Source organism: Lepidochelys kempii, chromosome 6 (genome assembly GCF_965140285.1).
Source record: "Lepidochelys kempii isolate rLepKem1 chromosome 6, rLepKem1.hap1, whole genome shotgun sequence".
In the NCBI taxonomy this organism is placed as follows: domain Eukaryota; kingdom Metazoa; phylum Chordata; order Testudines; family Cheloniidae; genus Lepidochelys; species Lepidochelys kempii.
Genome location: NC_136385.1, coordinates 14,580,883 through 14,652,304, shown reverse-complemented (window position 1 = coordinate 14,652,304; position 71,422 = coordinate 14,580,883). Strand labels below are relative to the sequence as shown.

Below are 71,422 nucleotides of genomic sequence, written 5' to 3'. Positions count from 1 at the left end.
GAATAATATACAGAGGAAGGGGAGATGGAGAAGGGCAAGTGTCTAGCAAAATCCCACCTTGTCCCCATCCCATTCTGTCTCCCCAAGTACATGATGCTAGGGGAAGTTGGATTTTCTCTGTCTTTGGGGAGAAGGGAAGGGAATGAGTCCTAGAATGAGCTGTGAAGCTTGGAGCTTCAAAGCCCCTCGGCTTTGTCACTCATCAGAAACACTTGGATCCTGACAGGAATCGATGTACCCAGCTCCTATTTGGAAGGCGCTGCGAGGGCACAGCCCCTGCGCACATCTGGGCTGCATTAGCCACAGACCAAAAAAAGCCTCCAAAGGGAAATGCAAAGGGCTCTCCTTACGGGACTGGCTTTGGGGAGGATTTATTCCCTGCTAAGTGGCACATTTTTCCATAAATTAAAACCCTTCCCCACTGTACCTGCACCTACACTCACAAGGCAGTTTTTCTCTCATACACACATGCACACACACTGGTGCACACATGTACATACGCCAGCACACACACACAGACACATACACACACACAGAGGCAAACTCTCACACACACGCACACATGCAAACTCCCCTGCACACATCCTCTATATACACACACAGGAAAACTCTTTCACATACATGCACACACAGAGGTGGACGCACTGGCAAACTCTCTCATTCACACATACACCTATGCCAACATAAACACAGGCAAACAGGTGGAAACACACCAACTCCAATCCGCATGCGAGGCGGGATCTGCAACAGCACAAACAGAAACCACAGGTTGCATCTGAAGTTATTCAGCACCCATTTTAGCACCGTGTCACCAAGGTCTGTGTGTATGCATGCTGTGCGCATGCATGCATGTGCCCTACTCAGGGCATGGCTTCAGGACACTGACCTGGAGAAGCTGGAGCCCTGACCACTCTAGTGCTTCCTCCCTTGCTATCCCCAGGGTAGCTGCGCTGAGGTTGACAACCAGACACTAAGTTTGCTCAAGGGGGGACCTACCCATCCCATCCCAGCCCTGACCTGACTCCACTGAAATCAACAGCAAGACTGGTCTGCAAACTGGCCATGGGTGAGTGAGTAGAGGCACATGGCAGGGCCAGGGCCAGCCCGATGAACCATCAGAGAGACAAAGGACATTGTGTGAAGGGTCTGACTCGGGAGGATGCTTGAGAAATGGCTTAGAGAGCACAGGTCGTGACCACTGTTAGAGTCTGGGTTCCAGCCGCACAGGCGGGTGGGCTAATCCAGACAGGCACATCTTATATGCCTGCACAACATGCTTGCCTGAGCACACATGCTGACATGCTCTCACTCGCACGCTCATTCATGTACACACACGCTTACATGAGCATACACACTGACATGCTGCCACTTGCAAGTTCAGGCCTGCGCACACACTCGCATAAGCACACATGCTGACACGCTCACACTCACATGCTCATGCTCACATATATTTGCTTGCAATACGCACATGGTCCAACTCACAATGCTCATGCTTGTGCTCACATGCTGACATGCTGACATTTGCAGGCTCATTCATGCTGACATACTCCCACTCATACAGTCATGCATGTGCATACACGCTCACATGTGCATACATGCTGAGATGCTCCCACTTGCATTCTTATCCATGCACACATGCTGGCATGTTCCCACTCATACACTCATGTATGTACACATGACCACACAGGCTGACGCTCACATGACCACACAGGCTGATGTCTCCGCACTCACGCACTCTTGCATGTGCACTCCCTAACATGAGCACACACGCTCACATTTGCATGCTCATGCATGTGCACATGTACTCATGTGAGTGCAGATGCTTGCATGCAAGCACACATAAGCACGCACACATACCTGAATGCCAGACACACTCCCCTACTCATGCATGTATGTCTTCACATGTGCATACTTGCATACTCACACAAACACACATTCACATACACTTACATGCTTATGCACACATACACAGAGGTACACATTTCCTGTACTTACTCTCAAACACTTGGCTTAGCTTTGCCGCTAGCAGCATGGAGATTGGGGGATACTAGGGGTATGTCTACACTGCAGATTGTACCTGGGTCTGGGTTTGCCAAGCCCACTTGCGTTTGTCCACACTGCAGAGCTGCACACGCCTCATTCCCAGTAGCCATGTCCACATTGGCATGGCAGTTACACATGTTTGGCACTATGGTTTCCGGGGCATATCAAAGGGTTCTTTGAGCCTCATTAACTCGAGCCACTTTAGGAATTGGTTTTGTGGTGTATTGTGAACTTCTCCTCACATATAGGAGGAAACTGTCTTCACTGCAGAGTTAACTCGAGTCCTGTCCACACACAAAACCACTTCACTGAGTGTGGTGGTGCTTTCAGCTCAAGCTGGCTGACCAGTCAGGGAGTATAGGTTACACTCGAGTTAGCCCAGCTTGTCAGCAGCTAACATGACAGCTCTGTGCAACTGGAATGTTATTTCACAACTTAACTGCTCTCACTTGAACTAGCCTAACTCAAGAGGAGTTCACTCCAGAGTAGATAACTGTAGTTAATTCTGCAGTGAAGACATAGCCAGGTTAGTTTTACTGCTGGCAGAGGAGGTAGGGGAGACACAACGGTTTCTGTGGTTTGCTAAATTCCTCTGCATGGTTTTCTCCCCTCCTCTCTCATCCTCAGGCTGGCATGTGAGGCAGGGAATATGCCCTAATGTTTGAGTCAGGACAGCTGGGTTGTGTTCTGTTTATTCACTGTGCCCTAAAGCAGGTCTCCTCCCCTCTCTGGGCCTCAGTGTCTCCCTGTGAAGATAGTGAACTTGGCACAGGGCAGCTGGGAGGCTTTGGCCACTGTGTGTGAGCAATTTGAGTTCCTCAGGTGCTAGGTATGGGTAGAGAGCTGGTGAGTGTTAGCTGGGGAAGTCTGGTAGCCTTTCTCAGGAGGATCCCATTGATTCATGGCATGGGGGCATGATCTGGGCTGGCCTGGTTGCTCGGCTCCCTTTCACTTGTCATCGTCACTGTCTTTTCCCCTCCACTCTGATCTCTGCAGGGGAATCTACTGCAGTGCTATCTGGGTTCAGGCCTGGCCCATATGTTTCAGGGCCATCAAGGGATGCTGCAGGCACTGGCCTGGGATCTGCCCAAGGAACAGGTTAAACATGAGCAGCTTGGATTGAGCATGGGCCATGCTGAGCAAGGGAATGAGGGCAAAGTCATTGAATGTTGGGGCGCAGGCTGCAGAGGAAGAGAAATATTGCCAGCAATGGGTTATTATTCTGGTGTAGGCAAGACGCATGAATGTGTGACTCAGTGTGTGGGTGTGTGTCTCAATCAGTTTGTGTGTGTCTCTCTCTGCCACTTGTATGTGTCTCAACCACAGTTTGTGTGTATTTGTGTCTGTGTGTCTCAGTGGGGGCAGGGGGGAGTGAGAGAGCGAGAGCTGGGAAGTGCCTTTCCCCAGGCTCACGGGTCTGGATGGAATTAGGGGCCTGCGCACCCATGTTAAACAAGTTTGTTTCCATCATGCTCCTGGCTGGAGCCGGTGATGGGAAATCCAGGCCCAGCTAATTACAGGCCTCGCTGGAGTCTCCCGTGCTCTGATATATTTATAAACATATAGAGGAGACAGGATGTAAACAATCAGTGCGAGCAGGCTCCGAATGTATCGACGGGCGTGTGTGCTTGGGGGGGGGGGGGGGACATGAGGCACGGGGGAAGAGGGAAAGGAGGGGCATGGAGTAACCTCACACTCGGACACTAATTCACACCCACACATTCATTCACTTAGTCTCACACACTCACTCACACATGCACAGAGGAATGTACTGTATATGATGATAGGAACTAAAAAATGCAAAAAACCCCAAACCAAACCAAAAAAAAAACATCCAACCCTTACTATACCCTACAAAGGCCAGACATATGAGAGACGAATGTGGCCCCTGCGGACACACAGATTGTACCAGAATCACTCCCTTCATGATCATACAATACTGGGCAATTGCAAACAGAACATGTTGGGGACTTCCCCTACAAAACTTTGCTACTGCCCTCAGTCCTGATCCCTCTGTTATCCCAGCCCTGGGCTCCCTATACACACAATTCTGCTGATGCCTATGTATTCCAACTACCAGGTTCCCTGCTATGCTATCCTATCCCTGGAGTTCAACCACCCCTCCTCCAACATATAGCCCCAGCTGTGTTGGTGCCCATCAGTTCCAACCCATAGCCCCCAGCTAATCTAGTCTTGGGCTCTCCACACACACAGCCCTGCCAATACTCCTCAATCCCAGCATACAGCCAGGAATTTAAGAGCTATTGTGATATCTGCAGGGATTCCCCCAGGGAGGCCGCATGGCCATGGGGGTAGCCAGGGGATTCCCTACAAATAGTGTCATAGCTACAGGAGGCAGAGGGATATCCATGGGGATTCCCTGTGTGTGTGGTGTTGGTGGATAGCAGAGTGGTGTGAACCGTGTAAAGATTCCAAAGAGTTAATTCCCCTGTCACATGACAGGGTCAGTAGCCAGTTACTGCAGTGGTGGCTGTTACATCTGGCTGTGAGTCCATGTTTTGTTTGTTGAAAATTAAATAAAATATCAGCCAAAAATAACAAACACAGAGACATTTATCCCATTTATAATATTCCACATAGAAACACCTAGCCTGGAGGTCAGGGGAGACAGCTGAACCCCAGACAGATGAGAGGACTATTCAGCCTCCTGTCAGTAAATGCCATCTCTGAGCCTACCTGGCTTCCAATTACAAGCCTGTAAGCCTGACTTCAGTACCAGGCAAACTGTTTGAAACTATAATAAAGAACAATATTGTCAGACGTATAGATGTACATAATTTGTTGAGGAAGAGTCAACATGATTTTAGTAAAGGGAAATCATGCCTCACCAATCTACTAGAATTCTTTGAAGGGGTCAAAAAGCATGTGGACCAAGGGGAGCCAGTGGATATAGTGTACTTAGATTTTCAGAAAGCCTTTGACAAGGTCCCTCACCGAAGGCTCTTACGCAAAGTAAGCTGCCATGGGATAAGAGGGAAGGTGCTCTCATGGATTGGTAACTGGTTAAGAGATAGGAAACAAAGGGTAGGTATAAATGGTCAGTTTTCAGAATGGAGAGAGGTAAATAGTGGTGTCCTCCAGGGGTCTGTTCTGGGACCTATTCAACATATTCATAAATGATCTGGGGAAAGGGGTAAACAGTGAGGTGGCAAAATTTGCAGATACAAAATTACTAAAGATAGTTAAGACCCAGGCAGACTGCAAAGAGCTACAAAAGGATCTCTCAAAACTGAGTGACTGGGCAACAAAATGGCAGATGAAATTTAATGTTGATAAATGCAAAGTAGTGCACATTGGGAAGCATAATCCCAACTGTACATACAAAATGATGGGGTCTAAATTAGCTGTTACCACTCAAGAAAAAGATCTCAGAATCATTGCAGATAGTTCTCTGAAAACATCCACTCAATGTGCAGTGGCAGGCAAAAAAGCGAACAGAATGCTGGGAATAATTAAGAAAGGGTTAGATAATAGGACAGAAAATATCATGTTGCCTCTATATAAATCCATGGTACACTAACATCTTGAATACTGTGTGCAGATGTGGTGACCCCATCTCAAAAAAGATATACTGGAATTGGAAAAGGTTCAGAAAAGGGCAACAAAACTTATTAGGGGTATGAAATGGCTTCCTTATGAGGAGAGATTAATAAGACTGGGACTTTTGAGCTTGGAAAAGAGACGGCTAAGGGGAGGTATGATTGTGGTCTATAAAATCATGACTGGTGTAGAGAAAGGAGATAGGGAAGTGTTGTTTACTACTTCTCATAACACAAGAACTAGGGCTCACCAAATGAAATTAATAGGCAGCAGGTTTAAAACAAATAAAAGGAAGTATTTCTTCACACAACGCACAGTCAACCTGTGGAATTCCTTGCCAGAGGATGTTGTGAAGGCCAAGACCATAACAGGGTTCAAAAAAGAACTAGATAAATTCATGGAGGATAGATCCATCAATGGCTATTAGCCAGGATAGGCAGGAATGGTGTCCCTAGCCTTTGTTTGCCAGAAACTGGGAATGGGCAACAGGGGATGGATCACTTGATGATTATCTGTTCTGTTCATTCCCTCTGCGGCACCTGGTACTGGCCACTGTCGGAAGACAGAATATTGGGATAGATGGACCTTTGGTCTGACCAAGTAGGGCCATTCTTATGTTCTTACATGGCCATCTCTTTATTATTTCTGTTGCAGTATCATCAATCAGGACCCCAGTCAGCTTTCAGGGCCTCATTGTGCTAGGTGCTGTACAGACAAAGGGTATGTTCACATAGCTGCCCAAGTACAGCCCCATCCCAGGTCCTAGGTATGTACTTGAGTTGGATGGCTAGCGCAAGCTGCCACCTGTGCCACTGTGGCCACACTGCTATTTTTAGCATGTTAGCACAAGTAGGGATAGCATGTGCATGTCTACATAGGATGTGAATTATACCTCCAAGCTCCAAACCTCTAGGCTGTCTTTGCACTAGCACTCACAAATTCAGATACAGACAATATGCAGTGCATAAATAAACAGTTGTGGGGGACCAAGTAATCTCAGAGACAGGGCTTTCAATAGAGACTGGGGCATTTTCCTACAAGAACAGGGGACTATTCATGAAACTGAAAGGTGCAAATTGAAAACATCAAAGGAACTACTTTTACATACAGTTCACACTTAGCCTGTGGAACTCACTGCTACAAGATCCCCTTGAGCAGGACTCAAAACTGATCAGGCATTTAGACAGATAAGAATATCTAGAATTTATAGTAGTAGATATTTTAAAAAATTCTCATGAATTTTGTAAGAGATATAAACCCTTCAACTCGGTGGCATGACCTAATCCCTAAATGCTTGACAGTTTAAGTAAATTGCTGTAAAATTACACCTTGAGTTACATCACTGCAACTCTGTGTGTAGATCAGGCCTAACTATTGAGGCTTAAGAGGAGACGTTCCCTGGGGATTTGTTATCCTATAACTCCCCACTGAAAACATCCTTCCTCTGAAGCAGCTACTGGCTACTGTTGGAGACAGGATACTGGGCAAGATAGGCCACTGATCAAACATGGCAACTCCTGTTGATTTAAATTATCAATCGCAGAAGCGTCAGTGGTCATAGGTGGCCATTAGCCTAGCTGATGCTGGAAGATAGTGATTTGTAGGCATCATGGCAAAGTAGGTTCTTAGGAGGGATCCTGCAAAGGACAAGGTGATGGCTTTAGTAATTTTGATGGGGAGCCCTTCACATGCCTAGAGGACAGCCTGTGAGAAAGTGTTGGAAAAAGAGATGTTCAGACAATCAAGACTGGTATCACTGGCAGAGCAAAGGCAGGAATAAACCTTGATAAGAAATTCTACAGGAGAGGTGGAGTGGGGCTGATTGATGGACAACAGTAAGGACAAGAACCTAGTGTTTGAAGAAAGGGGAGCCAGAGATGGACACAGAAGTGGGCAAGAGGATCAGAACGACTGGCCAGGAAGATGAGCCTACTGGCAACATTCTGGATTAATGTGACAGTGAGCAAGGCAGGAGGCATTGAGACTGAGAGGATATTACAGTAATCAAGGTATAAGAGGACAAAAGTCTGAACAAGAACTTTGGTAGCCTGTACAGAGAGAAAAGGCTGGACCTTTAAGATGTTGCAGGGGAAGAAGTGGCAAGATTGAGACATGGCCTGGATGAGTGGGTCTAGGATGAAATCTGAGTCCTGGAAGAATTTGGAGTTATGAATATGAATGACAGAGAGGATGGTTGTGTTGTCCACCATAATAGAAAAAGAAGGAGGGGAGAGGAAAGGCGATCAGGAGCCCTGTTTAGGCCATGTTAAGTTTGAATTGCTGGCTGGTCATCCACAAGGAGATGTCAGAAAGATAGGATGGATGGAGACAGGTCTGGGTTAGAGAGAGAGGTGTGGGTCATCATCATCAAGATGGTTGTAAAAGCCTTGTTTGTAGCTAAGCTCATCCAGAGATAGGGAGTAAGGGAGAAGAGGAGGGAATCAAGGACAAAACCAGGAGCCACTGCAAGGGAGAGAGGAGGGGGAGGAGCCACTGGCAGGGCGATCTGATTATTGAAGGAGAATCAGGATAGGACAGAGTCAGAAAAGCCCAGGGATGATAAGATAAGGAGAAGAAGAGAATAGCTGACAATGTCAAAGGCATCTGATAGATCTAGGAAGAGGAAGCTGGAGTGGAGACCCTGAAATTTGGCCATAAAGAGGTTGTTAGGGCTCTTGATGAGAGCTATTTCAGTGGTGTGTAGGAGGGGGTCTAGAATGGAAAGGAAGGAAAAGAGCTTAAAACTGTGGGTGTAATCTGCATGCCCAATGTATCTGGAGATGAAGGGGAGAAGGGAGAGGTGGGGTCAAGGCTGGGGCTTTTATAGTAGGGGAGATCAATGCATGTTTGTATTGTGAGGAGAAGGAGCTGGAGAGAGCGAGAGATTGAGAGCAAGCATGAGAGTAGGTCCGAGGGGGGGTCAGGAGACTGGATGGAACGAGGTCTCTGGGGCTGAGAGTGGGAAAGAGGAAGGAGAATGTGATAGAGGAGGGATCATTGGGGATTAGTTTTTCCTTTGACTTTTTTATGTGTTCTTGTTCTCAGAACAGCTTGTTCCGTGGTGGCCTCTTTAGTCAGCCTGCTGGAGATCTGCCCTGGGAAGCTGTTTTTGCTACTCCTGGTGTTTTTCACTGTCAGTGACTGAGTGGGCATGCATTACTTCTGTCAGCACTCAAGAGCTGACAGCATTCTGAATGTGTTAAAGGGAGGACATCAACAGCGAGCCAGTGTCACCTTGGTATTGTTTAAATGCCTCCTGTCAGATTGGCCCTTAGGGTGGTTATGACATTGGGGTGGATGGTGCAACTGTTGCTTCGGTACATTACTAGCTACTTTCTGTTTGGAGTCTAACGTTCACTCCCACTTGCAATAGGGGTCACTTTTGGGAGCCTGTCATAGTATTTTCTGTCTTTGGCTCACAAAGCTCCTTAGGTGCTGCCACTAAGGCATCTGTCCTTCTGCCCTTGAGTCTCTGACTTGGTAATTCTAATAAAGCTTTGAGAGGTGCGTTGGCGTATCCTAAGTGCTAAGTACAGACCCCAGCAGATCGAGGGACATGATCGTTCCCCTCTATTCGACACTGGTGAGGCCTCATCTGGAGTACTGTGTCCAGTTTTGGGCCCCACACTACAAGAAGGATGTGGAAAAATTGGAAAGAGACCAGCGGAGGGCAACAAAAATGATTAGGGGACTGGAACACATGACTTATGAGGAGAGGCTGAGGGAACTGGGATTGTTTAGTCTGCGGAAGAGAAGAATGAGGGGGGATTTGATAGCTGCTTTCAACTACCTGAAAGGGGGTTCCAAAGAGGATGGATCTAGACTGTTCTCAGTGGTAGCTGATGACAGAACAAGGAGTAATGGTCTCAAGTTGCAGTGGGGGAGGTTTAGGTTGGATATTAGGAAAAACTTTTTCACTCGGAGGGGGGTGAAACACTGGAATGCATTACCTAGGGAGGTGGTGGAATCTCCTTCCTTAGATATTTTTAAGGTCAGGCTTGACAAAGCCCTGGCTGGGATGATTTAGTTGGGGATTGGTCCTGCTTTGAGCAGGGGGTTGGACTAGATGACCTCCTGAGGTCCCTTCCAACCCTGATATTCTATGATTCTATGATCCCTTAGATCTATCAGGAGATTTCTTAAATCACATCCTTTGATACTGAAGTGACTTTTCAGCTAACCCCTTTGATTAAGGTAAGGGCTTGAACTGAGAATCCAAGACAATTGCAGAAAGAAGTCACTCGTGAATTGTGGACCATCCTCTGTTGTTAACTCATCTGGAAACCTATGGTGTGCAAAGGGCAATTTACAATGATGGATGACATAGTTACTTGATATGTTGTGCAACAGTTCAATTTAAAAAATAATTAAGTAGGAGTTGATTAATAAGAGGTAATCTTTCCCTGTTAAGTTCAACTAGAACTGCACCAACTTTGGACAAGGGAGTTCAGGAATCTCATATGGTTTCAGTTCTTTTGCATTCTGTTTCCTGTATTGATTGCAGCCTTCAAGCTCAGATATGTTCTCTTTAATGGCAGCATTCATGCTTGGCTACAATAGGGCATCTTGGTCTCTATTCTTACATGGTTCGATAGCCAGATAAGTACTGTGGAAGATGCTTTGCATTTGTGATCTCATGCTTATGACATGATGTCATTTGGACAGAATGCCATCAGATGCAGCAATTCCATCTCTGGTTGCAGTAAGTTTTTATACTTGGAGGTGGTTGGGCTTTTTCCATTGACTATCTGTATAGAATTCTTCTCTTCTGTTCTCATGAGGTTGGGTCGTTTGGTGTTTCTCATTGGAACTTGTCAACTTTTGTTTTGGAAATGAATGGGTCATATTACTTCAAACTTATTTTCCTGTAGCTCCTTGTTTTCATGTTGATAGGAGTTTAAAATTGTGCCTAATATAAAAAGCTCCTTGCTGGGTCTACATTTCACACTCAATGAATTCTTTTGCAATTTCACAATCACTGTCTGAAGCCTAGGCACAATGGTTTTGGTAAAGTCGCTTTTAATGGCTTATGGTCTTTCTCAACCTCAATAGGTTTCTGTCCATAAACATACTCATGAAACTGCTCACAATCATGTACAATTACAACATTTCCACTTCAATTGAGCATAATTTTGTTGGGTTTTAGCCCATGCTTTGGCTGCATCTGCTACTGGGTGATCATCTGGCAGAAGGGCAGCTCCTGTCCCAGGAGAGGTGGTGGCAGCTGAGATCTTAGGCTTTTTATTAATTTCAAAATATTTCAGTACCAGTGCTTCTGTGACAAAAAATTTTAATTCCCAAAAGTTTTTCTCTTGCCAGTTACATCCCAGTGCCATTCTGAACTGCCCTCCACAAGCATTCTGAGTAGAGCCCCTAACTGCAACAAGTGAAGGATCAGTTTGCTTATCTATGCTAATCCAACCATCAATCTATGTAAGATCTCCTTGTCTCATTCTATTTGTCCAGTCACTTCCATCTTTCCTGGGTCCAGCTGAATTCCTTTGTCACTGAGTATGTGTCCTATGTGAGCTGTAGCTCACGAAAGCTCATACTCAAATAAATTGGTTAGTCTCTAAGGTGCCACAAGTACTTCTTTTCTTTTTACAACTCATTCAGCATTTCTCCTCTCCAATGCTGTGGCCCACTGCAGAATGTGTCCCATCCTGTCATTTGGTTGATCATTTTCAACCCAACTTAGCAGATCATTGATTAATACTTCCACTCTGTCCAGCTCCCCTAAGATCCAAGAAACAAGGCAATGCTGAAAGGACATTGTTTGAACATATGTCTACCAAAATGGAAGTTGGATGTTCAGAGTTTTGCATTTTCACTGCTGAGTTGGACCTGCCAAAATGCTTGGCTTGCTTCCAAAAGTGAATTATTATTGCATTTTGAAGTCTAGACATGAACTCCTCAATTGTCCTCATGGGGAAGCATTCATGTTTGGTGGCCTTATCCAAAACTTTTGGATCTGTAGAAATCCTGAATGTGTTTAAATGTAGAATGTAACATGGCGACCACACTGTTAGCCCAATAGTACCTAACTTAACCATCTGGCCAAGTTCAGTTTTTATGTTATCTCTCAGTGCTAATGGGACTTAACTTGGTGCATGTATTTTTGGTGGCAGACTGGGATCTATATCAGCATGACGTATAATATCCTTAAATGCATCCCAGTCCATTAAACAGCTCATGAAACTCTTTAATATCTTTTGCATCCTGTTCTGTAGACAAGTTATACACCTGTTTGATCATCTGTATTTGCAGCCGTCTCCTTAACCTAAGCACGCATGAGGCTTCCTGTCCCATTATTTCTGAGTGGTATCTGTTCTTAACAATGCCAGTGGGGCTTTGCCACATGGGTTCATTTTGAGCCTGCTTTATTAATCAAGTTGTATTTTCTGTATTAACATTGGGCAATCACTAATCATTTTTCATATGTGATCTGTGATTATCTTGGCTCCGCTCCAGGGTCAATTTTGAAATTTATTTGTTCCTTTATTTCTAATGTTGCAGGGCAATCTGCCGTATAACCTTGCTTTGTAAATATATTAAGAGACTCAACAAAAACTCTTGTTACTATATCATCAAATAGTCAAACCGATAAATTAAACAGTAATAAGTCACCAGGGCCAGATGGTATTTGCCCAAGAATTCTGAAGGAACTCAGATATGAAATTGCACAACTACTAACTGTGGTATGTAAGCTATCACTTAAATCAGCCTCTGTGCCGGATGACTGGAGGATAGCTAATGTAATGGCAATTTTAAAAAAGGGCTCCAGAGGCAATCCTGGAAATTGCAGGCTGGTAAGCCTAACTTCTCTACCAGGAAATTAGGTTGAAACTATAATAAAGAACAGAATTATCAGACACACAGGTGAACACTATATGTTCAAGAGTCAACATGGTTTTTGTAAAGGGAAATCATGCCTCACCAATCTATTAGAATTCTTTCAGGGTGTAAACAAGCATGTGGACAAGAAGAAAAGGAGTACTTGTGGCACCTTAGAGACTAACCAATTTATTTGAGCATAAGCTTTCATGAGCTACAGCTCACTTCATCGGATGCATACTGTGGAAAGTGTAGAAGATCTTTTTATACACACAAAGCATGAAAAAATACCTCCCCCACCCCACTCTCCTGCTGGTAATAGCTTATCTAAAGTGATCACTCTCCTTACAATATGTATGATAATCAAGTTGGGCCATTTCCAGCACAAATCCAGGTTTTCTCACCCCCCCCACACACACACATACACACACACACAAACCCACTCTCCTGCTGGTAATAGCTTATCTAAAGTGACCACTCTCCTTACAATGTGCGTGATAATCAAGGTGGGCCATTTCCAGCACAAATCCAGGGTTTAACAAGAACGTCCGAGGGGGGGGGTAGGAAAAAACAAGGGGAAATAGGTTACCTTGCATAATGACTTAGCCACTCCCAGTCTCTATTCAAGCCTAAGTTAATTGTATCCAATTTGCAAATGAATTCCAATTCAACAGTTTCTCGCTGGAGTCTGGATTTGAAGTTTTTTTGTTGTAATATTGCAACTTTCATGTCTTTAATCGCATGACTAGAGAGATTGAAGTGTTCTCCGACTGGTTTATGAATGTTATAATTCTTGATATCTGATTTGTGTCCATTTATTCTTTTACGTAGAGACTGTCCAGTTTGACCAGTGTACATGGCAGAGGGGCATTGCTGGCACATGATGGCATATATCACATTGGTGGATGTGCAGGTGAACGAGCCTCTGATAGTGTGGCTGATGTTATTAGGCCCTGTGATGGTGTCCCCTAAATAGATATGTGGGCACAGTTGGCAACGGGCTTTGTTGAAAGGATAGGTTCCTGGGTTAGTGGTTCTGTTGTGTGGTATGTGGTTGCTGGTGAGTATTTGCTTCAGGTTGGGGGGCTGTCTGTAGGCAAGGACTGGCCTGTCTCCCAAGATTTGTGAGAGTGTTGGGTCATCCTTCAGGATAGGTTGTAGGTCCTTAATAATGCGTTGGAGGGGTTTTAGTTGGGGGCTGAAGGTGACGGCTAGTGGCGTTCTGTTATTTTCTTTGTTAGGCCTGTCCTGTAGTAGGTGACTTCTGGGAACTCTTCTGGCTCTATCAATCTGTTTCTTCACTTCCGCAGGTGGGTATTGTAGTTGTAAGAATGCTTGATAGAGATCTTGTAGGTTTTTGTCTCTGTCTGAGGGGTTGGAGCAAATGCGGTTGTATCGCAGAGCTTGGCTATAGACGACGGATCGTGTGGTGTGGTCAGGGTGAAAGCTGGAGGCATGTAGGTAGGAACAGCAGACAAGGGTGATCCAATGGATATAGTGTACTTGGACTTTCAGAAAGCCTTTGACAAGTTCCCTCACCAAAGGCTCTTAAGCAAACTAAGCAGTCATGCAATAAGAGGAAAGGTCCTCTAATGGATCAGTAACTGGTTAAAATATAAGAACCAAAGGGTAGGAATAAATTGCCAGTTTTCACAGTGGAGAGAGGTAAATAGCGGGGACTCCCATGGATCTGTACTGGGACCAGAGCTGTTCAACATATTCACAAATGATCTAGGAAAAAGGGTAAACAGTGAGGTGACAAAGTGTGCAGACAATACAACATTACTCAAGATAGTGAAGTCCAAAGCAAACTGTGAAGAGTTACAAAGGGATCTCACAAAACGGGCTGACTGGGCAACAAAATGGCGGAAGAAATTAAATGTTGATAAATGCAAAGTAATGCACATTGGAAAACATAATCCCAACTATATACGTACAAAATGATGGGGTCTAAATTAGCTGTTACCACTCAAGAAAGATATCTTGAAGTCATCGTGGATAGTTCTGTGAAAATATCTGCTCAATGTGCAACAGCAGTCAAAAAACCCACCATAATATTAGGAACCATTAGGAAAGGGATAGATAATAAGGCAGAAAATATTATAATGCCACTATATAAATCCATGGTACCCCCAACCTTGAATACAGTGTGCAGGTCAGGTTGTCCCGCCTGAAAAAAGATATATTAGAAATGGAAAAGGTACAGAGAAGGGCAAAAAAAAAATTATTAGGAGGGTGGAACAGCTTCCATACAAAGAGAGATTAAAAAGATTGGGACTGTTCAATTTAGAAAAGAGATTACTAAGGAGGGATATGATAGAGATCTATAAAATCATGACTGGTGTGGAGAAAGTGAATAAGGAAGTGTTACCATCCTCTTCATATAACACAAGAATCAAGGGTCACCCAATGAAATTAATTGGCAGTAGGTTTAAAACAAACATAAGGAAACATTTGTTCATACAACTCTCAGTCAATGTGTGGAACTTGCTGACATGGGGTGTTGTGAAGGCCAAAAGTATAACAGGATTCAAAAAAGAATTAGATAAGCTAATGGAAGACAGGTAGATCAATGACTATTAGCCAAGATGATCAGGGATGCAGCCCCATGCTCTGGGTGTCGCTAAACATCTGACTGCCTGAAGCTAGCACTGGACAACAGGGGATCTCTCACTTGATAATTGCCCTGTTTTGTTCTTTCCCTCTGAAGCATCTGGCACTGGCCATTGTCCGCAGACATTATACTGGGCTAGATGGCCAGTATGGCCATTCTTATTTTTTTGTGATCATGGTTTTGTCTTCCAGTTGTATATTGAGTCTCACTCTCCCTGATCTATGGAAAGTTACTCTGGTGTGACTTTCCTGTTTAGACAAGGCCAAGCTCTCATTCTTTCTCCCCTCTGTATGTCCATTCCTCTTCTATCTCATTCCTCTCTCTGTTCCCCGTCCCTCTATGTCTAACCCTACATCCCTCTCCCATCCCTCTTCCTCTCGCCTGCCGCGACACAGCTTACCTCAGAACTGAAAAATCCCTGGAAAGCACAGCCATTGTCTGGTTAATTTCACAAGCCGTTTTCTGCACATCCGTGAAGCCTTTATTATTTATACAAATGAGCCTCCCATTTCGAAGAGCAAGAGACTCCAGGGGCCCCACACACACACATGGTCACTTCCAGCCTTTCCTGCTCTCTCAGCCTGAAACATGATCAGAGGTAACAAGCAGATGCAGAGACAATCATGATGTGTAAACCTAACCCCAGGCAACCCCCTAACTCGAACCCCACCTGATCATGGACCTTCATCCTAAACCCAACTGACACTCCAGCCCCTGCCTACAACCTAACTTAACTCCCTCCCCCCACAACATCCTGACCCCAGCCGCTGCCCTAATGTCCCCTGATGCTTACCAATACCTAAATCCGTAACCATAATACCCCAACTCTAGCCGTCACCCCAGCTCACACTTAACTCTCAGCCAACTCCAACCCACAGCCTAACGCTAACCTATTCCTGAGCCAAGCTCGTGCCTTGATCTCATTCTAACCCTCACCTGAAGCCTAACCCTAAGCCTCACCCTGATTCCTTCCAGCCCACATCCTAACTGCAACCAGTGTCCTAACCCTCACCCCAAATGCGAACACAGTCCTAATCTTACCCTAACTCTGACCTCAATCCCACCCCAACCAATACCCTAACCTGCAGCCAATCCCACACATCATCTAACCCTCACAATCCCTTAAGACCACCTCCAACTCCCTCCCACCACCAACACATTAACCCTTGACCCAGCCGACATCCTAACCCTTAACTAGATCAGAAATCTAACCAACACTTTCACTGAAACCCAACCCTAATCACCCTGATCCTTCCCCAGTGCTTCCCTATACCCTAAAGCCAACCAACAGCTTCATCTGCACCCTAACACTCACCTACACCCAGGCCCTCCCATAATGCTTCCCTAAACCCAAACAAGAGCTTCAGCTGCACCCTAACATTCACTTATAATCCAACCCTAAGCACAATGTCACTTCCACCCTATCCCCAATGATTGTCCCATCCTATTCAGTTTTCCTCCCTGCTCTCAACCCAACTCTCCTCTGACCCCATCCCTAACCACATTCACTCTCATTCCCCCTCAATCCGACTTCTAACCCCAAACCTTTTCTTAATGCCAGCACCAGCCCCAAGCATAATGCCATCCCTCCCACTAGCCCTAGGCCTACCCCTTTCCCCTTTGGCATAGACCTGCAGCTTGGCCCCAGGACATCTGGAGGGGTACATCTACACTGCAATTGAAACCTGTGCTTGTGTTGTGCCAGCTGACTTGGGCTTGCAGGGCTCAGGCTAAGGGGCTGTTTAAGGTGTAGACTTTCAGGCTTGGGATGGAGCCCGGCATCTAGAACCCTGCAAGATGGGAGGGTCCCAGAGCTCGTGCTGCAGCCTGAACCAGAACATCTCTACTGCAAATAAACAGCCCCTTAGCCTGATCCAAAGTCAGCATGGGCCAACTGCAGGTGTCTAATTGCACTGTAGACATACCCTAGAAGTGATCTGGGTGGGAGCTGTGACCCCCAGTGCAGGAGCTTCTCCCCATCCGCTCTTTCTCACTCTTCTGTTTTACTGCCTTGGCTCTTTCTTTCCCATTCCCTCTCTCTCCATTCCCCTCACCAGCTCTGTCTCCTTTCATCTCACTGTGTTTGTATTTGGGTTGGAAGGCAGCAGCACTCACCGTGCAAGGCAAGCTCTAGAAACCTGACCCTGCAGTGGGCGCAGGGTCTTGTCCCAGCCCTGTCTGTGCAGCCCTCCTTCATGCAGCGAGCAGGAAAACGTGTCAAAATGGGCCATAAAGTTCTGTGCTGGGGCTCACGCCACCGTGGACTGGGCCAAAGCAAACACAGGAGGGAGGGGGAGTTACACATTAGCACTTCCCTCCCAGCAACCCCGCCCCACACCAGTGAACAGCTCCCCCCCACACACTTGCACAGGCAGGGGTACACACATACACAACCCGCTGGTGCGCTCCCAGGCCTACACACACCCAGAGGAGCTCTCCCCCTCACCTAGGGGGAGCAGTCCTTGCATAAAGCTCCTTAATCTGCCAGCACGAGAGAAGACCCCAGCCAACCAATGTGGATTTGCTCACTCCCGGCCCAATGTGCTTAGTGTAGAGGGAGCTTTACTTTCCTTGCAGCTTCCAGTGCAAGATCCTGCCTCCCACATTGGGGAGCAGGGTCCCACAGGGGGAGCAGTGTGAGGGGCAGAGTGAGGGGTCTCTTTGGGGCAGGGTCCCACAGGGCGGGAGCAGTGTGAAGGTGTCCCATAACAGAGCAGGCACAGCCAGATGGACTGGTGCTAGCAGGGGGAGTCCCTTCCCAGATCCCCACATCATTGGAGCTTAACTAGTAGTTTGTTTCTTAATCTCTTTGCATCTTTGACTGTGAAATCTGACATGAAAGGGCATCATATAGCTTCCATCTGTAATAACCATCCCGGTACTTCCACCAGCAGGGCAGCCAAATACTCCCAGCTGTTGGGGTACAGAAGAATTGCAGTAGCAGGGGGGCTGCAAGTCAGGATTATGGGGCATCTATTGAGCTATGTGGTGGGGAGCCTAGAGCTGGTATGGCTGTTGGCCTGTGGGTCAGGATTGAGGGGCATTGGCAGAGCTGTTGGGGTGGGGATGGGGAATAGTCTAGGTCCGGGATAGCTGAGGGGCTGTGAAGCAGGATTTAGAGGCATTAGTGGAGCAGGGGGTGGGGGGAGAATCCGGGCCTGGAATAGTTGGGTGGCTGTGAGTCATAATTAAGGGGCATCAGCAGAGCTGTGGGGGAGGGGAGCAAAGGCAGGCTGTGAGTCAGGGTTGAGGGGCATCAGCATTGTCGCCCCCACCACGGGAGATATGACGGGGAGATTCCTGGAGCTGTGATGGGAAGTGGAGTCTGGGGAAGGCAGCTCCCTCGGCTGCTGAGCGAGGTGCCAGTTGGACAGGAAACGTCTTGGAAACGAGACGTGACCTTTATAAAATAACAGGCTAATTGGTTTGTCTTTCATAACCTGCTCCTGACGTCAGGGGAGATGACGGGATCCCAGGCTGCGGTTTCCTGCAGGCCTCTGCAAAGGTCATTGCGGGCCACTCCCAGGCCCTCCCTATATTAGGGTCTCCCCCCTTTGCCCAGAACAGCTCCCAGCTCCTTCCCAAGTTGGGGTCTCCCCTCTCAACCCCTGGGGACAGCACACAACTCCCTTCCAAGTAGGAGTCCCCCCTCACCTCTGGGTCCCCCCTCACCTTCCTGAGTCTCAGTGCCCCCCTTGACTTCAGGACATCTCCTAGTCCCTCCCCAAGTCGGGGTCGCCTCTCATCCCTGGGATAGCCTCAGCCCGTCGCTGATTTGGGGTCCCCCCCTCACACCCTGGTAAACCTCCCAAGCCCTCCCCAAGTTAGGATTCCCCCTCATTCCTTGGCAGGGCTCTCTGGCCATCCCCAAATAAGAGATCCCCCCTAGCAGTCTGGTATAGCGCCCAGACCTGCCTCGAGTTGGAATCTCCCCACTTACTTCTCAGTGTTCTCCTGGGTTCTCTCCATGTTGGGGTTCCCTCTTACCTCCCAATACAACTCCCAGCCCTTCCCCCCAAGTCAGGGTCTCTCCTTGTGCCTCAGCATGACTCCTCCCTCCCAAGTTGGGCTCCCACATTATTCCCAATATGACTCAGACCCCTCTCTGAGCTGGGGTCAGTATGACTTCTGGCTGGGGTCAGTATGACTTCTGGCCCCTGGCTATCCAGTACCACTTCTTACCCCTGCTAGCATTGCTATTCTAGCTGACAGGTCCTGACATGGTGTCCACATTCCTTACCAGGGGACTTTTCCCTGCTTCCTGCCCATCTCAGACTCCCGTGGGCATTCCATGTGTCATCCCAGCCCATCACGCTCTGCTGGGACTCATCTCAACCTGGCCTGGATGCCTCTCCATGAAGGGAGTAGCAGGGGGCTGAGGCCAGGGCTGGGATGCATAGAATTCGCCTGAGCCTATTGACACCTGTCTGCCCTGCCAAGGCCCTCCGCCATCCCCACAACCTGCCTCAGAGAGATGCCACCTCCCCACACACTGCTCCCCTCATGGGAACCCCCACCCTGCCCCAGAGCCCCCACCTCCCCATACATTATTCCCCCTGTGGGACCCTGACCCAGAGAGATCCCCTTTCCCCACACTGCTCCCCCCATGAGCCTCCCCACTATGCCCCAGAGAGACCCTCCCTCCCTGCACACTATAGGATCAAGTTCAAGGGCATTACAGTAGATTCTCCCCCATTCCCCCCGTCACATTAGTGAGGTCTGTTTAGTCTGTGGCTCCCTAATCACCTCGAGCTGGGCTGCTCTCTCTGTACCTCTGTAAATACCTGTCTGGATCAATCCATCCTCGGGCCCAGCCTGGCACTGATCTCCCTTGTCCATCATGACCTCTACCATCCACATCCTGCACACCCAGCCCTACCCTGAAGTGACATGCAGAGAGCAGGTGCCAAAGGGGGCTCTGCCTCTGAATCTCCAGCCAGTATTCCCCAGGGCCTCCCCTTTCTGGAGCTGGCCAGTGTCATCCTCCTTACCCACCAGTGACTCCCTGTAGTGTGGGAATCCCCCAGCCCCGGTGTGCATCCCCCCCAGAGATTCCCCTCTGTACAGCTCTCAGCCCCACCCCCCTACTTTAGAACAGGACTTGAGGACACCACCTACACTGGCTGGTCACAGGGAGCAGAGGTTGGTGCCTCCCTCTGCTCAGATCTTGTTTCCTTTGTCTGACTATGGCCTAAGACGGCAGCTCCATAAACAAGGCTGTTTTCCCCCACCTTGACCCCAAGAACATCCTGCACAGGGCCTTTTGTCTTTTAATGAAAGTTAAAATTGTTTATAGGAAAAGAGAGGGCTGTGTCAGGGTTGAGGAGAGCCAGCAGAGCTGGGAGTGGGGAGCCCAGGACTAGGACAGCAGGGGGCTGCATGTCAGGGTTGAGATGCACTGGCAGAGCTAGGGGTGGGGGGAACCCAGGGCTGGGGTAGTCGGAGGTGGTGTGCTAGGACTGACACGTCTCCAGAGCCTTGCAAGGTGCTAATGAAAGAACCTGGAGCCTTCCTCACCGCAGACGAGAAAGTAAGAAAGTCTGCCGTAGTGTTAATAGTAGGTGACTCGGAGTACCCAAATATAACCCGCCCAGGTGCCCCGTCGGAACTGGCCTTGGAGAAATGCTTTCTCAAGACCATATAAAGGATTGTTTCTGTGTCTCTCGTTCTGGAGCAGCTGGGAGGAGAGGCTGCTCTGGACTGAGTTCTGAGTAACCCAGCTGGGTCAGGTCAGGGAGTCGCTGGTTCACAGCGACTGCACTGCTGTGTAATTGAGTCTGATGTGCTGGCAGGAATAGTGTTGCCTGCAATGGCCCGGTGAAAGCAAGTGGCCAGGAGGGGAACAGAACAAACTGCCGATGTTTGCAAGAAGCAGTCCGAAGGGGAGCAGGAGGAAACGAATCCTTGGAAGCAGCACGGAGGCTGCTGAGGGCTCCACTGCTAGAGTCACTGCCCAGAAGGAGAAGCACGAGCAACCACAGCAGCAGCCAGTGGGCAGGTATGAGAACACAGCAAGGCCCAACCCACATCCTTAGGGATCAGGAGATCCAGGGGAGGGCAGTGGGGCTTGAGGGGTCATTTCCAGACGCCATTTCCTACCCTTGCATCACTACAGAGTGATGACTCTATTAAACAATGCAGTTAGCCTATGGAACTGGATGTCAGCGAGGCCGAGAGCTCAGACCAAAGGATCGGATATCTCTGGGGTCATAAGAGCTTCTGCTGCTGTGTTAGGCAGGGTGAATGTGTTTAAGGGGCCTAAGCCCACCTGCAAACCACTAAGGATTTGTCTAGATTAGGGGGAAAGGGTCATGGTTAGGTCAGGACTAGTGAGCTACTTCCAGCTAACTCTGCTCCACTTCCTTTATAAATCTAGACATAATCAAACCTAAATTTCTCCTTGGGCAGGTTCTTTGAGGGCCTCTGTGCTTCCCATTTGTGGGGCCGAGTGCCCTTGGTGTCCAGCTTTGGAACCGCCCAGAAAAGCTATGTCTACAGGAGGGTGCATGCGATATCTCGTGTGAGAGTGATGTCATCTACTCTGTGTAAAGGCATGTACCCTTCTCTGTGGTGGCAGCGAAGGACTGAGGCAATGAGCTAAGGGAATTTGGGCTAGAGGCTCTCTAACCCTAGCTTGATCTTTCCTCGTAAACAACTAGCTTTTAGTGTAGTATAGGTGATTCCAGTGGTGATAGCCCTTCCCTTGTCCCTCACTGGGGCTACGTCGGGCCCCACAACAACTTCAAGAGACGTGCCTCTTGTCCACCAGTTATACCGGAGACAAACACCCACATCTCATGCCTCCTATGCCATGGTGAAACCCACTGGGTAACTTCATATACAGTCTGTCATGCCTTCACTCCCCATGACAGACAGCAGAGATATTGGAGGCTCCTCTGGCTTTTCAGTGCCTGCAGCCTGATACCTTTGATGGACCCCTTGGAGTATTGAGACCAGCCTCTGTGCTGCACTCTTCTGACACGGGAACCCAATACACACACTGCCACTTCAGCTTCAGCACTGCCTTGAATCATAGGCTCAAGATGGGAATCTCCTCAGCCCGCTGTGTGATGCGGATCCCGCACTCAGTGTCACTGGGGGCAGTTCACTCTAAAGTGACAAACTTGGCATTGCCTACTAAGGCCTCAGTAGCCTTGGCTCTAATGCAGAAGGCGCCAGCCTCAACACCTACTCTGCACTGGGCACCATTACCCTTGTTCTCGACCCCGTCCTATCACCTGACACAAACTAACAACAAACTCACCCCAAGGGTCACATAGTTGCTCCTTTGTCACTTGGAGAGGTCATGATATCTCAGACATCAAAGCAAGAACAACCACAGGAATGGTTCTCAGGAGATACTCCTTGCTGAGGTACAATGGCCTAACACCTGCATCCCCAGGGAAAATCAAAGACCTGCCTTTGAAGGCATGGACCTCTTGAGTGACAGAACTGACGAGGCCCTGGTCTCTTCCAAAGACAGGCTCCCTCACAACACCAAGGGACATGGTCCCACAGGTGGTATCACCTGCCTCCAAAACGTGCTCTGGCCAACAGCCTCAACAGCACTGAAGCAGGATTCCTCACCATGCATCCTCAGCCCCCAGAATCAGCCCCTAAGCAGCAGCTCTGATGGTGCAGTCAAGAGCTGCATACATCACATCTCCAGTCCTTTGTCCCTCCTCATTCTCTCTCTTCTGACTTTGTTTCTCCTCCTTCCACCGTACCTGGTGCATGATTACTTCCACTGTCTGGGTACTAGACATCATCTACAACTGATATTCCACCCAGTTCTGCACCAGGCCACCTCCCCCTCTTCCCTCCCTCTTCAGGCACCTGTCTCACCAGAGAGTCCTGTTGGAAGAGCTGGATTCCCTTCTCAGGAAGTGAGCCATAGACGTCCAGCAGATCGTCAAGGGATATTCTGATCTCCAAGGAGAGCAATGATCTGAGACCCAACCTAGTCCTCAGAAACCTCAAGAGGTACATAAGGACATTCAAGTTCAGGATTTTCACAGCAAGGGACATCATCCTACCATTACCCCTCAGGGATTGGTATGCGGCTCTTCTCCTCTCTGGCAAGGGGAACATGGAGGAGGACCTGCTCAGCAGGAGCTCTCGGGATCAATGCGAGCAGTCCTGAAACCAGCAGTGGCCAGAGCATTATTTCACAGATGGGATCACCTGGTAATAGACCTCTTCACATTCCAGCAATACACAAAATGCCAAGTGTACTGCTCAAGAGCACACAGGAACAACATCTCTCTCACAGTTTCTGCTGGCCTGGAGCCTCCATCTTCTCCACATCTTGGCTCCTCCTCCTCTGATCCCCAGAGTCATAAGGGAGAGCAGATTGGACAGAGCCAATGTTATATTAAGAGCCTTTTTCTGGCCTCATCAGCACTGTTGTCCAGATCGCATTGCAGCTGACCAAGAAGTAACCTTGTCTGCTTGCCTCTGTCCTCAGGTCTCCTGAGTCAACTGCAAGGGAGGAGTCTGCATCCCAACCCACAGACACTCCCCTAGCAATGTGAAGGGTAGATGGATGACCTGTTGACCAGTGTGGACTGTTTCGACTCTCGGAGGGCTCAAGCCGTTCTCTTACAATCCAGGAAAGGGCTCCGTCCTCAAATGAAAACTATTGCCATCTGGCTGCAGGTAAAGGGCTCACTCCATCACGAACTGGGGTCCTTGCAGTCCTAGAGCATCTTCTACCCCCTAATTCCCAGGACTTCACCTCCCTATGGCCCAGTATCTACTCATCATTTTTCTGTTAAAAACAAACCTTCTTCTCTCCCCGAACAGTCTCCATGTTCCTTAAGGGCATGGTAAATGCATTTTCCCCCCATGAGGAGCCCCCACCTTTATGGTCTTCTCCTAACAAAGCTGACGGGCCTTCCTTACAGAGCTCAGGTGCTGAGGCCCACCCTTCTCCCTGTGCTTCAGAACCCAAGCTCCAGCCCGAGCCACAATGTCTACACAGCACTTTTTAGCGCTGTAATGCAAGCCCAAGTCTGCAGACCTGGGCTCTAAGACTTGCTGCCCTGCGTTTTTAAATGCAGTGTAGATGGACCCTCAGTGTTCAATGTGGGTCCCCAGTCTTCTAAAACAGGAAGGTAAAGAGACATAAAAGGCAGAGTCAAGACCATGAGGTCCCACTCAGGATAGAGGGCAGTTGAAGGCAATCTACCTACCTTAGCATGTTACTACCTAGGCAGAAAGAGAGAAAGGGTAGGGCACCAAACTAGGCAGCAGGACTCCTGGATTCTCTTCAAGCACTGCCATTGTGTGACCTGGGGCAAGTCCCTTCCGTTTTGTGTGCCTGTGTTCCCCTGTTTGTAAGAGGGGGGCATAAATGATCCTGACTGGCTGACTCATGGGATTTCTAAAGCTACACTCCTTTCTAAAGAGGCCTCTCACATCCTCCATCCCTGCCCCTGGGGCTCTTGCGGTCTGGACGGTGCTGTTGAAAGGCAAAGTGTTGTTAAATGTGGAGTCCGGGGAGCAAGGGAGGGGCCCTGCTCCGGAGACAGCAGGCAGTAGAACAGCTGGAGCTGTTGAGGGCAATAAATCCCTAGGAGCTGATGACCTCACCAAGAGTGACAAGGCTGCATCACTCACAAAACAATGTCAGTGAGGAGGGTGTGCATCACCCCAGACTCCAGGATTGACAGAGCCGGGAATCCTGTTAGCACTACCATGGGAAAGAGAAGAGACCCCTGCTTAGGAGTAGGAGTGGGACACAGCAGCCTGGCTGTTGGGAGTGGGCAGGATAATGGAGCTCTTTCTAGCCTCACTGAGTCCTTGGAAAGGCTTAACAATAAAGCTCCCTCTCTGGATGTTGTGTGGAATCCTGGGGTGCCTCTGAGATGTGTAAAGACAGAGCAGTTATTAGAGCATGGGCACATCTAGCCTGGTATTGCATCTTTGACAGTGCTCCATATCACCTGCTTCTAAGAGAGCTTCAGGAAACCCTGGGGTGCGGAGTTATGGGATAACATGCCCACCAGTGTAGTCTCTAGCTCCCATCAGCTGGGGGTGGGCTTCACCCTGCGGCAGGAGGGGTTTGGTCCCTCCCAAAGTTCTTGGCTATTTTGAATCATTGCTGTTCTAATTGGGTGTTCTCATTCTCCCTAGAAATGCACGACCTTTTTATGAATCCTGCTGAGCTCTTAGTTCCAGTAACACCTCACGGCAGGGAGTGCCACAGGCTAAGTGTGCGTGGTATGAAAAGCTGTTCCCTCTGTTCAAAAGTTGCTAAGAGGATCAGGGAATAGGAAGGAAGGGTTTACCACCGGCTGTGAAGAGTAGACTGCCTGAAAGAGTTGGATTTGGTTCTGTGATTTAAGGAGGAAGGCTGGGCTCATGATTGCACCCATAGGCTGAAACCCATGAGAGGTGGTGGGTTCAATTCCTCACTCTACCACAGACTTCCTGTGGGAGCATGGGCAAGGCTCTTCACCTCTCAGTTACCAGTAAAGTGAAGACAATGGTCCTTCTTTTGTGTATCTGGTCTTTTAAGACTCAGTTCTTCAGGGCAGCGACTGTCACTCGCTATGTGTCCGCGCAGCGCCCAGCACAATGGGGGCCTGATCTTGGTTGGTGCCTTTCAGTGCTGCTATCATCATAGTATTACAGATAGAAGCAACATAGAAAGGAGGAGGAGAGTGCATTAAATGCTGAGGTTTGGCCAGGTCTTAACACAGTGTTTCCCAACGTATTGAGTGTGGGGGTTGAAAAACTAGTTTGGAATCAAGGGGCATCAGCTGAGCTGTGGAGAGGGGAGCCTAGGACTGGGATAACAGAGGGGCTGTAGGTCTGGATTGATGGGCACTGGCACAACTGTGGAGGAAGCCCAGAACTGCAATAACAGGGGGCTGCAGGTCCAGCTTGAGGGGCATCAGCAGATCTGGGGGTGGGGAGAAAGCCAAGGACTGGGATAACAGGGGGCTATGGGTAGATAAACAGGCATCCCAATTGTTCCCGGGGTGGGGAGCAGCTTTCATTTTAAAAGAGTAAGACTCCAGCTGTTCTGGCTGGGAAGAAAACCTTGTAAATATGAACCAAGTCTAATTGATGCAGCCTGAGTTTGCAGAGAGCCCGAGACAAAGGTTCTGAGGTGTGAACCGCCCTACTGGTTTCACTGGGCACTCACTCACATGCCCAAGATGCCACTTTAAGTGTCAACATTGTTAACTCTTTCACTGCTGGTCAGAGCACATCAGAAAGTTGGGGGGAGCATATTTTTCAGCTGTAAGATTATACGGGTAGGCCTTTAACCACAAGGCGGATGCTATTAGTTGCATTTGCCTGAAGGGGGCACCCAGTCTTCCGAGGTTTGGGGAACATGTGTTAACACCAGCCAGTGATTATTTTAATTAGGACGTGGGGACAATCTGAGGCATATTCCCTCCAGACCTTCCCTCGAATTCAACTGCTGCAGGGCAGGTGCAGGGGAGGCACTCTGGCAGCCAGAACTCCACGCTGCAAAGAAGTTACCTGTAGGCCCTGACAGGCCCTGAGTCAGCTGGGAAAAGAGCCAGGCACCATGATCCCCCATCAGCAATGGGGTCTGTGGGGAGGCAAAAAAGTGTCTGGCTGCGATTGGGAGGGAAAGACCAGAATGAGGAAGAGACAGGGCCTGCTCCCCAGCATGAGGATGTGCCAGGAGAGGAGAGAGACTCAGGCTTGTGTGTGGAGATGTGCGCAAGGGCCTGGGATGGAGCTCTCACCCATGATCAAGGGGCACTCAGACAACTGTTCCTAATTGAGCCTCCGCCTGTGGGACTCACTGCTGCAGGTTGGTCCTGAGGCAGAGAGCTCACTGCACTCCCACAAGAGGGGGTATAGGCTCATGGGAATAGGGAGAGATTGCAGGGAGGGGATCTAGGTGAGCTCTGCACTCTCAGGCTTCTGGGCCTGAGCTGATCCCCAGCTGGGGAACAGGAAAGAATTAGGCACCATGGCACAGGATGGTGCAGTAAGGTGCATTGGGTGGTTTGCAACATCTGTATGAAACAGATGGAGGCAGAATATCAGTCTGGGGACCATTGGTCTGATCCAGCACAGCAGGATGGGAAATGGTACTGGGCTAGAGGGGCCCACTGGTCTGATCCAACCTGGTGTCTGTGGGGAGAGATACCAGCTTAGATGGGCCCTTTGGTCTGACAGGTAGTTGCTGGGCTGGAGGGAGAGAGGGAATATCATGCTGGGTGGGCTGGTTGGTCTGATCTGGGCTTGGTAGGAAAGGGGATACTGAGCTATAAGCCCATTGTCTGATTCAATGTAAGAGGGAATGGGTATGGGGTACTGATCTAGGGGGCTTATTGCTCTGATCCAGCATGGCACAGTGAGGGATGGGGGCTAGACAAGCCCTGGTGTGATCTGGTGCAGCAGCGCGTTGAGGGACAGCAGAGTAGATGTGCCCATTGGTCTCTCACAGTGTATCGGGGTGGGGCAACGTCAGGCTAGCTGGGCCCTTTGGCCTCTCCTGGTGGTTCCCTGGCTGGTCAGCACCAAGGTAGGAGCGCATGTCCTCCCCACCTCAACACACATGCACAACACTAGGGAAGGTGCTGGCTGCAGCATTTGGGTCTGTGCCTCCCAGGCAGCTAAGCAGACTGGGCTCTTAAAGGGAAAGTGCAGTGACTGCACAGGCCAAGTGACCCAGGTGAAGGAACATATGACACCTCGCTTTAATGGGCTGCCTGTTTCCTCCCCTGAACTGGGGCCAACTCCACTCTAGGCCCATGTTCCAGCACTCACTCTGCCCTGCCAAACAGGCAGGGAGGGGCTGCCAGAAGGTTCACTGCAGGGGGCCGGGGCGGGGGGGGGGAAGAAGGGGAGGGGAGGGAAGGATGGGGGGAGGAGGGTGATGGGGAACAGGGGAGGGGCCAAGTGGGAGAGGAAACCAGGGAAGGAGGCGGGAGAGGAATGGTTCAGGGAGCAGAGGGTGAGGGGAGAGGTGGGCCAGAGAAGAAGGGAGGCTGTGGAAACAGAACCCTCTGGCAGGTGACTCCTTGACTTGGCTCTTGGCCTGGCCCTTGCTGTCTAGCCCCTCCCCACACTGGGTTAGAAATCTGTGGGCTCTGCCAACCCCAGCTCTGGAAAATAGCTCTGCAAGCATGACACACTTTTTCAATTAAGAGTTGGCAGGAGTGCATTCCGGCCCCCAAGCTGCTGGCAGGGTGCAGAGGGGATGAAAGGGAGGTAAGGCAGCGGGGCAGGACGGAAGGGGCCTGCTTGCTGCCTGCCACCCCCAGACCTCCCTCCCCTCACCCTTCACTCCCTCCGATTAGTTAAATTCCAGTCACTGTTTTACAACATGTCCAGCATGTTTCTGTTGTTAATGTGTGGGGAGGCTGTGACATCAGAGAGGCCTCAGCCAGTCAGTATGGAGCTTACCATAACTCATTAGCAAGCTGCTAGCCTATTGATTGCTTTGCAGGGGCATTGGGGCAAGGAGACATCTCATGCTATGAAGTCACTGCCTGATGTCATTTCCGATTCATTTGACTCTATTCCCATCACTCCCTGTTTAAAAGTACAGGGGCAAATTGCATGTCAGCACTGTCATGAGCCGGGGGTGTATGAGACTGTTGCCATCTGCTGGGCTGAATTGGAACTGTTCAGCTGTGTGTCATAGGCACTGTACTTCTCATAGCAAATGGGGATTCTCCATTAGCTCAGTGTCCCACACTTGGGCTTCATCAGTAGGAGGATCCAAGTGCTATACCCACTGATGCTGTGATGTTGAGAGTAGCCATATTGTCCACGGAGTGTGGCTGGTCCTGGCTTAGTTAAAATAACTGAGATGCAGCTGCCTCTGGGAGGATGCAGCAGCTGTTTATACAGGGATCCCTTGTCTGGTGCCAAGATGTAGCCACCTCTGGGTTGGGGCCCAGCAGCTGTATAAACAGGGATTACTCATGCAGTGCTGAGATGCAGCCTCTTCTAGAGTGGGGCTTGGAGCTGTTTATCCGCAGTTTATCAACTGTGATGCTGTCTAGGAGAGGCCATCTCCATAAGAAGTGCAAGAGGTGTAGTGAGGCAGAATGGAATTGCCCAGGTTGGGTTTGGTCCAGGGCACGGTGTGAATACCTGAGTAAGGCAAAATGCTGCAGGATGCTCTTTAATGAAGCGTGCAAGTGGCCAGGGCCTGGGCATTGTGTCTCATGGGTGATTCATCGCAGGTGAGAATCACCTTCCTGAGCAGGATTCACGCACCAGCACGAGTAATGGGCATGTCCCCTCCATGGCCAAGAGCCAGCAGCCTACGCAGGCGTGTCTCCCTTTACAGCTCCTTCCTGCCAAGCCCAGCGGAGCTGCAGTGAGACACTGGAACGCTGCATGGTTCTGGAGACTGAAATCACCATGCTCTCGAACCTCTAAGCCTACAAACCTTGACAGCTCCCTACGCCTTAAAGCCCCAAGAGCTCTAACCACCCTGAATCCCTGACAGCTGCTGAGCTCCCGATGGGCCCTGCAGCACCCACCTCCAGTTCTGAACCCTCTGTTCCCCCCCTTCCCTGGGGGCTTGGGACCCAGCAGAGATACTCAAACCTGGACTGGGCAGGTGGCGAGGATTGGAGACAGCCAGGCACACCTGAAAAGGCCTTTTAGACCAGCTGGGCCTTGACTCCCTGACACCCACAGCATCTGCCTCTTGCTCCCAGCTCTTCCCTGAGTGCTCTACAGGCTTTATGGCTCATTTGAAACAGGTGTGTGAGACACCCATAAAAATACCTGTCTGAGCAGCTGGGGCTGGAGGCCATTCAGGGTGGTGGGGAGGAGAACATGAGACAAGGTGTGAGAGACATACCTCCTGCCTCCCCGGGGTGCTGGGCTGGGGAACTGGCCTAGATGGCCCCAGAGAGTGCACCCCATCTGCCTCTCCTCTACCGCCAGCCAGAGCACATTCAGACCCAACCTGAACACAGCCCTGGGGCAGAACAATGGGGTGACAGCTCCAGAGACACATTCATGTCACAGCACCTCCCGCTGGAGAGGGTGGGAGTAGGCAGCCATAGGTTCCACCTCCTCCCCAATGTCACAGCACCCCCTGCTGGGAAGGATGGAGCTGGGCAGAGGAAACACCACCCTCTCTCTGGTGTCACAGTGCCCTCTGCTGATGAGGGCAGGTCTGGGCAGTCACAGGCTCCTCCTCTTCCCCAATGTCCCAGCGCCCCCTGCTGGGGTGGGCGGGGCTCAACAGAGATAGGCTCTGCCCTTGCCTGTGTCAAAGAGCCCCCTGAGCTGGTCATTGTGTTCCCTGCAGGAGATTCTTGGGGGATCTTTGCCTTCCTGTGCGCAGCACTGTGGAACCTGCCCGCGGTCCCCGCCCTGAACAGCACAGACGAGGTGGGCGCTGGTCAGTCCATCCAGAAGACATACGACCTCACCAGGTATCTGGAACACCAGCTGCGCACACTCGCCGGCACCTATGTGAGTACAGGGAGGGCTATGGAGCAGGGCATAGCCCTGTGATCCCATCTCCCCTTTCCTCACCCAACCCTGCCTGTCCTCAGCTCTCCCGCTCACCTCTCCTGCCCCTTTCTCACTCCCATGCCTCCTGTACACTCTCTGTTCTCCTCCCACCCCCAACTTAGATGTCTCCCCGGAGGGGTGAGGGAGGGTTGATTCCTTTCTGTCCTCCTTGGGGGGTCTTGGTAAATGACAGGCTCCCAAAAGTGATTCTCCCACCCCAGGGGAGCTGGGGGGGGTTGTAACTCAATCTCCCCCCACCCTGCAGCACACGAGGGAGCAAGGATGACAAATGGCTGAGGCATGTTCTGTTATAGGATCCGGCTCTGCATCATACTGATGTGGTCTGGGGGCTGAGTCGGAAGACAGCTCTTGGAGTAGAGGAAGGAGCTGCAAATCCTCTGCCTCTCCCTGATTGGGGGGCTCTGTCTCCCATCCCCAGCCCCCTCTCTATTCTTGGCCCAGTTCTCCACATACACAGACCCCCACCGACATCCCCTTCTGGGGAGCTGCGGCTCCCACTCTCCCTGTCTGCACCCACCTGCCCCCGCTCTGTCATGCATATCTCCGAGCTCACACCCTCCCCACTGTGTGGCTCTAGCCCTGGCAGGATGCCCTGCATCATGCCCCCTCCCTGTCCTGGGGCACCGGGGGAGTCTCCCACTGTTTACACTCTGTTGTGCTGTCTCTCCATGGGGTGAGGTGAGGCCCGTGTGTCAGAACTCGCCTGGGAGACGCCCCGGCTGGGCCACGCTTCACCACGCACAGAACAGGCACCCAACCATGGCAACGGGGGACACCGCCCGCATCAGACCCATGGGCCTATCCAGCCTGGTATCCCTCTCCACCCGGCTCTGGCAGACCAGACCCACAAGCCCATCCAATCTGTATGTCCTTCCTCCATGCTGGGCCAAATCAGACCCTTGGGCCCATCAAGCCTTGTATTCCTACCACACTGGATCAGACTAATGGGCCCTTCTAGCCTCATCTCCCTGGCAATGTCCAATGGCAAAACTTCCCATGGATATTGTCCACCCTGACCTGTAGATTTCCCTTCCCTCTTTAGAGTTTTGTGCAATGGGTTATAAGAAACCCTGGGTAACTATAGGCCAGTTACCCTGACACCGATCCCGGGCAAAATCATGGAAAGGCTTAAATGGGATATAACAAAGAATTAAAGGGTGGTACCATGATGAATGCCAGGGAGCCATGTTTTGGAAAATAGAGCTTGTCAGACAAACCTGATATCCTGTTTTTTGTTGCAATCACAAATTTGATGGATGAAGATAACTGTGCTGCCGTAACATACATTGGTATCTGTAAGGCATTTGGCTTATTCCCGCAGGATAATCTGATTAAACAGTACTGTGCAGAATCAGCCTAGCCCATATTAAATGGATTAGAAACTGGCTAACTGATAGAGCTGAAAAATTAATTATAACTGGGGAATCCTCATCCAATAGGGGTGTTTCTGTTGGGGCCCTGCAGGGATCCCCTCTTGGCCCAAAGCCATTCGATATTTTTATCATTGATCTGGAAGAATATACAAAATCACTGGTGATAAAGTTAGCACATAACACCAAAATCGGCAGTGGTAAATTCTGATGGTGACAGGTTAGTTAGACAGATTGATTTGGATTGCTTGGTAAACTGGGCCCGTGTGAACAAGGTATGTTTTAACAGAGCCAAATGCAGGAACATACATTCTTTGTTCCTAGATGTCGGTCATGCATACTGGAGGAGGGACTGTGTCTTTGAATGAAAAGGACTGGGGGGTCATGGTAGATAACCAAACAAACATGAGTTCCCAGTGCAATGCTATAGCTCACATGATCCTTGGCTGCACAAGCAGAGGAATGTCCAGTGGGAGCAGGGAAGTGGTGTTACCTCTGTGTATGGCATTAGTGAGGCCATTACAGGAACAGCGTGTCTGGTTCTGGTGACCATATCAGAAAAACTGGACGGGGTTCAGGAAAGAGCAACAAGAATGAGGCGAACTCTGGGAAAGTCTGTGGGATGGTATTTATCTACTGGGGTTGTTTGACCCTCATCAGTAAGTACCTAGATGGGAAGATGATACTGATGTGGGAGGGCTCTTTAAACTAGCAAAGGCAGAAGTCAGCAACGCTCAGGCTGGGAACGAGGCGCAAACCTTTCAGAGGCTCTGTGAATACTACTGGCAAGTGTCACTCGGCAGCACTTTCATTTTTTATTCCAAATTCTTCACACATTTTTATCAAAATTGTTTGGGTTGGAAAATGTTCAATTTCCCCCTCCTCCTTTCATTGTGTTTCCATTTTGACACAGAAAATGCAGGTGAGAGAGGAAAACCTTTAAAAACCCAACCTCAAATGTTCATGGGTGGGGGCGGGGTCGATGAAAAATGGAAAATTTTGAAAAAATGAACATTAGAGGGTGAAAATATCCATATCTGAGATGAAAGACCATTTTTGGACACTTGATACAATTGTTCAGTAGGTCGCCAGACTCTAAGCAATGTGCCATCCTTTGGGGCAGCTTCCCACAGGGCAGAGCGAGCAGGTTCCTCTCCCTGGATTCTTTCTTGTCACAGTGGGGCTCTTTCTAAAGGATCTGCTCTAGTGCAGCAGTTCTGGGCTGGAGACAGGAAACCCCAAGGATGGCTCCCTGGCCTGGGTTATGCAGGAAATCCGACTAGATGATCTCAGTGGCCCCTTCTGGCCTTAAAGTCTAGGGCTGTCTGAGTTCTCCAGTGGTTAATCCAACTCAGCAGCCCCAGTGTAGGACCTGATCCCATGACATCCCTTGTCAGCTGTCTGCACCTGGAGGTGTCCTTGGCCTTTGCTAGAGCTCCCCTTTCTTCTAGGGTCATGGGGTAGGGTTGGAGGGCACTCAGCAGGGGGAAACCCAGCTTGTGTGTCTGTTTCAGCTCTCTCCTTCTGGTCACATGTGTGAGGCATGCTCCCATGTTCACATGTCAGTGCATGTTAGTGCTCTTCAGTCTCTCTGCTTTCACTCCAGCTCACTCTGTGTCTGCCTCGTCAACACACCTCTGTGTATGTCTCCCCCTCTTCCCCCTTTGCTCCCGTTCCCTCCCCCATCCTAGGGTGCTCACCTTGTCTCTGCACCCCCACCTGCTTCCGCTTAGGCTTGCGCAACGGACGGGGAGAGATGTCTCCATTTGCCTCCGGGCAACACTGAGGAAATTAATTCATCTCCTGAGCTTGTCAGATTGTTCAGGTGCCCATGCCGCCCCACCCGCAGCGGTGACACACCTCCCTTCCACTCCCTGATTCTCCCTGAATCCCTGCTAGGGCTCCCCTGCTGCTGCGGGGGCTGCTCCCCATGCCATCCTGGGGGACGGGGAATCCCTGGGTGTGGGGAGGCAGGGGGGTAGCAGTTTGGAGGATAGCTATGGGAATTTGCATGTGTGGAGGCATGTTAGCAAGCATGTGTGAGAGAGTGAGCACATGTGTTGAGGGTGAAAATGGTGTGTGGGTGTGCCCGTGTCTGGGGCTGCATGTGTGACAGTATGTGTGTGTGGTTGTGCATGTCAGTATGTGTTGGTGTGTGGTGTGTCAGTGTGTATGGGGGTGAGTGGGGGCATGCGTGTGTGTCACTGTGCAGATGTGGGGGTGAGAATATGCAGGTATGCAGGATGGGTATGTGTGGGATGTATGTGTGTGAGACAGTGGGCATGCATGTTGGAGTGTGTGTCACTGCATGTGTGTATGGAGTGTGGAAGTACCTGAGAGTGAGAATGTGCACTCATGTGAAATGTACGTGTGAGAATGAGTATGTGGAGGTCAGCATGTGTCTGCGTGGGGTGGGGGGGGTCAGCATGTGGGGCAAAGAGGGTCAGCATATGTCTGCGTAGGGCAAGGGGGGTCAGCGTGTGCCTGCATGCGATGAGAGGGGTCAGCATGTGAGAGGGAGGGTGCTGGGGCTGAATAGTTTCCCCAGCCCGGCATTGTTCTCCATCCTGTGCATAGGCCCAGGCGGTGAACACACCCCTTGCCCCCCCCCCTTTCACTGTCTGGGGGGGAAAAGGACCCCCCTCTCCAGAGCACTCCGATGGCCTTGGTTCACCTCCTCTTCCCCACTCAGCCGCCCGTAAATTACCTCATCCCTGGGGCCACCAGCCGGTTCCTCCTGCCGCTTCCCAGCCCCGTCATTAGGGCCTCACCTGTGAGACAGGGCCCCCCCTTCCCTCCATCATCCCTGGAGGAATTCCTGAGAGCCGGCCGCCGTGCTCTGAAGTGTCCTCGCCCGTGCCAGGGGGCACAGGAAATTCCACAGCTCATGACGGGGCAGAGGCAGCCCTTTCCGGGAGCTACAGTCCCCGAGACTTACTACCCCCAAGGCCCAGCAGTGCTTCCCCCACCTCATGGCATTTTGGTGCCAGTGTTCCCACTCCAGCCCCCATTATCTCCTCCTCTGCCCCCCACAGGGGTTCCCCGACTCCATGCCCCTGCCTTGGTTGGCAATACCCTCTGGCTGTGGGGCTGAGGGGCTCCGGTCCCACAGACTTTTATCCCTCCCCCCAACATCCTCTTTCATGCAGGGACTGGCACTGGACCCTTTGGTGCATGGGCCAAAGCCTGTTATCCTCATGGCATTCACTCCAGAGCCACAGCCTCCTGTCCCCTGCACCTGGCCAGGGACAGGCCCTCCGTGTCTGTCCTCACCAGGGGCACCCACTTGGCAGCCAGTTATGCTGGGAGAAGAAGCCATGCCCTTCTGGGCTAGAAGCCACCAGCTGAGGGGTTTAGGGAGCCCGTGGACTTGGGAGAGAGGTCGATTCAGACCTACTCACCATGTACTCCCGCAGGCAGCACTCCATCCCGAAGCTGCAGGGCCAGGGCTAAGGGCCACAAATGCCCCCGGTCGCTCCCAGCCTCTCCCAGCTGCATTATGCCCCATGACTGAGGATCTCCTTCCAGCAATGGACAGGGCTGAGCTGTAGGGCTCTTGAGTATCACTGGCCCCTTCCGGTGCCTCCCCTTTACCCCCATCCTCTCCCAAGAGGGATTTGTTCCCGTGTCTCCTCTGCTGGACATCTCCTTGGGGCCACTTAGGAGGGCCAAGTGGCAGCTGGGGTGTCCCCATGCTGATCCCCTCAGAGTCTCTGGCCGTCCTTGGGTCAGGCCTGACCCCAGCAGGAGTGTCCGAGGGTCGCATTGGGTTCTGTTTGTGTGAATCTAATGACCTCTCTCCCCTCTCTCACCCACTGCAGCTGAATTACCTTGGCCCCCCCTTCAATGAGCCAGACTTCAACCCTCCCCGGATGACAAGGGCCGAGATGGTGCCCAGTGCCACTGTGGACTTTGAGTTGTGGCGCAGCCTGAATGACAATGCCCGGCTGGCAGCCAATTACCGGGCCTACACGCACCTGCTGTGCTACCTGCGTGGCATGGATGGGCAGGTGGCCAAGGCCGAACTGCGCCAGAACCTGGGCCACTTCTGCACCAGCCTGCAGGGCCTGGTGGTGAGCATTGCCAGCGTCATGTCCTCGCTGGGCTACCCGCTGCCCAGCCCACTGGGCAGCACCGACCCCACCTGGGCCCAGGGCCCGGGTGCCACTAGCTCCCACAACGACTTCCTCAAGAAGATGGATGACTTCTGGCTGCTCAAGGAGCTGCAGACTTGGCTGTGGCGCTCCGCCAAGGACTTCAACCGCCTTAAGAAGAAGGTGCCGCCCGCTGCCCTCATGCTGCGCCTCGAGGCTAGGGGTTTCTGACCCCTGCCCCCCCACACCCCATCACCACGCTGTGCCTCGAGGTACAGGACATCTGCCCCCTCCCACTCCACTCATCATGCTGTGCCTCAAGATAAGGGGCTGCTGACTTTCACCTCCCCTCAGATCTTCCGAACCTCCAAACCCAGGCCCCACTGTGCCTCCCACCCCTTACCCCTCTCCCTCCCTTCCATGGTTCCCAGCCTCCTTCCCATCTGTTATGCCATGCAGCACGTCCCCATCCTTCTCTTTCCCTCCCCCCACCTTTTTCTTATTCTCTAGCAAGGGACCTATTTGCTTTCCAAAACAGGGAAATAACCCTCCTTCCCCCAGTACAGCCCAGAGCAGCAATAAGCCCCACCCCCAGATCTGGACAGCAATAACCCCTTCCCCTTTCACCCAGAGCAACAATAAACCCTACCCCCATGTGCTCTGGGCAGCAGTCAGCACTGTCTGTTTACCATGGGCAGCCCTAAGCCTTGTCTGGCTTTGTCTCTTGCTGCGTCATACTCTGTACCTCTGGTTTGATCCAATTCTTCCTCTGCGTCCCCCTCCCCTGCTCTCATGCACGGAGACCTGGACTCATCCAGCCTTTCCTCAGGTTCAGAGCCCCTGACACTGGCCTGCAGCCTGGCCTCCATGTTTCTTTGGGTGCTTCCAGCTCTGCCCTCCATGCATCACTTCCCTCATGGCTGGGGGCAGGGGCTGAGATAGGCAATGCCACCAGCGCCAGCCCTCCGGTCACACCTGCAAATGGGGCAATCTCACCCCATGACACTGCAGCATCGTGGGGCAAGAGGGACGAGAAATAGGAAGGATCGGGGTGTGAAACAGGAAAGTCTGGGGATCCAAAACAGGAAGGGGGAGGGGGAATGAAACAGAAAAAATTGAGGTCCAAAACAGGAAGGGGCAGATGTTGAACCAGGAAAGGTTGGGGTCCAAACCAGGAAGGGGCGGGATTTGGAAGAGGAAAGGTTGGGGTCCAAACCAGGAAGGGGCGAGATTTGGAAGAGGAAAGGTTGGGGTCCAAAATAGGGGTAGGATTTGAAAGCAGACCTCCAGCGCTTCTCCAAGTGCAATGCTGATGCATCTTTTGGCCCCACCTCCTGACAAAACACCCATGAGGACCAGGAAAGCAGGGGAGCTAAACCAGGAAGGGGTGGGGCAATATCCCCTTGCCATCTCATGCCATGACACATGCAGCATTTCCTTAAAGTTTACATTGTCGCAGACGTAGCATTTGGGCAGTTGTGGGGGCTCTTTATCTGGCATAGGCCCTGCTGCCCACCCCCCTGCCCATGCTCCAGATGTGGGATCAGGGTTAAGGACCTGTGACCCTGCCCTTCTCCACCCCCCACATTCCCCCACCAGGTTGTGTTTTTCTTGGTATGTCTATATTAATATTTATTTATTTGGAAATATTATTTATTAGATGGTATTTATTGCAGAATTTTTATTCTTGTATTAACAAATAAAAGGCTTCCTCCAAGAGCTTGGCTCACTGGCATCTTGGGTTGGGACTGGCTGAGAGCTCACTGGGCTGCTAGAATTCACTGCACCCCAATCAGCTGCCCCAGATTCTACCACTAACTGTCTGCCACCCTAGATCCCTAACCCAAGTAAATACAATCCCAATCCACCCCCACCCCTATCTGTCCCCCAGGTCCCTGCCCCGATCCAAATCCTGATCTGCCCTCACCCTGGTGCCATGTGCTATGTCACACACATTCTCCTGGAAGGTTGGCCATCATGAGGCTTTGGGGTAGAGAGGGGGGTTTCCTGGCAGGAAGGGAAAGAAATAGGTAGCAGAGGGGTGTTACCTGAAGGGTCAAGGAGAACTGGGCAGGGAAGGAGAGCATGAAGGAGGGGGGAGGGGGAAGAGCAACAACATGGCTGGGGCACTAGGGCTGGGGAAAGAGAACATGACAGGGTGGGGGTGGGGAGACTGTTTTTTAGCATGGAACAGTAATCGGGGGAGTGGCCCTGAGGTGGATGTGGGGGTGAGGCTGGATGGGAAGGCGAGTCCCAGGCCCCTTTGCCCATCCTGGCAGCTCCTACTTGTGCGACATGACGTCTGACAGGGAACGAGCCCTCCCCACCTCTGTGTCTGACAGCAGGCTTCTTATGTCCAAGGGGGAAACCGAGGAACAGGGAGGACATAGGGCTCTGTCACAGCCAATTAAAAGCAAAGCCGAGAATAGAACCCAGGTGTGCTAGCTATTAACCCACCCCACCTAAACCTCTCCTCACCCCACCATACCCTTCCTCTGCGGTTCTACCCACTAGACCCCACTCCTCCGCTTCATAATTAAAATGTCATGGTTGGGGGAGCTGACCCTGCTGCACCTGCTCTGAGGATAAATGGGAGGTTCAGGCCCATCTGGCATCTCCTACCAGTGCAGCGCTCACCAAAGAGTTCAATGTGGCAGGCATTATGGGGTCAAAACACTGGCTAGCCCCCTAACTCCCTGCTTCTGGACCTAATCTAGCCAGCCCCTACACACCCATCCATCTAGGCATCCACCCACCCATGTACACATCCCTCCATCTGTCCCCACGCACACCCCTCCATCCATCCATCCTCCAATACACCCCGCCATCCATCCCCATACACACTCCTCCACCCCTCCATCCCCCTATACACTCCTCCACCATCCCCATATACACCTCTCCATCCATCCCCCAATACACCTCTCCATCCACCCATCCCCCAATACACCCATCCATCCACACCCCCGCCCCCTGACACTTTCCATGAGTACAAAATCGTGGCTCTTGCTCATTTTCACTTTAGTTAGTGTCTGGGGCAGGTCCCCAGCCTCTCCTCTTCTCGCTGGCTGGGTTTGCTCTGCATGTGGAGCCCCAGAACCGCCTTCATGACCTTCCCTGCCTCATAAATGCACCCAGCAACTGCAGCTAAGCAATGGGGAGGAGCCCCTAAATATAGCTGGGGAGTCAGAGGGGGGGTGGAGAATGCAGCATATACACACACTGCAGCCTGGCAGAATCCACACCTGGTGCAGGGAGCCCAGGGCTGGGCTAGCAGGGGCTGCAGGTCAGGGTTGAGGGGCCAGCAGCGCAGGGTGTGTGTGTATGTGGGCTGTTCATGGCCACTGCCCTCTCGGCTGTGGCTAACATACTTCTCTTGGTCAGTGATGGGCTCAGAGTGGGACCTCCAGCCTGGCACCCTGGGCATGCCCCTGGAAGGGGAGAAGGGGGAGAGGCACTGGGATCTCAGACCGCTGTTAAGGCTGGGGAGAGCAGGGAGTCCTGGCTGAGCTGGGTGACCCTCACACGGCTCCCCCGGGAGTTTCTGTCTCTCGGTCCCAGCCCCTCCCTGCCCCATGTGGGATGCAGGGCAGGGGGCTGCAGGTTGGGATTGAGGGACACCAGCAGAGCTGGAGGGGGGTGGGAGGGAAAGGACCAGGGGGATGGTGATGACTCAGTGCCATGTTGGATGCCTCACGCCCAACAGAGGCAGGCTGGGGCTGGGGTCGGTGCCCCCTGCTTCCTCCCTTTGTCTCCCTGGAGCCAGGGCTCCCGGAATCCGACTGACTCAGCCCCAATTCCCTCCCCGTTCCTGGCAGGGGACAAAGCCGAGGCTACTCTGGGTCAGGGATGGGGGTGGGGGGAAGGCCAAGATCCCAAGTGAGTCACTCTCTGATCCCCAGACCATGAGCTCTGCACAGCCCTGAAGCTAAGCAGGCTTGGGGTTGGTTAACCCTAGGAAGGGAGCCCACTCAGTTTCTGTGGTATCAGAACCTGGGTCCCATTCTCCCACCCCTTCTGGTGCATCCATTCTGCCTCCTACTGTTGGCTGTGCTCATTCACCATCGCTTTGGGTCCTAAAATAATTTGCAGGTGTAGAACAGATGCTGGGCTCCTCCCCAGAGGTAGCTGCATCTCAGCACTGGGTGAGGGATCACTGTATAAACAGCCTCTGTGACACATCCCACAGATGGCTGCATCTTAGTGGTGGGCAAAAGATCCCTGTATAAACAGTTCTTGCACCTCTCCCCACTGGGACCTGCATCTCACCACTGGGTGGGAAGCAGCAGAGAGATTAGAACTGGGATGGTTTCACACAGTGAAATCTGGTTCTTCAGGGCAGGGCCTCTCTGTGTTTGTTTGTGCAGTGCTGGGCCCTGATCCTGACTGGGGACTGCCCTAATAGGCCATCTTCTTTCTATTGAAATCCCTAAACTGTCCATGTAAAAGAGCTTTATAATGAGCACATGACTTTGCAGAGATTTGGGTGTGGGGCAGTTGGGGCTCTCAGCACCCAACATGGCGGAGGGCAGTTTTGCATTGGAGGGGAGGATGTGGAGCACATCAGCTAGATTTGTAAATGATCAGCCATGAAAGTGTTAACAATGCAGGCATTTAATCTGGAATCACTAGGCTTCAGAGTTAACAACACAGCAAAGTCTAGAGCTGTGAAAGAGTAGGGTATGGAGCCAGGATAACACTGACGATATGGGGGAGGGAGAAAGGCTACATTGGCCAGAGGGAGAAACCTATGATTGGTGACCGGGTTTGGGATGGGCTGGCAGTGGTCCTGGGGTATCACTGCCAGCCCCGTGCCTCAGTTTCCTCTATGCTGTGGGGGTGAGGGACTCTTGTATGGAAATGTATTTGCAGCAGGCCTTGGAGAGACATGCAGACAAGGAGCCAGAGAAAGCAGCGCCCCAGAACCCAGCCCAGCTAATCAGCCACTGGCGCCCCGCCCCCCCCCTCACCTCTGGCGGGCTCAGTATGGAGGAGGCACCAAGGCCCTCGGCGGAGAGGGGGTTAACTCTGAGCCCTCTGCTTCCTCCCAGCCAGAGAGCTACGAATCCTGGAAGTAACAGTGACACCCAGTGGCCAGATGGGATAACGCGCCTCGCCAGCACAGATAGCCCCAGGAAACCCCCAGCTCTGTGTCCCCGACCTGCAGCCTCCCGCTAACCCAGCCCTGGGCTCCCCCCAAGCTCTACTGATGCACCTTCTTCCTGCCCTGCAGCCTCTTCCTCTGTCCTCCACTAGCCCAGCCCCTGGGCTCCCCCCACCCACAGCTCTGCCAGTGCCCCCAATCCTGCCCTGCAGCCTCTTCCTCCGTTCCCCACTAGCCCAGTCCCTGGGCTCCCCCCACCCACAGCTCCGCCAGTACCCCCAATCCTGCCCTGCAGCCTCTTCCTCTGTCCCCCACTAGCCCAGCCCTGGGCTCCCCCCACCCACAGCTCTGCCGGTGCCCCATTCTCTCTGAGAAGGGGATTCCCCAGCACACTCCCGGGCTGTCCCTAGGCCCTGCCACGTGCTCCCGACCCAGTAGCACCTGCTCTGACCCTTCCCCCCACTCATCTGCCCAGGGGCATTGGGGCCTGTGCTGCTCCTTCATTCCAGCCCTGACTTTACAGTCTCAGGTACGTAGCTGAGCCCCTGCCCCACTGCAGGGGTGGGATGCAAGGAGCGCCCTCTGGGGCAGAAGCAGAAGCAGCACCAGGTCAGTAGGGGGCACTGTAAAGAGGTGATGAAAACTGTCCACCTCACACACACTACACTCTGCAGGGGGTGGGTTGGAAAGGCTCAGTGGGGGACACTGCTGTGGGGAGAGGGGCAGGGGGCTCAGTAGGGGGCGCTGTGCTGTGGGGAGTGGGGCAGGGAGCTCACTGGGGGGTGCTGTGCTGTGGAGAGCAGGGCAGGGGCTCAGTGCGGGGTGTTGTGCTGTGGGGAGAGGGGGGCTTATCATCTTTTGGATACAGGACACCCCTTCTTCCATTCCCCAATGTTTTGTGCAAGTGCTGCTATCCCCCGTCCTCCTCAGAGCTGGGCATGTCATCTAGTCCCTGTGGGGCAGAGGGGCCCTGCCATCATCACCACTGTGTACATGATGGGGCAAAAATTGGGGATTGGTCCTGCTTTGAGCAGAGGGTTGGACTAGATGACCTCCTGAGGTCCCTTCCAATCCTGATATTCTATGATGTGGAAAATGCTAAAGTACTCAATGCTTTTTTTGCCTCGGTCTTCACAGATAAGGTCAGCTCCCAGACGACTGCACTGAGCAACACAGCATGGGGAGTAGGTGAGCAGCCCTCAGTGGTGAAAGAACAGGTTAAGGACTATTTAGAAAAGCTGAACATACACAAGTCCATGGGTCCAGATCTAATGCATCCACGGGTGCTGAGGGAGTTGGTTGATGTGATTGCAGAGCCATTGGCCATTATCTTGGAAAATTTGTGGCGATCGGGGGAGGTCCCGGACAATTGGAAAAAGGCAAATATAGTGCCCATATTTTAAAAAGGGAAAAAAGAGAACCCCGGGGTACTACAGGCCGGTCAGTCTCACTTTTGTCCCCAGCAAAATCATGGAGCAGGTCCCCAAGGAATCCATTTTGAAGCACTTTTGAGGAGAGGAATGTGATCAGGAACAGTCAACATGGATTCACCAAGGGCAAGTCATGCCTGACCAACCTGATTGCCTTCTATGATGAGATAACTGGTTTTGTGGATATGGGGAAAGCTCTGGATGTGATATATCTTGACTTTAGCAAAGCTTTTGATACGGTCTCCCACAGTATTCTTGCCAGCAAATTTAAAAAGTATGGATTAGATGAATGGATTATAAAGTGGATAGAAAGCTGGCTAGATTGTTGGGCTCAACAGGCAGTGATCAATGGCTCCATGTCTAGTTGGCAGCCTGTATCAAGCGGAGTGCCCCAGGGGTCGGTCCTCGGGCCAGTTCTGTTCAACATCTTTATTAATGATCTGGATGATGGGATGGATTGCACCCTCAGCAAGTTTGCAGATGACACTAAACTGGGGGGAGAGGTAGTTACGGTGAAAGGTATGAATACGGTCCAGAGTGACCTAGACAAATCAGAGGATTGTGCCAAAAGAAATCTGATGAGATTCAACAAGGACAAGTGCAGACTTCTGCACTTAGGACGGAAAAATCCCATGCATCAGTACAGGCTGGGGACCAACTGGCTAAGCAGAAAAGGACCTGGGGATTACAGTGGAGTAGAAGCTGGATATGACTCAGCAGTGTGCCCTAGTTGCCAAGGAGGCCAATGGCATATTGGGCTGTATTAGTAGGAGCATTGCCAGCAGATAGAGGAAAGTGATTATTCCCCTCTATTGGGCACTGGTGAGGCCGCACCTGAAGTATTGCGTCCAGTTTTGGTCCCCCCACTACAGAAGGGATGTAGACAAATTGGAGAGAGTCCAGCAGAGGGCAACGAAAATGATTAAGGGGCTGGGGTATGACTTATGAGGAGAGGCTGAGGCACCTGGGGTTATTTAGTCTGCAGAAGAGAAGAGTGAGGGGGGATTTGATAGCAGCCTTCAACTACCTGAAGGGAGGTTTCAAAGAGGATGGAGCTCGGCTGTTCTCAGAGGTGGCAGATGACAGAACAAGGAGCAATGGTCTCAAGTTGCAGTGGGGGATGTCTAGGTTGGATATTAGGAAACACTGTTTCACTAGGAAGGTGGTGAAGCACTGAAATGGCTTCCCTATGGAGGTGGTGGAATCTCCATCCTTAGAGGTTTTTAAGGCCTGGCTTGACAAAGCTTTGGCTGGGATGATTTAGTTGGTGCTGGTCCTGCTTTGAGTGGGGGATTGGACTAGATGACCTCCTGAGGTCTCTTCCAACCCTAATATTCTATGATTCTATGACCCTACCCCTTGGTTTTGTAGCACATTCACCATCCCAACTCCCCTCCGCTGCCCCTGGCTTCCAGTCACCCCAGCAACAGTTCAATGATCTTCCACGCAGTAAAGCTACGCACACCTGCCCCTTGCTTCTGTTCTGCTCCTCCTCCGCCCCTTTCCTCTGGAATAGCCCACTCAGTGTATTGTGTCCAAGTCCTTCACAATTGCCATGTTCCCAGCTCCCCCGATAGGATAGCACCCCCATATACTCCCTGTCACCCTGCTGCTGCCCTGGGACTTACACTTCTTTCCTCACTGCAGCCTGCCTTCATTAGCTCTGTTCACTCAGTTTTCTTCACCAGGGGAGCCACAGGGAATCCCAAGCTGAGGTTACAATCAAAAGCAACCCAGACTTGTTGCTAAAGCACCCAAATCCCCTTAATGGTGCCCACCATCATCAGCTGATTGCTGGAAGCATTTTGGGGTTTGTGATCCCATCTGTGATTAAACTGATTGTTGAAGACACCTTCCAGTTTTCTTCCTTTGTGGCGTCGCTTCCTGGCATGGCTGGGACCACATGGGCGAGGGGAATGGCAGCCATCCAATCAGAGCTGCTCAAAAATGCCCTGGTTTTGGCAAGAAAATTGGGGTTACATATGAAATTTTGCCACACAAAGGGTCTGTGTCAATATTTGATCAGAATATGGGAGCCCTGAAAAACCAGAGTTTATAACCCCAGCTGCTGGGTGTTGGCTGCAGCAATTAGTGGAAATTCAAATATCTAGAGACTCCTTCTGAAAAGTAACATATACTCCTGGCTCAAGCCCCCTACCCAGACTTTCTGGGATCACTAAACATCTCCCCTGGGCGTACTGAATAGGCAAATACTTTCCCCCCTCATGTGTGTATGAAGTCTGTGTATGAAGCAAGAAGAGCTTTGTAGAGGGAAGGGGATTCTGGTATCAGCATAGGAAAGCAGGACAATAACAACTCAACTGTATATAGCCATACACATGCTAAGTAAACACCCACTGCCCCATCTCATGCTATAGGCAGCTCTGACTCAGTTTGCCACCCACTGGTGTGAACGACCAATAATAAATATCCCTGGCCATGGTGCTTCATGGGAAATGTAGTCTAGCCAGAGAGCCCATAGAAGAGAATGGGAGCATAAGGCAACCCAACTACAACTTCCATGATGCATTGTGGTGCCATTTTCAATCAATCTATTTCAGTGTTTGACCAATCAACCTGTTCGGCCTGTGGCCCGATGTGCTGGGGGGAGCTCACCTCTGCCACCTGTTGGTGAGCATGGGGAAGAGCAGCCCAGAGCTGCTTGAGAACACCAGGGGGTCAGAAGCTCCATGGGGCTCTCTGCTGCCATCTTTTGGTGTCTGGGGGAAGACACAGAGTGAGCCTAAGCTTATTTGCATTTTATTACCCATTGTCCCAGCATGAACGTTTGGGTCATTTTGTTTAAAATTCTTTTAAGTTTTAGGTTTTGGCTCAATAAACTGTTATTTTCCTTATTGTGTTATAGCTGGGTAACAGAGCTGTACTGAGTATACCATGGGGGAGGGGGTCACCCTAACCACAACCACAAATATTCATTACTGGTTTTGGAGTTGGGGGTATGACAAGGGCATTTAATCTAAAGAAAGAGAAAACGGTGGGTTTTTTTGTGTGTGTGTGGGGGGTGAGTTATAGCCACATGCTTGGAGGTAAGGACTTCGCTCAAGGGTCTGAAGTACTGTGGATCTTTTTTCCTGGAAGATTTTGCAAAGAAGTGGGGTAGTTTCTTGCTGTGAAGCAGTGACAAGGTGGTGAACATCTGCTGGAGCTGTGGGAAGTAAAACCAGGGTGGAGTGAAGTCTAATGATGCCCTAATACCAGCGCTAACAGCTAGAATCACTGTAGATGGGTTCGGAGGTGGAACCTATGGAGTGCACTCAAAGACTCTGGGATAACACTACCAGCTGCCCCAAATGTGAGTGGGGCATAGCCAAGGAGGGAGGGAGGAAGGAACTTTTGAAGGGACACTTGTATTTGGTCATTCACAACAGTGGGGGAGGAATGAGTTGGAGGACACGGCTGAAGATACCATGGGGTAGGAGTGAGTGCTTACTTATTATTCACAACATGGATACAAGGGTTACCATACATCTGTATTTTCCCGGACATGTCCGGCTTTTTGTTTCCTAAATCGCCATCCAGGAGGAATTTTTAAATATTTAAAAATGTCCGGGATTTTGCCATTATTATTTTTCCCCAAAGAAGAGTTGATCATTCAAGAAGGAGAGTGAATGTTGATCCCTCGAGAGAGTGCCTGCTTTTTCTCCCTAGCACCCAGCGCTTGCGCCGTGAAACAGCTGTTTCGCATGGCTGGGAGGGAGGGGAATGCGGCAGGCTCAGGGCAGGAGGCAGGGCCGGGGCGGGGATTTGGGGAAGCTGTCCAATGGGGCAGGGAGGGGGCGGAGTTGGGGCAGGGACTTTGGGGAAGGGGTGGAGTTGGGATAGGGACAGGGATGTGGTGGGGGGGAGCGAGCAAATACCCCCCCCTCGTGGAGTGACCTCTTTTTTGAATGTTCAAATATGGTAACCCTATGGATACATATTGTTGCATGCTTTCCCAAGATGATGCTGGGTTCCCTTTCCCACCATGGAAGCCCTACACAGATTCAGGGCTTAGGAGTGGGGAAATATTTGCCTCTTAAGGGCTCCCAGGGAAGATAATTAGGGACCCCAGAAATTCTGGATTGGGGCTCAAGCCTGTGGTATTCACTAGTTTTCTAAAGGAAGGGCTAGATATTTGAACCTGCCCTCATTGCTGCAGACAACACCTGGCAGAAGGGATTACACACCCAGAACTCTTTGGGAGAGTAGGACAGACCCTATAAGGCCGGTTATGGGGCTAGGGGCAGGGCGGGCCCCATGGAGATTGAACTGGAAAATATTATGCATCCCACTAGGCCCAACGCTGACCCCAGGACTATCCGAACCCTCTCCCTCGGCCCCTGTCCTGGGACAGGAATAGGTCTATGAGGTTCTAGCTGATGGGCCGGCGCCATCCAGGAGGAAGGAGTAGAGAAAGTGGTGGATCAGGCCAGAGAGGAACCACTAACTCTGCTCATTTTGCCTCTCGGCCCACATCTCGTTCAGCATGTCCAGGGACAAGAGCCTCCTGGCTGGGTCCAGCCTCAGGCAGTAGGGCCCTGCCCCTGTGGTCAGCAGTTGGCTGTCAGGCCCCAAAATCTTGAAATTCCTTACAAAGCAGATGACGCTGTGTGTTCTGGTCTGTCTGAGGAGTGTCGAATCCCCCGCTGCCCAGCCCCCACAAGTGTGGGTGAGACTTCTAGGGTTCCCCAAAACTCCAAAATGTATTAAGGTGATTTGGGCTCCCACTGCTAAAGTTCCTACCCCCACATCTGCCCAGTCTCCACGTCCCCATTAGCTCTGCCTGGGCTCTAGACAGGGAATGTTCCTCTCCATCCTGGGCCAGGTGAGACGTGATGCAGGGATGGGGAGAATATGGCCACTCCCTGCCCAAGGCCTCCCATGGCTGACGGCAGGAGTGCCCGGTCCACCAGGGGCTGTGGGTGGTGCCCCTTTGGTGGCACTGAATCCATTTGAATCACTTTTTCCTGGCTGAGGATGAGGGGCTTCTGTGCAGGTGCTGAAGCAGGGATCTTGCACCCCATGATTATTCTTCCTGAGGAAGGCAGGGCTAAGTGCTAATCCCACTGGGATTCTGCTGGTGCCATAAAGACCCCTGTGCGTTGGCCCTTGCATGGGGTGAAGGACAGAGACAGCTGGCCATATCTTGAATGATCCTCAGGCTGCCCTGGGGCTCCTTCCCCCACCCTACAGGGGCTGTGTAGTGTGGGCAGACACTGACCTGATCTCTGGCATGATGCTGGGCTCTGGATGGGGACAGGGAAGCCACGGGACGCCTCACCATCTCAGCATCAACGTTGGGTTGTTGTGGTTAAAGCTCATGTCCGTTTTGGCTGTTGGAGCAGTGAAAGGTTGCAAGGCTTATTGTGTGGCAGCAGGCATTGGAACTGTACTGATTGTGCCCTGGACGAGGGGTCACCCTAAGCAAAGTCGCAGCCAGTGGGTAGTGGAGCATGGAAGATAGAAGAGGGAATTCGTCTTTTTCAGCAGAGGTGTGCTCTGGGTCGGGCCTGTTTGCCGCAGCATGGAGTGACTCTGCTAAAGACTTTGCAAAGTCAGAAAACTCTTCATTGGAAGGCAGCACCGAGGTGGCCCTTTGCCAAAGTGGCAGAGGGTGGCAGCAGGGCTGAGGGAGCCCTGGGCAGACCTCCCTTACTCCCTTCAGCAAACGAGGCTGAAATCACCAGAGCTGAGTGAAGTGGTGGAGCCTGGGGGCTGGCCCAGCTGGCATTTCTCAAAGGATAGGGCACAGGCCTGCCTGATACCAGGCTCTAGGACAAGGCCAACAGCTGACACCAAACAGTGAGTGGAGCGTAGCAAAGGAGGAAACCACTGCTGAAGGGGCATCTGTTCAGTGGTTGTAGGTGGGGAACTGAATCAGAGAACACAGCTGGAGACACAAAGGGACAGAACTGGGTGTTTACTTACGATTCATAACTACAGATAGGTGAGTTGTAATTACTGTGCTCTCCCCAGTTGGGTGCTGGTTTCCCCATCCCCTCCAACAAAGCTCTTCTTGTTTCATACACACTCAGCGCTTGTGAGTGAGGAAGTGTTTGGTCTTAAAGTCCCCCCAGGGAAGATATTTAGTGATCCCAGAAAGTTGCGGGTGGGGGAGGGGGGAGGCAGAGGGGACAGGTGCTATTGGTTACTTTTCAAAAGGAAGCCCTAGATATTTGACCCTGACCTTACTTGCTGCAGACACCACCCCGTAGACTAGGTTATGCACCCAGGACACTTTGGTTTTCAGGCCCTCAGTATTTTGACACAAAGCCAACACTGGGAACAAGCAGAACCTTTTTTTGGAAAATTTCATTTGAAAACCTGGTTGAAAAACTGTTCTTCTTCGAGTAGTGTCCCTATGGGTGCTCCACTTTAGGCGTCTGTGTGCCCCTGCACCTCTAATCGGAGATTTTTGGTAGCAGTATCCCCTTGAGCCCGGGTATGTGCTCTCCCTCCCTTGTGGTCTGCCTGGAGGGTCTTTAGCACTGCACAGGGAACCCCCCTCACTTCCTTCTCTACTGCCTTTGGTCTCTGATGGAAGGAGCAGTTGTCCTTATCTGTGTCATTAGCATAAGTAGTTGTTACCTTTCTTCTCCCTAAAAGTACTCAGGCTAGTGTTTTGTTTTATTTTATTCCTTTGGTTAAAAAGAAAAGAGAGAAAGGAAAAGAACTTCACTTTCCTTTCCTGTCTGGGGTCTTCCCCTCCCCCTCCCACCACAGGCATCTAGTAGACTCATAATTATTTTCTTTTTCAGTTTAAAAAAAAAAAAGTAAAGACAATGACACTCACTGTGCCTGGGAGACCCTCACAAAAGTGCTGTACCTGCCACACCTAAAGCTGCAGCCTCACAGGAGCTGGGAGCTGAAGTAAAAATTCCTCCCTTTAGAGAAAACTCTTCAGTCTGCAGGGGTGTTGACCCCTGATCATCCCCGGAGCTCTCACTTCAAAAGGGGTCGAGTGGTGAAGAACAGAAGAGAGAGGGAGAAAGGGGGGGAAAAAAAGCCACCAGGAGACTCCCCCTGGAAAGGCTCCTCCAAGCAACTGGCCAGCCAGAGGGGCGTTCCCCAGCGCGGCCATCTCGGCACCGACCCTCACAACTGGCCAGCCAGAGGGGACCCCCACAACTGGCCAGGCAGAGGGGCATTCCCCAGCACAGCCATCTTGGCACTGACCCCCAGCGACTGGCCAGCCAGAGGGGCGTTCCCCAGTGCGGCCATCTCGGCACCGACCCCAGCGACTGGCCAGCCAGAGTGGCGCTCCCCAGCGCGGCCATCTCGGCACCGACCCCCAGCTACTGTCCGGCCAGAGGGGCGTTCCCCAGCGTGGCCCTCTCGGCACCGACCCCAGGGACTGGCCAGCCAGAGGGGCATTCCCCGGCACGGCCATCTCGAAACCGACCCCAGCGACTGGCCAGCCAGAGGGGCGTTCCCCGGCACAGCCATCTCGGCACCGACCCCCAGCGACTGGCCAACCAGAGGGGCGTTCCCTGGCGCAGCCATCTCGGCACCGACCCCAGCGACTGGCCAGCCAGAGGGGCATTCCCCGGCGCGGCCATCTCGAAACCGACCCCAGCGACTGGCCAGCCAGAGGGGCGTTCCCCAGCATGGCCATCTCGGCACCGACCCCAGGGACTGGCCAGCCAGAGGGGCGTTCCCCAGTGCGGCCATCTCGGCACCGACCCCAGGGACTGGCCAGCCAGAGGGGCGCTCCCCGGCGCGGCCATCTCGGTGCTGACCCCCAGCTACTGGCTGGCCAGAGGGGCGTTCCCCAGCGCGGCCATCTCGGTGCCGACCCCCAGCGACTGGCCAGCCAGAGGGGCGTTCCCCGGCACGGCCATCTCGAAACCGACCCCAGCGACTGGCCAGCCAGAGGGGTGCTCCCCAGCGCGGCCATCTCGGCACCGACCCCAGGGACTGGCCAGCCAGAGTGGCGCTCCCCAGCGCGGCCATCTCGGCACCGACCCCAGGGACTGGCCAGCCAGAGGGGCGTTCCCCAGCGCGGCCATCTCGGCACCGACCCCAGGGACTGGCCAGCCAGAGGGGCGTTCCCCAGCGCGGCCATCTCGGCACCGACCCCAGGGACTGGCCAGCCAGAGGGACGTTCCCCGGCGCGGCCATCTCGGCACCGACCCCAGGGACTGGCCAGCCAGAGGGGCGTTCCCCGGCGCAGCCATCTCGAAACCGACCCCAGCGACTGGCCAGCCAGAGGGGCATTCCCCAGCATGGCCATCTCGGCACCGACCCCAGGGACTGGCCAGCCAGAGGGGCGTTCCCCGGCGCAGCCATCTCCGCGCCGATCCCTGCAGAGGAACCTCTGCTGCTGCTCTGGTTGGGCACGGCAGCTCTGGAAGCTGAAACCTGTGAAGGGGCTTCCTGCTGTGAACTGGCCCTGCTCTGAGCTCTGCTCTCGGCAGGGACAAGGGGCTTCTGTGAGCTCTGAGCTCTACTCTGGGCAACTACTGCAGGGAGAGGGGACAGTTACTGTACCAGCTCTAAAAGAGTGACACAGAGAAGCCCTGCTGTCAGCTCTGCTTCAGCACAGAGACACCAGAGGCTTCCACCTTCCTGCTCTGAGGCAAGGGTATGGTCCCCTAAGGAGAGGGGACAGTTACCATAGCATCTCTAAAAGAGCGACATAGAGAAACCCTTTGGTACCAGATGCAACAAATCTCCCATCTAGGAAGTGTTCTGCACCTTCCCAACCATTGATACCGACTACAGACACTCCTCTGGGGTTCCGGATGGAGCCCATGGTAGCACAGGTGCTCTGATGCTCTGGAGACCTGTGGCCTCAGTACCCAGGGAGAGACAATTACCATATCATCTCTAAAAAAGTGGCACCAACAAACTTTTTGTACTGGGCAAAACTCTCATTTAAGGAGTGCTCTGCCCAACTATCGGTACTGAGAATGTACCATGGACCCTCCTCTGTGGTACCAAATGGACCCATGGTACTGCATGAGCTCTGGTACCCTGGATACCTGATGATTAGGGAAGAACCACAATCCCCATTACTTGGTACCAGGACCCCAATATCGAGCACATCCCTGCACCCAGAATCGTTTTAGCACTGGGCTGTATACTGCCAATACCCCAGTCAGCGGCACCCTCACCCACTGACAAATCTGACACTGGCCAGGAGGAGATCATTCCCTGGCCCCTCAAGGTGGCCCACCACCACACTACAAGGGTCATCCCCAATTCCATCACGTCAACCGCCCGTGCCTGCCTGCCTGCCTCTCCCTCCCAAGGCCATATTGTAACTCTTTGGGTATATACACATGCATGGCGTGACCGTCTCTCAGGGAGGGTCCATCAGATGATTTGCTACATCCTGGCACCTGAGCCAGGGCAGGAGAAAGCTTTTTCAGAACAGGAAAGAAGGGGAAGAAGAAGAAAAAAAACCCACCTGAAGAGGAAGCTACCTCTTCAGCGCACTTCTCCTCATCTCTCCCAGATGAGACTGTGCTGCCCATCCCGCATCACTAGGTGAAGATTTCAGAACTTTCTGGATCTTACCAAGAGGGTGGCAGACGAGCTGCAGATTCCCTTACAGGAGGTGGCAGATACACATCACAAGTTGGTGGAAATTCTGCACACTACTGTCTCATCTAGAACTGTCCTCCCAATTAATGAGCTGATTTTAGATCCTACCAAAATCATCTGGCAGAGCCAGCCTCCATTGCACCAACCAGCAACAGATTGTAAACAAAAACAACCCTACATCTCTACCCAAAGAGGCAGACTTTGTTTTCAGCATCCGCAACCCAACTCCATCATAGTGGATGTGGTTAATGCATGAAGCAAGCAACATAATGCCAAGTCAACTCCATATGATCAGGCATCTCAAGATGGCGTATTCATCAACAACATTACTGTTTAGAGTCATAAATTACCAAACTGTCATGGCCAAAACAATTTTGTTAATCTTGGGAAACCCAGGATGTTTCTGAAACATTACTGGAAACACAAAAAGAACAGATTCAGACCATTCTTAGAGAAGGTCAGTTAATAGCCAGACAGGTCCTAGAGATACCACTGGATGTAGCTGTTACAGCTGCCTGCCCAGTCTCCATGACAGTGGTACTGAGGTGGGTTGTGGGTTTTTTGTTTGTTTGTTACACCTCTCTAGATTGCTCAAAGAGCTACAGACTTCCAATTTGAAGGGCCAAACTCTTTGCGGAGGAGACAGATTTTCTCTCCACATCCTGAAGGATTCTCGGACCGCACTACACTCCTTAGGAATCTACACTGTGGAACAGAAGAGAAGATATACCTCTCAACCACACCACAGATCACAACCTTCTCAATACTCACCATCTCTGTGCTGTTATGAGCCACAGTGTAAGAGGCCCAGGGCTCAAAAGTGAGAACAGTCTGCACCCCAGTCCATGACCTCTGAAACTGCCTCTTATAAGCACTTTGATGAGCTGGTCGGGGGCCTGAACAATGATACCTTACAGCATCAGCTGCCATCTATACACCTGTCACGCCACTCAGAAGTCACCTTACCTTACTTCACAGCAGTTAGGACCAGCTCTAGAGCAAAGAGATTGATTTCTAGCCCTGAACCTACAGGGTGCCTAGTTCCATATCTCAATACAATCATCATACAGGAGATTTCCTACTGCTTACCTTTGGGGCAGGATCACTATAGGTACAGACTGCTCCACACAGGGTATTCTCCAAGGTTCACTTCATTGTAGTGGCATACTAAGCCCGGTACAGTGACTGGACTTTATCAGCACCAACCTGATGCAGTACAAGCAAGTAACATGTCATAGAATCATAGAATCATAGATTATCAGGGTTGGAAGGGACCTCAGGAGGTCATCTAGTCCAACCCCCTGCTCAAAGAAGGACCAATCCCCAACTAAATCATCCCAGCCAGGGCTTTGTCAAGCCTGACCTTAAAAATATCTAAGGAAGGAGATTCCACCATCTCCCTAGGTAATGCATTCCAGTGTTTCACCACCCTCCGAGTGAAAAAGTTTTTCCTAATATCCAACCTAAACCTCTCCCACTGCAACTAGAGACCATTACTCCTCATTCTGTCATCAGCTACCACTGAGAACAGTCTAGATCCATCCTCTCTGGAACCCTCTTTCAGGTAGTTGAAAGCAGCTATCAAATCCCCCCTCATTCTTCTCTTCTGCAGACTAAACAATCCCAGTTCCCTCAGCCTCTCCTCATAAGTCATGTATTCCAGTCCCCTAATCATTTTTGTTGCCCTCCGCTGGACGTTTTCCAATTTTCCCACATCCTTCTTGTCGTGTGGGGCCCAAAACTGGACACAGTACTCCAGATGAGGCCTCACCAGTGTTGAATAGAGGGGAACGATCACGTCCCTCGATCTGCTGGCAATGCCCCTACATATACATCCCAAAATGCCATTGGCCTTCTTGGCAACAAGGGCACACTGTTGTCACCTTATACTGGAATCCATCTTCAAGCTGGTGCTTTTTCATTTAGAAGGAGGGGTGGGGACCCAGAGAGACAAATGATTCCCGCCTTGTGCCAAAACTATAAAAGGGGGTGGAACAGTACAAAGGAGGTTCCAGTCATGAGAAAACCCCTAGTTTCCACCTAAGATGTCTGCTGAAACGAACAAGGACTGTACCAGGGGAAAGGCTTGGGCCCAGACTAGGAAGGAGTCTAGTCTGTGAAAGAAGCTTATTGGAACATCTCTGAGGGGGAGGTTTTACCTGTAATCAGTTTCTTAATGTATTAGGCTTAGACTTGTGTGTTTTTGCTTTATTTTGCTTGGTGACTTACTTTGTTCTGTCTGTTATTACTTGAAACCACTTAAATCCTACTTTTTATACTTAATTAATAAACAAAAGTGATTTTATTAACCCGGACAAAACTATTAATACTTGGGGGAGCAAACAGCTGTGCATATCTCTCTATCAGTGTTATAGAGGGTGGACAATTTATGAGTTTACCCTGTATAAGCTTTATACAGAGTAAAACGGATTTATTTGGGGTTTGGATCCCATTGGGAGCTGGGTGTCTGGGAGTTGGAGATGTGACCTGCTGAGCAGTTTTTGCTTAAAGTGCAGCTTTGGGGGCATGGACCAGACCTGGGTCTGTGTTGCAGCAGGCTAGCATGACTGGCTCAACAAGGTGGGGTTCTGGAGTCCCAAGCTGGCCGGGAAAACGGGCTCAGAGGTAATTCCAGCACATCAGGTGACAATCCCAAGAGGGTCTCTGTGACCGAATCCATCACAATACCAAACCGGCCACAAAAGTAAACTCCTGTGATTTCACCACACTGGCTAACAAAAAAACATAAAGACAGTTTCCTCAGGCATTCCAATTTTTATATCACCATCAATAACACTGGATTCAGAGATGAGTGGTTCTTTAGAGCCAGTCTCATCAAATAATAGGTTCTTCTGATCCCACAGGACCAACCACACACCCAGGTCAATATATAATTTAGAACTTACCCCAAAATCACACTGGTGCCTATCCTCTAGTATCTAAAATCTAAAGGTTTATTCATAAAAAGAAAGAAAGGTGAGAGTTAAAATTGGTTAAAGGAATCAATTACATACAGTCATGGCAAAGTTCTTGGTTCAGGCTTGTAGTAGTGATGGAATAAACTGCTGGCTTAGGTCAAGTCTCTGGAGTACATCCACAGCTTAGATGGGTCATTCAGTCCTTTGTTCAGAGCTTCAGTTTGTAGCAAAGTTCCTCCAGAGGTAAGAAGCAGGATTCAAGACAAATTGGAGGTGTTTCCATGGCCTTTTATAGCTTTTACCATGTGGAGGGCATCCCATTGTTGTTACTGTGGGTGGAAAATTACGTCAACAAGATGGAGCTGGAGTCACATGGGCAAGTCACATGTTTACACCCAGTTTCCCTCAGTCATTGCAGGAAGCCATTACCTACACTCCAGACAGCACGTTTACATGACAGTTCACTCAGTATAGATGGGCATCTCCCATAGTCCATTGTCAACCAAGTGTTTCTCGATGAACCGCTTAACTTGAATAATCCCTCCAAGATGTACTGCCTAGCTACCTTGTGGGCGGTACTCCAGGAACCAACATTTGAAATCCAGGTATAGAGCCAGTACTTACAACTTAAAATACAAAAAATGATACATGCATACAGATAGCATAATCATAACAAGCAAATCATAACCTTTTCATAGACACCTCACTTGACAACCTTTGTACAATATTTGCTGCAAGTATATAACAGTGGTTGCAACAATGATCTGTATGGTCATATTTTAATCAGATCACATCTCACACACCCAGCTAGATTGCATGAATGCTCCCAGAGCCACACGTGAATCACACAGGGAAAGGCACCAGCCAAATCCCCCCAGCTCCCAGCATTGTACCTCAGGAATACCTCAGGGACCTAGACAAATTGGAGGAATGGGCCAAAAGAAATCTGATGAGGTTCAACAAGGACAAGTGCAGAGTCCTACACTTAGGACGGAAGAATCCCATGCACCGCTACAGACTAGGGACCGAATGGCTAGGCAGCAGTTCTGCAGAAAAGAACCTAGGGGTTACAATGGACCAGAAGCTGGATATGAGTCAACAGTGTGCCCTTGTTGCCAAGAAGGCCAATGGCATTTTGGGATGTATATGTAGGGGCACTGCCAGCAGATCGAGGGACGTGATCGTTCCCCTCTATTTGACACTGGTGAGGCCTCATCTGGAGTACTGTGTTCAGTTTTGGGCCCCACACTACAAGAAGGATGTGGAAAAATTGGAAAACGTCCAGCGGAGGGCAACAAAAATGATTAGTGGACTGGAACACATGACTTATGAGGAGAGGCTGAGGGAACTGGGGATGTTTAGTCTGCAGAAGAGAAGAATGAGGGGGGATTTGATAGCTGCTTTCAACTACCTGAAAGGGGGTTCCAAAGAGGATGGCTCTAGACTGTTCTCAGTGGTAGCAGATGACAGAACAAGGAGTAATAGTCTCAAGTTGCTGTGTGGGGGAGATTTAGGTTGGATATTAGGAAAAACTTTTTCACTAGGAGGGTGGTGAAACACTGGAATGCATTACCTAGGGAGGTGGTGGAATCTCCTTCCCTAGAAGTTTTTAAGGTCAGGCTTGACAAAGCCCTGGCTGGGATGATTTAGTCGTGGATTGGTCCTGCTTTGAGCAGGGGGTTGGACTAGATGACCTCCTGAGGTCTCTTCCAACCCTGATACTCTATGATTCTATGATTCGCCGCATAGGGCCACTTCATGTTCAGCAGGTCGGCGTGAGAGTCGTCCAGGGACGAGAACCTCATGGCAGAGTCCAGCCTGGGGAAGCAGAGGGGGACAGGCTAAATCCAGGGGAGGGAGGGACTAGCTGGCTCAGGGAAGTGGGGAGCATGGGGCCTTTCCCCACTAACACAGGTGGGAGCAGCGCTGTGTCATGTCCCTGCTCGGTGGCTCTCAGAGGGGGTATTTCTTTCCTCAGGGAAGCTTCTCCCCATTCCCAGAGCGACCCTGGAGCCAGACCCTTCGCTGGGGTCCTGAGTGAGCGGCCAATGACTGAACAGGCTTTTGGGGAGGGAAGATGCCCCTGCCCCTGGGGCCCAGGTGGCTGGCGGAGTCGTGGCACGGGACAGATGGCCGGTGGAGGAAGCATGGCCGGTAGCTGTCCGTGCTCTGCCTGGGCTGCTTGGCCAGGGTGCAGATCTCCAGAGCTGTGGGTTAGGCAGCTGTTGGGCAGGGGCATCACTTGCTATGGAGCAAGGGGGGCCATTGCCCCCCTAGGCCTTGTCTTGCCCTCCCTCCATGGGTCTATCTGCTCCATTTTTTGCCTCACCTACCTTTTCAGGATACAGGATCGCCTGTAATGTTCAAACACAGCTTTGCTCCCCGTACCTCTCAGGATTTTCTGAAATGACAACCTATGTGGGGGCTGAATCAGGATCCCCTGAGAAGGGTTGCCCCCCTTTGGGATGCCACCTGATGTGCGGGGACACCACTGAGATCACCTGTTCTGCCAGCATGGGCCCCCTTTTTACCTGTCTTGCTGAGCCAGGCTAGTAAGCCTCCTCCAGCACACCCAGAGGCAGGGCCATACCCAACTGCAGAACAAGACAGACACTGAGATCAGCTCTGGAAAGCCTCAGCTTAAGGGATTTGTCCCAGCACTCACGTATCCACCTCCCTTGGAGTGCAGACCCAAAGATATATTGTCTTTTCTCTGTAGAGAAATCTATACAATGCAAGCTAATAAATTTGTCCCCTCCCTCAGTGTGGTAGAACATATGCACAACTTCTTCCCCTCCCTGCCCCCAGTTAGAAATTACAGAAACTGGGTTTAATAATAAACAAAGCAAATTTTATAAAAGCAAAAGCAAAGCAAATAACTATAACAGGCAGATTTTAAGTGGTTAAAGGGGTAGCAAACAGAACAAAGCAGATTACTAAGCAAATAAAACAAAACACGCAAACGAAATTTGATTCACTAAAGAAACAGGCTATAAAATCTAATTTCTCACCCTAACTATTGTCACAGGTAGATTATAGAAAGTCTAGAAAGGCAGCTGCACTGGCCTGCAGCTTGAGACTTCAGGTATTTCCACTCACAGACTGGACGCCCTCCCAACCTGGGTTCAACCCTTCTCCCCTAAGTTCAATTCTTGTTTCCAGGTGTTTTTCAGTGTCTCTTTGGGTGGGGAGGCAGAGGAGAACCATGATCATATCACTCCCCTGCCTTATATATCTCTTGTGTATGGTGGGAACCCTTTGTCTCGCAGTGGAAGAACACTGGCATTCCAAGGGGTGGGTCCAGTACCAGATGACTCAGACCCATGTCTCTGCAGGGCTGTGGCAGCCATTACTCGTAGGCTGCTTGTAGCATCCAGAGGAAGACTAAGCTCTTTCACAGTCCATTGTCTTTGCTAATTAGGGCTGGTTGGGGGTGAGAACCGAAGTAACACATTTGAAATACAGATACATAGTCAATATTCCTAAGTTCAGATACAGAAATGATACAGGCTTACAAATTGGATAATCACATTCAGTAAATCATAACCTTTCCAATAATATCTCACCTGAACCATCTTGCATAAAGCATCTCAGTTATGTCATATCCATATCATAAGTATATTTTCATAAAGAATATGGAGTGTAATGTCACACCCCTACCCCAAACACCCCGTGCCTGAGCTCTCTAGTGCCTGCAGGGTCCCTGAGCAGCCAGAGAGCAGGCTGTGTAGGCAGTGTCAATCCCAGTGGGATGCTGCCATTGGCCTGGGGCGCAGGCAGGGTGAGGAGCGGGGCCAGCTGCTTTCCAGTGAAGCTGTGCAACCCCTGTGCCCACCCCCAGGCAGGCATTGACCAGATCTCAGGCATGGTGCTGGGATTGGGTGGAGGTGGTTAGATGCCTCCAGCTGCACCGCATTGGCCCCAGCAATGTCCCTCAGACACCCTGTCCTGGGGCCCTTCAGGGGGCGGCAACAGACCCTGAGCAGTGGAAGCCCTGAATGGGGAACGTGGCTGTGGGGGGCCCAGACTGGCATGTAGGGAGGAGAGGGGACCAAGCCAATCCACCAGCATGCAGGTCTCACGAAAGGGGGCCTGCATCAAGTGAGCCAATCCCAGCCCAGCAGCCTGACCCCATGGGGCATACGGAAGCATCTGGAGAGGACCTGGAGACTCAGGGGATGGGACTGTCTGGGGCTGCTGGGGTTAGGCCCCAGACGGTGGGGGGACATGCAGTGGCTGTGGGGCTCAAGACGAGGCACCCCAACATTACTGTGGATACAGAAGGCCTGGCCCCAGTTGATAGTGACCATGCTGCCCAGCACCGTCCTCTGTAGAATGCCATGAACATGTTGGTGTAGAAATTAGAGTCAGCTGATGCCGCCGGCCAGGGGAGATACGGAACCGAGAAGGGGGAACTCCCACTGGAATGACTGATCTGCCTGCCCCCCCAAGCCAGCCTGGCCCCCACCCTGGGGTCCCCTGGAGGGAAAAAAACCTTGTGTCCCATTACCTACTCCCTGAGCCAGCTAAGCCCCCAGGTGCAGTGTGGTGGCTGAGGGGTGGCACCTCTCTGTGCAGCTGGGTCAGCATGGCTTAGAACTCCAGCCACTAATCCACTAGCAGCTCACTCTTGGCCAAGTTCCCACAGTTTATCCATCACGGCGCTGTGGATCTGCAAGAGCCATGGGGAGCAGAGGGGCAGATTTTACAAAGTCAGAAAACTCTTCACTGGGAGGCAGCACCGAGGTGGCCCTTTGCCAAAGCGGCAGAGGGTGTCAGCAGGGCTGAGGGAGCCCCGGGCAGCCCTCTCTTACCCCGCACAAATGAGGCTGAAATCACCAGAGCTGGGTGGGGTGGTGGAGCCTGAGGGCTGGCCCAGCTGGCATTTCTCAAAGGATAGTAGGACACAGGCCTGTCTGATGCCAGGCTCTGCGACGAGGCCAACAGCTGACACCAAACTGTGAGTGGAGCGTAGCAGAGGAGGAAACCACTGCTGAAGTGGCATCTGTTCAGTGGTTGTGGGCAGGGAACTGAATCAGAGGACACAACTGGGGACACTAAGGGGCAGGACTGGGTGTTTACTTATTATTCATAACTACAGATAGGTGAGTTGTAATTGCTGTGCTCTCCCCAGTTGGGTGCTGATTTCCCTGCCCCCTCGAACAAAGCTCTTCTTGTTTCATACTCACTCAGTTTGCCTTTTAAAGTCCCTCCAGGGAAAATATTCAGTGATCCTAGAAATTTGGTAGGATGGCTCCAACTGGTGCTATTGGTTAGTTTACCAAAGGAAGCCCTAGATATTTGGCCGGACCCTTGTTGCTGCAGACATCACCCTGCAGACCGGGTTACGTACCCAGAACACTTTGGTTTTCAGGCCCTCAGTGTCTGGACACAAAGCCGACACTCTGGGAACAAGCAGAACCTCCTTTGGGAAAATTTCATTTGAAAAGTGGGTTGAAAAATGGGAAACTGTTGCATGGCCCTAGCTGTAATTCTGCCGTCCCCCTCGCCCACAAGGTCCCAGCTGTACCAGGGAGTGCCGCCACAAAGGGGAAATACTCAAAGGTGTCTTCAACAGTCAGTGTAATCGCAGCTGGGATCACAAAGTCAGAAACGCTTCCTGCTATTGGTCAATGCCGGTGGATGGAGTTAAGGGGATTTCATAGAATCATAGAATATCAGGGTTGGAAGGGACCCCAGAAGGTCATCTAGTCCAACCCCCTGCTCGAAGCAGGACCAATTCCCAGTTAAATCATCCCAGCCAGGGCTTTGTCAAGCCTGACCTTAAAAACCTCTAAGGAAGGAGATTCTACCACCTCCCTAGGTAACGCATTCCAGTGTTTCACCACCCTCCTAGTGAAAAAGTTTTTCCTAATATCCAATCTAAACCTCCCCCACTGCAACTTGAGACCATTACTCCTCGTTCTGTCATCTGCTACCATTGAGAACAGTCTAGAGCCATCCTCTTTGGAACCCCCTTTCAGGTAGTTGAAAGCAGCTATCAAATCCCCCCTCATTCTTCTCTTCTGCAGGCTAAACAATCCCAGCTCCCTCAGCCTCTCCTCATAACTCATGTGTTCCAGACCCCTAATCATTTTTGTTGCCCTTCGCTGGACTCTCTCCAATTTGTCCACATTCTTCTTGTAGTGTGGGGCCCAAAACTGGACACAGTACTCCAGATGAGGCCTCACCAATGTCGAATAGAGGGGAACGATCACGTCCCTCGATTTGCTCGCTATGCCCCTACTTATACATCCCAAAATGCCATTGGCCTTCTTGGCAACAAGGGCACACTGCTGACTCATATCCAGCTTCTGGTCCACTGTCACCCCTAGGTCCTTTTCCGCAGAACTGCTGCCTAGCCGTTCGGTCCCTAGTCTGTAGCTGTGCATTGGGTTCTTCCGGTTCAATACACCTTTGGGTGTCTTGGCTGTGTGGTGCTGAATTTAACACGTCTGGATTGCTTTTGAGTGTGACCTCAGGCCAGGAGTCCTTGGGGATAGTGAAGTTTGATTTGAAGATAATCAACATCCCCGAGAGGTATTTAACCTTTGAGTTACTGAGACAGACTGAGGGAGTCCTTGGCATAGGAACTGGTTAGTATCCATGTGGAACATCATGGGTTAGAAGCATCATGCCCAGCACATTGGGCTCAAGGAGATGTTGCTGAATAGGGACCAATTGCCCAGCCTCTCCTGCCCCATTTAAAGCTGCTGTGGCTTGTATTGTTCAGGAGCGGGGAAAAGAGCTGATGAGAGCAGACTGCAATGGGGAGAGATGTGACAAGCCCCATATGCTCAGGGTTTAGCTGATTGCCGTATTTGGGGTCGGGAAGGAATTTTCCTTCAGGGCAGTTTGGAAGAGGCCCTGGAGGTTTTTCGCCTTCCTCTGTAGCATGGGGCACGGGTCACTTGCTGGAGGATTCTCTGCTCCTTGAAGTCTTTAAACCACAATTTGAGGCCTTCAGTAGCTCAGACACTGGTGAGAGGTTTTTCGCAGGAGTGGGTGGGTGAAATTCTGTGGCCTGCGTTGTGCAGGAGGTCAGACTAGATGATCATAATGGTCTCTTCTGACCTTAGTATCTATGAATCTATGAAACAGGAGAGAAGGAGATCCAGGGGAGATGTCTCTGGCAGGGTGGGGGGGATGGTGACACACTGACTGTGGAGGACTTAGAGATGTAATACGCTGAGCAGGCTGTTCCAGGGAAAGCGGGGGAGGAGGAGCAGAGCAGAAGCAGGAAGAGGGTGAGCATGTAACTTGATTGGCTGGAATATCACTGAGCTCTTGCTGTGGTGTCTGAAAGTGGAACTGGGTTGGGGGTGCTACAGATATGGGGTTGGGGGACTGGGGTCCACCCAGGAGGGCAGGTAATAGAGCTTGGGAGACTAGGACAGACCCTGTAAAGCTGCGTATGGTGCTGTGAGGCTGTGGGTAGCAGACCCCATTTAAGGCTGGAGCTGGAAGATGTTACTGGTTCCATTGGGCCTAACACTGATCCCCAGACTCCTCTACCCTCCTCTCTTGGCTTCCCTCAGCCCCAGCCTGGCAGGTCCCCTGGGTGGCTGGGCTGGGGACTTATGCAGGGGCTGTGTCTGGTGCTGGGCTGGGGGTTAACATGGGGGTTCTATTCAGTGCTGCATTGTGAAGGATGAAGTGGCACAGGCTGGTTTGGCACTGGAAGCTCTGCCTCTCCTGCAGCCTCTGCGTGGGGTAGTTGTCTAGGGCCACGTGGCTGTAGCTGGGATAGCCTAGTTTGTGTAACCGCTTGGCTATCAAGCTGGTTAGCACCCTATTGTAGCCACGCCCCCGTGTAACCCTGCTCCTTACAGGGAACCATCAGCTCTGTTCCCAGCCTCCCCTCTGTACCTCCTGATGTTCTTCCACCCCTCCCAGCCCTATGGCAGCTGCAGCGGGCTCCCCTCTGCCCTTCCCAGGTTGGGTGTCCCAGGGACAGGGGGAGCCCAGGTACCATCCTGTCCCATTGCTCACAGGAAGGGATGGGGAGTGGAAGTGATGTCACCATGAGATGCTGAGAAATTCCTGCTGCCTCTTCCCCCCTCTTCTCTCCCCTTCCATGAGAAAGGTGTCACATTACTGTGGGGAGGGGCAGGGACAGGAAACTCTTATTGCAGCAGTTCTGAGAGGCAGCCAATCAGAAGGGGCTTTCCCCCCAGGCAGGGCAGGATTCCCATGAAGATCACTGTGAGACCTAGCCAAACTCATGGGATTCAGGAAAGGGGGACGCTGGAGCCAAGTGAAGTGGGCAGCTGTCTGGTTTGGGTGGGGGTGGGGGGGAAATGGGACATGGGGCCTTTCCCCACTAACCCACACAGTGGGCAGCTCTGCCTATTGTCCCGTCTCGTTTGAACTGAGTGTCTCATTCCCCTTCCTGATAGAGATTCCCCCACCCCCAAAACGCCCCTGGGGTGCCTTTCCCTTCCTGGGTGAGGCGCCATAGACGCTGACTCCATGGGTGCTCCAGGGCTGGAGCATCCACAGGAAAAAAATAGTGGGTGCTCTGCACCCACCGGCAGCCAAGCTTCCCTCCCCTCCCACCTCTGCCTTCCCTCCCGAGCGCGCCACTTCCCCGCTCCTCTGCCTACCTCCCAGTGCTTCCATCCCCGCCCACCGCCAAACAGCTGTTTGGCAGCATAGCAAGCTCCAGGAGGGAGGGGGAGGAGCGGGAACGTGGTGCACTCAGGGTAGGAGGCAGGGAAGAGGCGGGGCCAGGGCAGGGATTTGGGGAAGGAGTCAGAATTGGGGCAGGGAGGGGGTGGAGTTAGGGCAGGGACTTTGGGGCAGGAGTGGAAGGGGGTGGGGCAGGGATGGGGAGTCATGTAAGGTGTGGAGTAGGGGCAAGGCCGGGAGCAGAGGGGGATCGAGCACCCACTGGCAGAAGCAGAAGTCGGCGCCTATGTGAGGAGCTGAGGTCTGAACAGACTGTGGGCAGGGAAGATTCCTGGGCCAGGAGAGATGTGGTGCAGGGATGGGGGGAGCACAGCTGCTCAGTGCCCAAGCCCTGCCAAGGCTGACAGCTGATGGCCCTGTGCAGGAGCTGAAGAGGGATCTCCCTCCCCATGGCTGAATCCACCCCATGGCTATGCTCCCCAGTCCGTGCAGGTTCCCTGAGTGAGGTTGAGTTCCCTACCCAATCCCGCTGGGATTCTGCTGGTGGCAACAAGACCCCAGTGCCCCATGCCCTCCATGGGGAATAGCCAGCCAAACCTTGGGCATCTCAGCGCCACACTGGCCAGGGGCCCTGTGGCACAAGCAGACACTGACTGGATTTCAGGCATGGACCTGGGATCCAAGTGGAGGTAAGTGAAGTAGCAGGACGCTTCCAGCTGGAAGGGATATCGGAGCCTTCCTTTAGCCTCGGAGATATCCCTGGAGGCTTCATACACCCCATCCTGGAGCCCTGCAGGGGGCAGTGACGAGCTGAGAGCAGTGGGGATGGGGACTGAATGGTGGTGAGAAAAGTGCCCATATGTGTGGGGAGCCCAGCCTGGCACAGGGGGCAGGAGGGGCAGGAGTGTGAGTTTCCAAACCTACTGGCCCCAGCCCTTAGGGAAAAGGATGTGCTCAGCTGAGCCGACCCCAGCCCAGCCCTGGAAGGAGCAACCCCATATGTTCCTGTCCCCCATACAGCTGGCAGACTGGAGGGATCTGAGGGCTTCGGGGCTAGCACTGTAGGGCGGGATCCAGGGGTTTGGCCCAGACAGAACATATATGCTTAGTCGCCGTGGGGCTCTCCCTGGTGCTGTGGGGCCCATGTTACCGTGGATCCAGAAGGCCTGGCTCCAGTTGACGGCGTTGCCCAGCAGTAGGCGCCCAGGTACCGGTAAAACACCGCATACATGATCCATCCTGTTTGGAACCCCCTTTCGGGTAGTTGAAAGCAGCTATCAAATCCCCCCTCATTCTTCTCTTCCGCAGACTAAACAATCCCAGTTCCCTCAGCCTGACCTTGTTTGTGAAGACAGAGGCAAAAAAAGCATTGAGTACATTAGCTTTTTCCACATCCTCTGTCACTAGGTTGTCTCCCCCATTCAGTATGGGGCCCACTCTTTCCCTGACCTTCTTCTTGTTGCTAACATACCTGTAGAAACCCTTCTTGTTACTCTTAACATCCTTGCTAGCTGCTACTCCAGGTGTGATTTGGCCTTCCTGATTTCACTCCTGCATGCCTGAGCAATATTTTTATGCTCCTCCCTGGTCATTTGTCCAAGCTTCCACTTCTTGTAAGCTTCTTTTTTATGTTTAAGATCAGCAAGGATTTCACTGTTAAGCCAAGCTGGTTGCCTGCCAAATTTACTGTTCTTTCTACACATCGGGATGGTTTGTTCCTGCAACTTCAATAACTATTCTTTAAAATACATAAAATTTATTTGGGCATAAGCTTTCGTGGGCTATAACCCACTTCATCAGATGCATGGAGTGAAAAATATAATAAGCAGAATATATATTAGAGCACATGAAAGGATGGGAGTTGCCTTACCAAGTGGGGGGTCAGTGCTAACGAGGCCAGTTCAGTTAGGGTGGATGTGGCCATTGCCAACAGTTGACAAGAAGCGGTGAATATCAACAGAGGGGAAATTACTTTTTGTAGTGACCCAGCTGGGTGTGTCCCTGCCTGTGGATGGCTGTGTAAGTGCAGTGTGTATCAGAGGTTTGTAGCTTGACATCAGCATCACAGTGTGAGAGTCAGACCAAGCCGGTGGCTTTGGAGGACTCAGCTGTCCCATAGTCCAGATTGCACACTGGGGACCCTGTCAAAAGGGACTCCCTGCTTCAGCCCCCACATAGGGACCCTAACACTGGAGGTGTCATTTCAGAAAAACTCAGGGGGCTGGGGGTTGAACATTACAGGTGATAATATCCTGCAACGCAAGGTGGGGCAAAAAGTGGAGCAGATAGACCTATTAAAAGTTGGGGGGGGGGTACCAAGGCCCAGGGGGGGCGGGGAGGAAATGTCTCCTTACGCCATAGCAAATGAGGCCTGACTCGCACATCTAGAGATCTGCACCCTGGCAAGCAGCCCAGCAAAGCACAGACAGCCACCGACCACATTTCCTCCACTAGCCATCAGCCCCATGCCACAGCTCTGCCAGCCACAAGGGCCCAGCCTGGGCAGGGGCGTCCTCCCTCTCCAAAGCCCGTTCAGTCATTGGTGGCTCACTCAGGCCCCCAGCAAAGGGTCTGGCTCCCGAGGGCACTCTGGGAATAGAGAGAAGCAAGGGAGGCGACTGTGTTTGTGAGAACCCCAGAGACTCAGCATCCCAGGAAGTCACATGGGAATGCAGAGATAAGAGGAGGGAGAGCCAAGATGGATCCCTGAGAGCTGCAGGTATTGAGGCAGTTGTTGCTGCCAACACAACCTCTGCCTTCAGCTCGGCTTTGCCAAGACAACCTGAGGATTCTCTGATACAGGATTCCAGCTGAGTAATAAATGTGACGCTGAGTTGCTGCAGATACGGATTGCATTGTGCACGGCAGGTAACGAACCATGACAGCCCCTTGCCATCTTGTCATAGGTAGAAATCCGCCCAGCCTGGACCTCTTGGCTGCTCCCCAATACTGATAGGGACCCAGGCAAGATCCCAGCCAGAGCATGATGAGCAAATCAGGCACAGAGCCTCCTAGGGCACACATGCCTCAGGGTACCGGGCTGGGGGAGACACAGAGCAGAGGAAAGCACAAAGCCAAGGAGAGGGGCCCAGATTGGAGGCTCCCAGCACAACCCTCAAATCAAAGCAATAGACAGAAACTGAAAGCTAGGAAGGAGTTGCTCTGTGGGAGCCCAGGGCTGGGACAGCAAGGGCTGTCGGTCGGGACTGAGGGGCACCAGCAGAACTGGTTTGCCCATGCCCCACTCTTGGCTGTGCTTGTGTTTCCTCAGAATTCTACTCCACTGGCCCCAGGAAATCGTTTCACCCCTCACTGCCCATGGAAGGAGCCCGATGGTGCCTTGCAATTGCAGGAACGTGGCTGCCACAGCTCCGGGCCAGGCACAGACTCTGTTAATGGTTCATTTGCTCAGGGATAAGAGGCTGGAGTAGCCCCAAGGGAGAGCAAGACGTGGCGGGGACAGGGCCACCAGCCACTGCCAGGCAGGGACCTCACTGCCCCCCAGGCACCCTGTCTGCCAAATTCTCCAAGGTTCCCCTTACCCCAGGTGAATGGGAGCTACTGGGACTCCCGAGTCCTGCCCAGACCTGCCCTGGCATGGCTGGGGCCAGACACACAGACAGGGATTGCTACTGTAGGATCTTTGGTGAGTACAGAGACTGGCTTCTTATTGTAACCCTTCTGCCAGGCCAAGTTGATAGCAGCAAGGGCCGGGTTCAGTACACAGGGGTTCCCTCTCATCAAAGCAAATGCAAAACTGGCTCGAGCCCCCACCCAGTGACCTGGGAAAATCTTACACACCCCCTGGGCACCTCAAAGAGGCAATACTTCCCCTCTCCAAGCACAGAGTCTCGGTGTAGTAGAGAATCTTTAATAACATGAGGTAAACAACATCAGCATTAAATTGGGGAAACACCAAAACTAGTGTTCATTAACCAAACCATGAGCAAAGACCCACCCCAGAAAATTGGGCCATGTCCTTTCCCTCGGGTTCTTGAGTCCCAGAACCCAAACGTCTCTTGAGTCCAGCAATCCACAAATCACCCAAAGTCCAAAAAGTCCAGCCCCAGAGTTCAAAAGTTCATCTGCAGAGTGTTACTCCCCAGTCTGGCTAAAATGTGCCTGTGTGTGGGGAAAAGAGGTAAGGGGCACCTTACGTGTCCTGAAGCTGACTGCCCCACAGGGCTCTGCTCCACCACGACCGGCTCCGCTCTGCACAGCTCGCCGTCTCATGAACACACTGCTGTCTCACGAATGGCTCCGCTCCACCACGACCAGCTCCACTCAGCACAGCTCGCCGTCTCACGAACACTCCACCAGCCTATCCACAAACAGCACCGCTGCACTCTAGATCTTCCGGCTCCCCCCTACTTGACACAGTGCTCAGTGATTTCAGCTCATAGTAGTGGGAGCCTTAGTGCTGGTGCACCATAAGGCCAAAGTGAATGCAGTACAGTACCTGTAGCAAAACTCTGAATAGACCCAAAATTAGCTCTGACATTCCACAGTGGAGAGAGACAGAGGTGCAATTGGTGCTTCAGGCCCTCACAGAGGCGCCCACACCACCAGGTACTAATACCTATCTCAAATCTCTCTCAAGTCACAGAGTTTTGGAACCCATGTCCCTTGCCTAGCGAGTGCTACTCAGTTGATGGTGAGTCCCTCCATCATAACAAAAGGCCAAGTACAGTTCCAAGCACAGTTCCCACAATCAGGGTAATAACAATTTATTCTTCCCGCCCCAATAACAGAGACACTGGGAATCCCACAACAGCCAAAGTGACCATTTGGGCCAGGGTGGGTGTGCCTATGCAAATGAGATCAGCCCCTGAAGTTCTTTTCCACATCTTGCCACACCTCACCACCAGATGTCAGGGTGGAGCCCATCCTGACTCTGCTTACATTATTGTAGGGTCTCTGGGGAGCACAGGGGCTGCACCCAGACTGCTTTATTGCAGGTTTGTTATTGCAGGGGTGGGAGGTTACACACACCCTGCCAGCTTCTGGGGTGACATGGGGGGATAGACACAGGTAACTGATGGGTTTCTCTCCTTCACCCACCCAGGTGCCCCCCACGCCACACCCGCTGGAATCTGCCAAGGGTCCGTCCCCATCAGAGATGCTGATTCTGAGCCGCTCCTCCAAGCTGAGGCTGCTGGAGGGGACACTGCGGAGGCACTTGCCTGAGACGCTGCCGGTGACATGGCTGTGCCTAACCCCACTGCCCGCACCCCAGGGCCAGGACTCAACCCTCCTGCCCCTCCATGGGGCAGAGAGCAGGGGAAGGTCCCTCTGACTCCCCTGGGAGATGGGTTAGAGATCAGGCTGGAGAGGCAGGCCCCTCCCCCGCAGATGCTGGCTGCTCTCCCAGTCACCCGCTCCTCCCTCGTGCCTCCCAAAGTCCAAACCCAGCTCCAATTCCTGCTGCTCACCCAGTGTAGCCGGTGGGACCTCCCCAGCCAATCACAGGGCAAGTTGGCTCCATATCAGCCAATCACATCACAGGCAGGCCAGGCACCGTGTCAGCCAATCACTGCATGGGCGGCCTCCATGACAGCTAATCAGAGAGCTGGGTAGCTCTGCCTTCCTCCATGGCTCCATGCCCATCACATGACTCAAGTGTGTGGGGAGGTCACCAGCCCCCTTGTCCTCCCCCACCCTCCCATGCCCAGGGTCTCCCCTGAGATACCAGCCCAGAGGCCACAAATCGGGTCAGACCCCAAAAGTCAGGATAGTAAACCTGGGGGAACAGGGGAAGAAGAGGAAGGCCCCCACAGCTTCCCCACTCATATGCCCTGCCCCACGTCTCCCCCCAACACTCACTCCCTCCACATACCTGCACCCTCCCTGACCCTCACACTGATCCCTAGTGTCACCCCACATGCCCCCACTCGTCCCCCACTCCTCTGTCCTTGCTGCTCCCCACATTCTCCTGCAACCCCCCAGTCTGTGCTTCCCAGAGCCTGGAGGAAGCCATTTTCCCTGGCCTTTGCCCCCTGAAATCATTGTGAGGTGGCAGTCATCTTGACTAAGGGCAGCCTGTGGTGTCAGCCCAATTGGCAAGGATGGCCATTTTTGAGAAGGGAAAAATACTCCCCAAAGGCACAGAATATCATGAGACTCTGAAACCCCCTGATAAATAATGGGAGGCTCCTGACAGAGTCACGAGAGCAGGAATTTCTGCCCCTCCACCAGCTCTGACCCCTGCCCCATGTCTTTGGCAGGTCCTCGGTGCCATGATGACCATAAACCACGGGAACCCGGCTGGGTACGAGGTGCTGGTGGATTCGTGGCCCGAGTTCAAAGCTGTCCTTACCCGGCCACACAGAGAGGTGCCTCCCCTCAGCCATTGCGCTGCACCTGGGGGCCTGCGGGAATTGGGGGGTGGGGAGTAGGACATGGAGCCTTTCTCCTCTAGGCAGGGGCCAGCCTCGCTCGGAGGGGGAGGATTGGGATTTGAGGCCTTTTCCTTCTAGGGGGCCCCAAAGTGGGGGCCAGGCTGGCTTGGGGCAGGAAGGGGGGGTCGGTCGGCAGATCAGTCATTCCATTGGGAGTTCCCCACTCTGCTCCATGTCTCCACCAGCAAGTGGCATCGGACGTCTCCGATTTCTACACCAACATGTTGGGGACACTGGGGCATGGCCACTAGGTAACTCGAGGGGATGGAAGACCATGAGTGTCGATGAAGCCCCCTCGCACTAGGCCCAAGTGTCCTTCCCCCCCGCCCCCCGCCTCCCGCCTGGAGGCACTCGCAGCAGTTCTGCGTAAATAAAGCAGCTTTATGTATGGTTTAACAAATGATACAGAGAACAAGGGAACTAGCTGGGAACTGGATTGACTGGCTATATGGATACTTAGGGCAGCTTGCTATTGGATAAGTATGCTGGAAAAAAGGATGTATAAAAGCCTGTGTAACTTCCTGCTCTGCGTGCAGGATTTGAGATTCTATTCTCCCTGTACCTTTTTGCAGCTGCAAATAAACTTTTCTGCTTCTCCACCCTGTTGTGATTATTGGGTGTAGCACACCGGGTAGCGAACCAACCCAAGCTGTTGTTTAGCCTCTTGGCACTGGGTGTTTGTCAGCCTGTCCTCATAAGTCATGTGTTCCAGTCCCCTAATAATTTTTGTTGCCCTCCGCTGGACTCTTTCCAATTTTTCCACATCCTTCTTGTCGTGTGGGGCCCAAAACTGGACACTGGAGATGAGGCCTCACCAATGTCGAATAGAGGGGAACGATCACGTCCCTCGATCTGCTGGCAATGCCCCTACTTATACATCCCAAAATGCCATTGGCTTTCTTGGCAACAAGGGCACACTGTTGACTCATATCCAGCTTCTCGTTTACTGTAACCCCTTGGTCCTTTTCTGCAGAACTGCTGCCGAGCCATTCGGCCCAGAGTCTGTAGCGGTGCATTGGATTCTTCCGTCCTAAGTGCAGGACTCTGCACTTGTCCTTGTTGAACCTCATCAGATTTCTTTTGGCCCAATCCTCTAATTTGTCTAGGGCCCTCCGTAGCCTATCCCTACCCTCCAGCGTATCTACCTCTCCTCCCAGTTTAGTGTCATCTGCAAACTTGCTGAGGGTGCAATCCACACCATCCTCCAGATCATTTATGAAGAAATTGAACAAAACCGGCCCCAGGACCGACCCTTGGGCACTCCACTTGATACCGGCTGCCAACTAGACATGGAGCCCTTGATCACTACCCGTTGAGCCCGACAATCTAGCCAACTTTCTATCCACCTTATAGTCCATTCATCCAGTCCATA

General features: G+C 51.8%; 1 protein-coding gene across 2 annotated transcripts; it reads left to right on the top strand.

Annotated features, from left to right (window-relative positions):
* The first annotated feature begins 28,010 nt into the window (after positions 1–28,010).
* On the top strand, positions 28,011–37,740 carry CLCF1 (cardiotrophin like cytokine factor 1). 2 transcript variants are annotated; one of them, XM_073346849.1, is made up of 3 exons: positions 30,005–30,192; positions 30,330–30,496; positions 35,751–37,740. In XM_073346849.1, the coding sequence occupies exons 1-3, from the start codon at positions 30,099–30,101 to the stop codon at positions 36,252–36,254; spliced, it is 765 nt and encodes a 254-aa protein (XP_073202950.1). In that variant the 5' UTR covers positions 30,005–30,098; the 3' UTR covers positions 36,255–37,740. The 2 variants fall into 2 exon arrangements, with proteins under 2 accessions (XP_073202945.1, XP_073202950.1); XM_073346844.1 differs by having other exon boundaries at positions 28,011–30,496.
* Positions 37,741–71,422: the final 33,682 nt, after the last annotated feature.

Bases quoted from the DNA above. Each gene is read 5' to 3' on its own strand.
- CLCF1 (XM_073346844.1), top strand. From the start codon at position 29,915: ATGGCCCCAGAGAGTGCACCCCATCTGCCTCTCCTCTACCGCCAGCCA. The intron at 30,497-35,750 runs GTGAGTACAGGG...CACCCACTGCAG, and splicing joins GCACACTCGCCGGCACCTAT to CTGAATTACCTTGGCCCCCC.